Source organism: Apteryx mantelli, chromosome 4 (assembly GCF_036417845.1).
Source record: "Apteryx mantelli isolate bAptMan1 chromosome 4, bAptMan1.hap1, whole genome shotgun sequence".
Taxonomy (NCBI): domain Eukaryota; kingdom Metazoa; phylum Chordata; class Aves; order Apterygiformes; family Apterygidae; genus Apteryx; species Apteryx mantelli.
In genome coordinates this window covers 61,264,645-61,335,999 of record NC_089981.1, presented here as the reverse complement: position 1 = coordinate 61,335,999, position 71,355 = coordinate 61,264,645, and the positions used below count along the sequence as shown (strand labels likewise).

The following is a 71,355-nucleotide window of genomic DNA, read 5'->3' as shown; positions in this document are numbered from 1 at the left end:
CTAATTTTGGCATTGTCTTTTTACTGTCTTGGTGTAGGTTATTGTTTCTGTTGTCACCTTTATTTCATAGATAGAAATAGAAAACAGAAAACTAATGATTGGAGAAGAAACTTGAAGGTGCTGCTGTTTATTTTAGAAAGTTTCTAAATGTCAGTTCAGATAATGATGAAAAAATATTCAAATTTCAGTTTCCGTGTTTGCTGATTTTTTTTTTCCTGTGTGAGCAGGCTTAGGAATGTGTATGTAGCTGTAATCATGTCTCTCCTCTTCCACCTCTTATTTTTAAAAACAGCTGTGTCACTGCAAATCCCTGCCATCTGCCCACCGTGTTCTGTAAAGCTCTGCGGACAATCTCCACTTGTAACTTCTAAGTATCTGTTTTCCCCTCTCTTTTGTGTGATTGTACAAATTTGATATAGAGAAACTAAATGCTTTAATATTATGCCACTCAAAAGCTCTTCTATTATGCAGAAAGTTAAAAGCATCGGGGAGCCTCTGCTGAACACAGCTGCAGGGTACACATTGCCTTGCAAAGCGATGTGATTTGGCAAGCCGGTTTCGAGAGCCTTATTTGCGGCTGCTTCTTCTTAGTGGCAGCACTGCTTTTGTGTCTGACCTTCTGGTGAGGCCACTGGGGGAGCTGAGCTTTGCTTCCCCTTCTGCCGTTTCCACAGAAAATGGAATGTGCATGTCACCAACATGATGCACAGAAGCAGAGGAAGGTTTAGAACAAGCATTTTTTCATAGAGACCTATACGTCTAAGGCAAAAAAAAAAAAAGGGTTACGGCAGAGGATTTTTTTTCCTTGTAATTTCAGCATGAGTTTTCAACTGTAAAGACTGAGCTTATACTATTTTTATTGCTTTGCCTGAACCTACTGATCCCACAGTCTTAACTGTCTCAACTTAGTGCTTTTAGGCAATGAAATGTGAATGTATATGTCTGTATCAAACTGCAATTTGTTTTACTCCTACAAATATGAAGCCATACTACGATGAGGCTTTCAGTTTAGGATATCACAGAGGTGGTGTACCTAAGCTGCACTTAAATGATCCTTTAAAATGTTTATTTTTTGATTAAGCCAAATATAATGATTAGCTTACTACACTGAGAGTTAGTGTCTGAGAGTTATTCTGTCCACAGAATTCTCTGCCTGCACAAAGGATGCAGTAGCACAATTTTAGTTCTTCGCTGGCTATGCTGCTGCAGAACCTGTCATCTGAAGGTTTTTGTCCCTTTGCATTTGTGAATTCCCTTTGTAATGCTGCATTATTCCTCTTCATCCATGCTTCAAAATCAGTTCCTAGAACTCTCTTTCCAAATAACCAGAGTTCCTAAAAGATATTTATTCTGTGTGACTAAAGTAGCTAGGCATCTTGTGGAGCATCTGTAGGAAGCAAATGCATGGGATTAGCCTACATGGCCACTGAATGTGTTTGTTGCTGCATGTGAAAACGATGTCATCTCTAAGTGTTGTTTATTCTGATGAGAATGTCAGTCCTTTCAGGTTGGTATGAAACAGCCCATCTCCGGAAATGTGTGGAAAACAAATGGAAGATCCTATTTTTTCCAAGATAAAGACTTTACAAGCTGCCGAATGCCTTGTTCACTGGTAAGGTGAGACAGCTATCAAGGTCACAGTGATAACCACTTCTCTTTTACCTATTCTGATAAAAACACCTGGCTTTGATTCTATCCAACTTTATAGATCTACTTAGACAGGTGCAATGGTTGGAAGTATCTTCAGGACAAGCTATATTTAGATATATAACCTTTCAATAATTCTGGTACTTGCTTTGGTCTCATCATTTTAATTCAGAGGGCCACTTTAACTCCATTACAACTGTAACTGCCTTGAGTTCAGTGTTGCCAATATAATGCTCCGAACGCAGCATAAAACAAGATTTGAAAGCCATTGTTGTTAAAATTAGTAATCATTTAAAACAATTTTAATTCTATAGCCTGATCTCAATTTTGCCGGGAGGATGACTCTGAAAGTCAAGCAGTCTTCCAGTGAGTTCCTGACTAAACATCCACCACAGATCTTGATGACAGGGTTGAGAAAGTGTCTGAGCATTCACATCAGAGCAGTTTATTTTGCTTTTTTACACAGCTGGATAAATTTTTTATCCAGGGACATATTGAGGTTACTACAGTATCAACGTCTAAAGCATTTCACCTCCTTTTGCATTCAGAATAGAACGGACAGACGGCAATTGCAGCTTTTTCTTATGTTAATATAGCCGTCCATTTAAGCTATGAATTTCATCCTTCCATGATTACCAGAAGGAAGAAAAGAATGACTTTTCATAGCATTATGCAGTATAAGGCTAAAATACAGCACCAGAATTGCTTGCAGTCATCATCTTTGTTTTCAACTATTGTGGCTGCTTTAGCAGATACATAATGTTATCTTGTCAGACTTGAAATGTGCATGGGGCTTGAAAGACTCCAGGAAAAAACTGTGGTGAGAATATGAGTAGCTGGCACTTAGCTTTGTCACTGTGACATCTTTGTAACAGCAGGAGGCTATGTCTGCTCTAGACTTTTTTTTCAGGAATCTTGCATTGCTGCACTACCCTGGTTCAGAAGTCAGAGCGCTTGGTAGCTCAGGATGTCTTCAAGAACTCTAGGACTGCTGCTGCTGCTGCTGCTCGTGGTACAAGCACAAAGGTGAGATATTTCCAAAGACAGTTTTGTACACAGCAAATGCACGGAGCACATGGTTCTGTGTTTATGTGTGTATTATGCCTTTTTACTCAGCAGTCACCCTGTGCATGATGTAATAATGACACCATAACAATAAATTTAACACCAATAGTAATTCAGAATCTCACTTTAATTTAACAGCTATTTTCTTTGGCTATTTTCGAAGACTGACTAATTGGGAAATGGAAGAACATATTTTCAGGTTTGTGTGTTAAATATTATTTGGATAAATATTTAAGGAACCTGGAATTTCCAGCATTTACCTCCTTTTAGTTTAGAATGGTGATAATAACCAGTCTTTCTGCTGTAATAGCAAGCCAGGGGAAGATGAGAATAATTATTTCTCTTTGTATCAGCATCTTAGGTTGTTTGCAAATATGGATCTCTCAAAATTTTCATAAAATTGTGTTCGGATCACATTCAGTGAATAACAGACGAGAACACAGGACTTTTAAGTCACAGTTGCTAGTATTCATATGAACATGCACATGTTTTTGAGCTATGGGATGAAAACTTTTAATTACTGAAAGGCATATTTGGGGGAAAAAAAAAACTTGTGACTTTAAAGCTTGTAGTTTTCTCTACTAACAAGTTTTATAGGCTTGAAGGTGCCCGTTAAGGTCTGCTCTTTTTGATGTGTTTGTTGCTTGGGTTTCATTTGGTCTGTTTCCTCACACCGCTTATTGCTTCAGGCTGATTGCAGACCAGACTAAACTGTTACCAAAGGAAGGAGATGTATAACTTTCTTAGTACATGGGTGTCATTTCCCCAGTTCTATCTGACAGAGAGATTGTGCTGGTTTGCAACGAGTCCCTTTTAACTATTAAGCTTGTTCAAGGGAGAATAAAATGTTTATTTTGTTCGTGGCGTTTTAATGCTTTTAAAACAAAATGCCTCAAATAGGATTTTTAGGTATGCATTGTAATTCTGTACTGTTAAAGTGAACTAAAATGACTGGTCTGTGGGATAAAGAAAATGATACAGTCCAAGTATTGTATTTCTTAACATCCTCACAGAACAAATTGGAAATAAATATGCTTATAAAGAAATGGAGAGTGATGGGCCTCAGTTCTACATTTTTCAAATGGGACAGTCTCTGCAGACTTTTATAAACCAAAATCTGGTGTTCCCTTTTCACAGAATATCTTTGATTGGAGGTGAACAATGTGAAATTGTACTTTGCAGAGTGCGGTCTTGCACACAGTTACTGTAGGAAAGAATAAACTGTTTGCTTGACCCAATTTTATGGAGTTATTTCTTTCTACAGAGATAGGATCACACTCAGTTAAAGAGAAGGGAGGAATGGGTTTGCTGAGAGTATTTAGGAGCACTCAGTGGGAATGAGATTATTCTCTGTAATGCTTAATCCTGAAATAATCATAGACCATCTTGTCAATCTTGCAGCAGCATTGGTAAGAGATGAATAGTCTAACTGCTTGCTGATATTTGTCTGAGATCATTTACTGTTGTTATAAGCTTGGAACTCTTCAGATAAATATAGCATAGAATATTTACACCTGTGATGAATGTTTTGATGTTTTCACATATATATATATATATTTTTTAAAAGATGATTCATTGCTAGTGGAAGTGTAATTTTTGAACAACTTTGGAGGGATTAAAACTTAAAGTGAGAGTTATAGAAGCAACCATTTCACTTAGTGTATTTTGGGGGATTCCTTTAATGTTATCAGGCTTGCCTTTTTTTTCTCTTAGGCACAGTGTGAAAGATTGCATATAAAGAGGGATTGTGGCGCTATAGTGTCTGTTATCATTGATGTTAAATGAGTTTAATGGTAGTGAAGTTACAAGTCAGGCTGTATGCAAAAGAAATAAAAAATATTCTCAGACAGTTTATCCCCACTATGTACACATACGAGTCTTCCACCATGTCTTTGATTTCCTGAAAGAGTAAAATGACAAAATCGAGTCTTTCCTCTCCCTTTGACTTGCCTTCTGTGTCCCTTCTCTTCCTAAGTGTTGTTTTCCTCCTGTGGCCCACATGCAGAAATTGCTCACCTGCTGCTTTACTCTAATCCTTCCATTTATCTGTACCTCACCTCAGTTTCATCTGTTCTTCTTGCTACCCGTTTCACTCCTTGCTCTGATTCTCTTCTGGTCCTGTTCCCTCATGTCGTCAGTGTGCTTTAGTGGCAAACAAAGGGCAAACAAGAAAACAATCCCACCTTTGATCCATTTGCTGGTTTCACTTGTTAAAAATATGTAACCTTATCCTTAGCAAGAAAGACTTCAAAAAGCAAACTGATTACAGTTTACCAAACTGGCAAACAGTTTGACATCATCTCTCAAGAGGGTTGGACATTCTGCTCACAGGAAACCCAGAGTTAAACAATTAGGTGGTGAATTGTTAACTACCTCAGTGCTTCTCGTGTTAGCAGAATAGGGTTATTTTATCCTTTTCTCAATGCCAGAAGCCTGAACGGTCCTTTTTTGCAATCATTAAAACATCTAGCTTCAACTGGTAACTTCCACAGTAGCAATAAGTACTTACAGCATGGTTAGATGCTATGGATGCATGAATTTATGGTATATTGAAACCTAAAGCTGTAGAAAGAGTGTAAAGTAAACTGTATATCAGCATAGATACCTATGAGTCAATTGCACTGCTCATTGGATAAGACTTCATAGTCTAAACAAGAAAATCTCCATATTATAAAATGTGCAGAGAACTGCTACGAAGATTACAGGCCATATTACCAACCTTTGGTATTAAAAAACCATAAATGAAGTTCAAAAAATCATGAAGTAGCTTTATGTCTAATCAGAAGCTATATTAACATATTTTAAAAGCTGTCATCTGCTTTGTTTTCTGAAAACTTAGATTTTGCTTAGTTCGTCTCTTCAAGTTTTTCCTTGCAATCCCAAGCACTAGAAACTGATAGCATTACAGTGGGGATTTATTTTCTTTTCCTGATCTTAAAAAGAAAAAAAAAAAGACTTGTAATCAAGTTTAAACCAATGTAATTGTTTGCCATATTTCTCTGTGTTACCACACTGGAGTCTGATGCAAAGCTACATGAAGTAGGGCCATCTGAGAGTGCTGTTTTAACAGCGTGGCTAAGGCAGTCTAATGCCAAGTTGCCAGCAGGAAGGGAGTCCTGCAAGCCGTGGCTGTGTGCTCCCCCGCCTTTGTACTGGTGCTTGTACCTTTCTCAACATGCAGTGAATTTTGGAATCTACACTTTTCACTTATTTTGGAAAGGTTAGTTTTTTGCTCATTTAGGAAGGGGCAGTGCCTAAAGTGTTCTAAATGTTTTTGAGAATTGCTGCAACCTTGACAGTTCAGTACATGGGACTCTTGCCGTCTTCAGTACATGGGCCAGTACTGAAACAGTGCTTCTCCATGCAGCCATCAGAGACATTTGATGCCCAGTTAAACTCTTGACGACTTATAAAATTTAAAAATCTGCAATACTTTTTGTTAACTTCAGTCACCTTGGGTTTCCTGTTCAAATGGCACAATTCCATTCTTCCCCAAATTGCCTCTGAACTTTATAGTGTAAATATCATTTTACTTTGTTTGAAACTTCTTTGTTGTAACTACGTGCTCTGACAAAGATGCTAATTCCTTCTGGGGCTTTCTGCATTTCATAAAAAAAAATTGTGTATAATTAAGGACAGCTTTGGATATGCCTCTCTATTTCCACCTGAGCATTTTGTGGTGCTTTTGAGGTTTTTCTACATTTATCTGGGATTTCTAGACAGCTGGCAGCTTTAGCAGGGCTGCTGTACAGCCAGAATCTTTGCTGTCTCTCTGATGTACATGGACAGAGGCAACTCAACACACCCACGGTATGCAGGGTGCCTCTGGAGGAGCTAACTTACTTTGTATTCATCAAAGCCAGCCACCATGCTCCTGCACACTGCACTGTGCATTTCTGGGTAACGCCAGACAACATACATGTTGTGAGGTAACTTCAGCTCTTCCAGGAAGAGCTGGACACTCTGTCTGGATATTACACAGCTGATATGTACAGGCACAGTATATTTAACACGTACTGAAAGCATCAGATTCATTTGGGCCTGTGCTAGAGGGTGAATGATTCTGACATATTCATACGTGTCTCTGGCTGGGAAATCTCAGGCAGAAATCTGGCACCTGATGATTGTTTGCATCCCAGCTCCCTATCTCATATATACTTTAAACTGCCTATTATTTTTTAGTAAACTGATAGAGCAGTGGTGAAATTTGTTCAGGAAATCTCAGCTGCTCATAGTGCTGCAAAAGACATAAAGACCTTTTAATGTTTAACTGATGGAGAAATGTGGAGCGTGTGCATGCCTGTCCCCAGCTCTTGCTTCCTCTCTTCACCCATTTCTAACAGAGTTTTGGACACCCTTCCCCCATGAAGATCAGTGATACGAATTAACTGAATTCCTCAGAGTCTGAAGTGCTGACTGACTGCAAGCCTTTCTGAGACTGGGAGTCCTGCCATGCCACGGTATTGCTAAGGGGGCAGGCAAGCATGTTCCATGTACAGCATGTCACAGAGTATCCAAGGGCCAGCATTTCTTGACTGTTTGGTTTTTGCTTTGTTCATTTGGTCTGCTAGTGAGGCAAACTTTGCTTGTCCAGCTTCAGCTTCCTGCTAGCACTCCAGGTGAATTGTGTGTAGTGGTGTTTTGAGTGCAGGAGTAAATGACAAGTTTACTACATACTAGTTAGAAAACAAGAATAATTGGCAAAACAGCTCACCTGACATGTATTTGGCATTTAACTGGTGCACACAACGTGTGCTAAGTATATATTAAGTTGTTATTTTGTCAGGTTTGATGTAGTCTAGGCATAATCAAGGGGAGCTCCCACTAAAATCAGGGGAAGTTAGACATGCTTATTACATATTCATTAGTGTCTGGAATCATTAGAACAGTATGGTATAATGTAATGGCAGGAGAGAAATGTTCTGGGTGTACAGTAGATGAAAACCAATAATTTACCAGCGTTGTACATATTTCAGAGCACGCATCATTGATTTGTAGTTTTAGAGCATAAAGATAATATATTCCAAACTGAAAATGTGATGGATCTCAATATGTACAAAAAAATTCACCCAGAATTCTTTTAATCAAAAGGATGTTTTTAATATGTGTTATTAATGTAATAGTGCTCACTTTTAAATGCATGAAATGCAATGATAAATGCTGTAGTTTTGTCATGTGGCCATTAATAGCTATTATGACCTTTTTGGCTCGGCATCTATAGTCTGTCTGCTTGCATTCTGTACGAGCATAAAAGCCCACCTCATCTTTGTGAACTCAGGCCGAGTTCAGAAAACAGCTTTGACATCAAGGCCCATTTGTGAGCCACAAACTGGCCACTCCTCTGTCTGAGCCTCCCAAGTGGCCCAATGTGGTAAGCGTACTTCAAACAGGACTAACATACACTGGCAGCACTGAATTCAGCACAAATGTTGCACAGCCCATGTCTTGTTGCCATTTTAATTAAAAAATGGGTGAGTGTCCCCATTTTTTATACAAAAACATAGGGGAAAAAAAATCAGAAAATCCACCCATTAGAGAGAAGGCCTCAATTTAGCATCCTCTTCCATCTAGATGTGCTTCTAGCTCACATGTCTGTGCCCTAACTGGTTCTCGGTACTCCAACTTCTCTTTGGATTGCAGGTTGGGGCTTTCACCCATATCCCCGTGTGTCAGCCTTGCCTGATGGCCAGAACTCATCCCTTGACACTGCTAAGGTACAAAAGTCACCCTCGCAAGTGCTTTAACACACAGTCACCCTCACATTGAATGTAGCATGAACTTTACATCTTGAAGAACACTGGCTACTGGTAACTATCCTTTTTCCCTGGTTCCTGCCTCCAGAACTGTACAAATATTAAGAAGTCACTAGTTAATGACTGGGGAACAGACACCTAGAAGTCACACATGGTAACGTCTGATGATGTATCATCTTGGTGATGATGTATCATCACACCCAGCTCACTTTGCGCTTCGCAGATTCAGCTCTTAGTGATTATACCATAAACATCTCCACATCTAACAGATGCCTTACTCACTTTGTCTGTTTAATACATCTCTTTAATATGCCTGATGACTTTTCTGAAGAATCAGATTCAGTTGTCAGAAGAATTTTATTTTTATGAAATAATGTCACTATATGTTTAATTTACTTCCTCCAGAAATCACCTTTCACTCACTGTATTTGCTCACAGCTGAATGTATTTGTCTCAGCCTCAGCTTCAATGATGAGATGCCAGGAAATACTTCCATGAACTCTCAGTCTGGAAAGCAGGAGAGGAGTCCTGTAAGCTATTCCAATAAAAACTGATTCCCACTGCAAATGCAGCACTATCCATGTTACCAGGGCTTTGGGAGCAGACTTTACTGAACAGGCCAAAGCTATTACATTTTCTTCTTCCCATGGGGGAATTTGTTGGTCTTGTGCCTTGCTGAAACACAGAGCTGCCACAGCCAGAGGAAGACTTCCTCTCCCTATGTTCCAGCCCATACAATGTACCACAGCACCTAAAATGTCTTTACGTCTCTGACTACAGAGCTCCAAAGCTGCAGTAAGCAGAGATGTCACAGGTCAGGACACCATGCTGTGCATGTGAAAGCTGGCACATCATTTTCCTATGGTAGGTCTGGCTGACAGGGAATGGAGAACCAGAAGACACCAACTGGGGCGTCCGTTCCAACCACCTGCTATTGCCAACTATCAAGCCACACAGTCTCCTTTATTTTTCAAGCTTAGCTAGCTCACCTTAAAACTAGTTAGATTTTCCTCTCTGTTGCTCCTATTGAGAGGGTGTTCCAGAACCCTGCGTTGGTGCTTTGAAGTCTTTTTTTAATTCCACCCTAAATATATTCTTAGACATTTTATTTTGTACCTGTATTGTTCTTCATTTTGAATAGTCTTCTCTTTCCCTTGTATTTATCCCCCGATGTTATATTCTCTTCTTAAGCCTTCATTTCTTCACACCAAGATCTTTCTTGTAAGATAAGCTTCCCCATTCCCTTAATTTTCCTAGCAACACCTCTTGGTACGTGGTCCAGTTTGAATTAATCTTTCCTGAACATGCTTGACCAGGCCTTATCACTATATGTTATGAAGATATTAATGCATTCCTTTCTCTTCATTTTAGGAACCTATACCTTCTTCCACTTCACTATATATCATGTGACTGAGTGATACATCTACTTTCTTCTCCTCTGCTCTTTCCACATGCTTATAGAAATTTCTTTTGGTCACTAAGATCATGACTTTGCATTATTTACTATTAAATTTCATCCTGTTTCTGTTACTGCAGTCCTCAAGGTCATGAAGGTTTTCCTGTATGGTATGCCAGTCCTCTTCTGTATCAATAGTATCTTCCAGCTTTGTGTTGTCAGCAAATTTCATCAGCTCATTTAATTTCTACTTTTTGTGCCAAGGTCATTAATGAAAAGATTAAATAAGATTGTTCCCAAAGTGAATCTAGGAAATTCCATTAATAATCCCCCTCGTTCTTGACAGAGGACTCTTCTTCATTCAGTTTCTTATATGCTTTACAGTTCATATATGTCTTGATCTTTATCTTAATTAATATTTTACTATGTAGTGTTATACAAAATACTTTCATGTGGTCCAGCAAAACTAGGTCTAGTGTCTCTCTGTAAAAAACAAGCAATCATCTTATCAAATAAATATATCAAATAATTCTGGAATGATTTATTATTGATAAGTGGATATTTTTATTCCATTTCCATATTTGTCTTTATCTTTTATTATGCCTTCTTTCCAAATGTGTCCTAACACCCTGATTATAATTCAGTACAGATTTACATGCTTGGGCTTTGAGCCTGGATAACTTATTCTCTTTCCTGAATATATCTAAAGTTTAATTTTAGGAGATTGGTATTTTGATTTTATTATTAGTAAATTACTTCCCGGATATTTGGTACTTTATTCAAAATAAAAATGTGTAAGAATTGGAACAAATTAAGTGATTTTGTAAGATTCTACTGAAAATTATAAAAGTGTCTCAGAAATGCACAAAAGCAAGGAAAATAGGAAAACAATAAAATAATTATCAACTTTATTGTGAGTGACAATCACAAATTCTATTGGCATCAGAGCTTTTAGCCAACTTTCAACTCTGGGGCCTGTTGTTATCTTACTGTAGTGCCCTCCACGATAGCCTTGTTGCCCAATATAAATCAATTGTTGACAGCACTTCAGACTAAGCTGAGACATTGCATGTCCTTAAAACAAATTTTAGCGTCAGTGTGAGTTTTAGATTCAGAGCCAGATGTGACCCAGAGAGGAGGGGTTTTGAAGAACTGCTAGAATCCTAGGAGGGCACTTGGGCTGATAATGTTGTGCAGATTTAACAAAGAACCTTATGGAACCTAACTGAACATTACTTGCTCTTGTTATTTGCCTTAGCTCATCACAAAGATTACATATGTCACACACAATCACATCAAAAGTAGCCAGGACTTCTTACAATTAATCTAGAAGTCAGGCCCCCCTGTACTTTAAAGCATTGGTTCCGAATCGTTGCACAGAGAAGAGCATCACCCAGTGAAACACTAATATGACACCTTTTGCTGTACTTTCCATAGGCTTGTCCCACAGGTACTGACTCAATTCGGTTGTGCTTGCAATATTTAATACAGCTTTGTACCACCCTAGCACACAGGTGTCTTGTGGAGCTGAAATTCATGTATGTTCTAATGCAAAGTAGTCATGATCAGGCAAAAGCCTTAGCTGTTGGTGGCTAAGAGCTGATTTTGGAAATACATGACTGGGAGACAGGACGGCAACTGTTAAGTCCAGAGCTAAGGAAGGTCAGCGCAGACCAGAGGGGGAATCCATTGGCTATATGTATCTCTGGAACTCCTCTGTCTTCAGTGTTACACTGGGGAGATTATGTCGAGATACAAAAAAAGAAATGCAACAAGGAAATTTTTTTTCCATGACATGTGAAAGGGGAAATTTAACCTAAAACTTCTTGTCTGGTGCATTTGTAATTGGGATTTACTCTGGTGCCCACCTTTGTCCTGAACCGCTGATTCTATGGGTGGGGAGAACTCCAAAGTGCAAATTCCAAGAATAGCATTGCCTTAAATGGTGGGAAATGAGCAGCGTTGCAGGTCTGGTAGATCTGAAGGTCTCATTCAGCCACTTAGTCATAGCTGCCCCTCAAGTGAGAAATAACAAAAGGATTTTTTTGAGGAGGTGGGAACTAGAGCAAAATACAGTGAAGTGAAACTGTATGGGTCCTTTGTGTTTTGTATAAAGAAGCTGAGGTAAGAGATCTCCCATGGTAGAGTATTATCAAATGACTAAAGCCAATAAATTGTACATAATGATCCCAAATTCATGTAATCCGCAAAACTCCATTCGCTTTAACGGAAAAACATTGATATGCACTAGCAGAGGAGCTGAGTGGAAGAAAGTGCATTCCTGACTGGCTTGCTTATGTGGGTAATCTGCCTGAAATAATTCTCAAAATTAAAGGTTATTAAGGGTCTTTGTTTCTTTTGTAGTTCTATTTTGCAGGTCCTTACATTTAAGTGCCAAAGCTGTCTTTAACAATCCTAGTGCACAAAGTGCAAGGAACCCATTCTAGAAGAGGTCTGAATTAATTCCTTTTTTTTCCCTGGCCTAGATGAGGTTAAGATTTCCCCCACCAGTGCACACTCACCAGCCCTGAGGCACAGCTCCCTGCTCTGCTCCTGACATGTGTTTCTCTGTGAACTTGCACGGTGCCTACCACGCTGGCAGGAAGCCACACCGGAGCTAACAGATAGGCACGGGAACTCAGCAGCAATAAACAGGACACCGAACCCCCTGCATCTTGCATGGAGTCAAATACTGCCTTGATGAAAGAATTTTTGGTGCCTATGTTATCCCACGTATCAGCAGGATTTGGCCCTACAGTATCACAGTTGATGTGATAGTTGTGGGCAGATCTGAACAGAGCAGTTGCCGTAACACAACTGACCTTTCCAAAACCCAAACTAATGTTTTGAATTATTCTTTTATACCTTGGGGAAGAGAAACCTTGCTCCCAGCGGGAGGAGTGGAAGCATTTGCTATGCTGTTTCTCATCTCCTGGCTCCCATTCCCAGAGCCACCCATGTGGCCCAGCGTTCCCTTTGGCGATGTGTAAAATTCTCAGTGACATCGGTTCAGCTGTTCACCATCAGATCCACCCTCTCAGATGCAAAAATCTGTAAGTCAAAAGGAAGAGATGTGGAACAAGAAAAACAGAAAGTCAGAGCACTAGTGCTCTCAATTCTCCCTCCCCCACATACGCCGAACAGCTGGGACAAAAAGCAGCCTTAATTGTGTTCAGTTTTTTTCTCAAGACCTGATCCAGGACCTGCTCATGAACTTAGAAATAGCTCTCTTTTCTGACCACATGCATTACAGGTCTTTGTCTCAGACACTGAATGCTTTAGTCCTCCACATTGCAACACAAGACTTGTTTGCTCATGAGTACAAAATTCTAATTTCTAATTTCTAATTCTAATTTCTGCCTATAAAGATATACTCTCTCATGGTATCATATTATCTTTGCCTTGATTGTGGGACTATTGCAATTAAATAAAGTGTTAATGGAGAGCTAAATGTTATTCCAATGGCCTTCATTCCAGATTATAGCCAGGCCCGGTCAACATCATAAAGTCATGCTGGCTTAGTGATGTTGGCTGGGAGTTTGAAAGAAAAAAATCACCCTTAGCTGGCAAAGAGAGGCTGATGGACGAGTGCTTTTGTTCTCTGTAGCCAGACGTGCTTTGTGCAGACATCTGTGGTGATGTAGGCTATCCCAGATGACTTTGCACTCAGCATGTTTGCCAGATCTGCTGCAGCAGGGCCTGTCTGTCAGTGAACTACAACGTACTATTCTAAAACACCATAGCATGAGTCACACATATATTTTCCTTGTGCTACAGGAGCCAGATGCTGTCATGAGTTGAGTCTAAACATATGAGCAGAGGGCAGGGTAAGGTGTTGGAGATATAACGTATTTTGGTGGCACAGAAAGAACAGTGAGGGAACAGTCACTCTCTGACCCTCCACAGCCAGGCCCACAAGAACATGCTTGTCACAATCTCCCTGGTGCTGCTTCACAGTAGGTTCAGTCTGGTCTAACTCCAGGCTGTTATGGAAAACGGTGGGGGAGCAGCCTCTGCTTTCACCCAGATGTGCATTCACCACCCTCCCTTGTGCAGGCAACAGTGACAGCAAGGCTGCCGGAGGTTGGAATGAATCACAGATCCAAAGGAAAACTAACCATTTTTTGGTGGGAGAGAGAGCAGGGTCATCCCTTTTGTCAGTCAGTTAGAGTACCCAGTGTCAGATCAGTTTAAGCACCATGCAAAAAGGTACTGACACCTGCCAATGCCTCAGGGAGCCGCAGAAGCCTCCTCTGCCTGCGTGTGCTGTGTGTCCGCTAGTAGAGCGCGGCAATATGGTTGCCCCAGCAGAGCCTGAGGAGCCAGTACGCCCATGGGGTATATGCAGCGGGGTGCTTGATTGCAATGCACCTGCAGGCTCATCTTTGCTCAAGTGCAGGTTGAAATAATCCATTAGTAATGCCCCAAGAGGTCTCCTGATCCGTTTAAGCCAATTAAAAACTGTACTGCTGCTGAAAAATGTGGTCCTCTCCTTCATAATCTCCCTATGTTCCTATTGTGTTGACACAAGTGATCCATCTGAAAACTGATCCCTCAGAAAAGCAGGTAAGCTGGATCAGCTGCCCGAGCCGTCTGCCCATGTGGCTGCACTTTGGCAGTGCTGAGACAAGAGAGAGCTGTGGCAGGGGGGAGGCAGGACTCCCCCCCCCAGCACTACCATACCCTTTGACTGGCTTAATCCAAACTCTGCTCTACAACTGGTTCACATTCACAGTCCCCAGATGCAGAGACAGCGTGACAAATCAGACAGAGCTGGCCTGTCTGGAAGCATGGGCTGGAGCTCAAGTGCTGCTGGTCGCACTGTGGGAATGAGTTATTCAGTGCAGCTATTATAGTCACCCTCCACAGCTTGGGTGTTTTGCAGTGTTACCATCATCAGTCAAGTCAAGCTGTCTCAGGAGATGTAAACTCAAAAGCAGACAGCTGGACATAAAGCTGCAGTGAAGCCTAACACTGAGTGCTCTGCATGGCTGCATCTTTACCCATGTCTTTTATTGCAACTGGCTACCCAACAATGTTTAAAAATAACAAGCATCTGCACAGCTGTTAAGTCAGGAAAAGGGAACCCAGAGGATGATATGCTTAGCCAGTCAATGTTTATGTGGCTGGATTTTTAGAGTATATTAGACATGTTAGGCTGACTTATTTTTCTTCTGACTAATCCTCATGTCAGCCCTAAGGCCCCTGCCTATGAAGATAACATACAGAAAGGAATACATTTGGATATAGTGTGGATTTTTTTATTTGGACCACTGGGCAAACAGGAATTTGAGACTGTGAGAGAAACATGGGATGCATCGCAGGGCGGCTGCCGCTGTAGTATGAATGTCAAAACATTCACCTGGAGATGGAAGCAGCTCTGCTTTTGAGTCACACCTTATAATGTTTGAAGAGCCACCCCTGGCCTTTAAATAAAGCCTCAGTTGATTGTTGTTTTAATGCTGGTTGATGGCATCTATCAAACTCAGCAGTTTTTCTGCTAAAACATAGATCACCAATATATAAGGGCTTGGGTTGGTGTTTTTGGCTTGTCTTTGATCCTTTTGAATGAGATCTCTTTGGTTAGAGAGTCTTTTGATGCTAGGCAGGTCAGGCTCACCTGACGTGTCTAGGAAGACAAAGGACACTGGTTATTGTTTTGCAAGCTTGTGAATGTTGCCTTGAGTAGAACAGGTTAGCGATCATAATACTCTCTCATGTTGCAAGTGATGCTGTAACACTACTGGTATCCATTGGACATGCTAGGATATATCCCAGCTTTTCAGGGGAGAACTCAGAAGAGTCTTGCTACCTGCCAGACTTCAAATGAGATAAAAGTGAGCAAGAAACCAATAAGGAGTACATTAGGAGAACAGAAGACTGAATGTAAGACTGAGGGTAAGAAGAGAGACAAAAATGGAATGAGTTGGGACTGATTACAGGGAGGACTTGAAGGCTTGGGAGAGAGGGGAAACATGGTATTTTGTGATGAGCTGGAGAGAATAGACAATTGCTCTCAGGCAAGACTGAAAAAAAGATGGGGAATGGGAAAGGAGAGCCTAACAAAGTGAAAGAAAGAGACCGGCTGAAAGGAGAATGAGAGATTAGGAAGCAAAAATACTAAATATTTAAAAAAGAGGAAAAACTTACTGAAAAGCAAGCAAAAAAAATATTAGGAAAAAAGGAAATAAGAAAACAGGGAGAAAGAGACAAAAAATAAGGATGCTTTTTCAACAATAATAGGTATATACTGAATTAGGCAGAAAGTGTCATTCAATCTATTCTGGTAAAATAAGCTGCATTGTGAAGTCCTTCCTGATATCCAGTATTGTGCCAATGACAAGATGTTACAAGTGCTGCTTTGTCTAGCCAGCCTGGTGCTGCCCTGCTGAGGCAGAGTTGGCCTTTGAGGAATGACGTGTACAAGGTCAGTTTTAGCAAATCTGCTTTTTATCCTTCTTGGTCATAGTTTCCTCAGCAAGGCCTTATTTATACAGAGTTTTTTTCTGAAACCCTTACTATTCCCTAGCCCTGACAAATATCATGAGTGCTAGCCCTGATTAAAGCACTACTATGAATGTGCTTCTGGTATTTTTAACCTCAAACCTATCCACACTGGATGTGAAAAGACTGATAAAATCACCTAGGAAAAGTCTTTCATAATGCTTCTGTCATTGCAGTTACTGATTGACTGAGTTAAGACTCTTTACTGTGAGGCTGATATCCCAAAGCAGTCACATTGCCCTCCACACCCTCGGGATTAAAACAAGCAGCTCTGAAATTAAAAACCTGACATGCGATGTGGGAATAAAATCTTTCTCGTTTCAGCCGTGATGTCAACAAAAACCTTTTTCTGTTTCTGTTACCAAATGTTTGTTTAAACTTAAGTAGAACAGTGACTGTCTTAAAGAATTTAAATTTTTGTTGCAAGTACTAGGAACAAGTAAAACCCTTAGTCTGCCCCAAAGTGGGGTCAGAAATTCTGGCTTTCTCTTAAAGACATAGCAAGATTTGGGAAGAATGAGTTGAAATGATTCCCTCAGAATATTCTCTGAAGTGCTCCATGTTTTAGCTGTTTTGAAAAGGAAAAGTGCCTGGAGTTTAGGAAAAGAGCTGAGTTCAAATGCTTTAAATCCAGGTTAGGCAGCTGAAATACTGTACGTTCTGTGATTTTATTTATAAACATTTCTGCACATCACTGTGTGCCAGGGAAGAGCCTCTTTATGATGAATCCTAGACAATCCTATATGAGATACAGACTCCTGCATCTCCTACAGAAGATAGAGACTTATTATGCACCCATTTGCAATAAAGTGTTTGCATACAGCAGTAATTGCCCACAATCTGTTATAAGAAAGTGATGACTAGGTTAATAATGGCATGCAATTCAAAGAAGAAAAAGGCCTTCAGAGGAGTTCAGGGTTCAGGATAAGGGATTTTACCTCTGTTTACTGGATAATATGTTCTTCCCTATACAGCTTCTTAATATCAGTTCATGGCACTTGTGGAAAATGAGCCTTTTGATAGTGCAACTTGCTGCATCAATGCAGGTTTGTGCAGGCATTAAGTCATTCATGGCAGACAAGTACAAAGAGAGAATATTTCTATAATGCCCATGTAAATGAATTTTTAAAAGAAAAAATCAGATTCTTTCCAGGGGAAAAGGGTACTGAATTGCATTGCTATTTATATGCATACATATATACAGCATCTGGCGTAAAGAGGCCAGGATGTTTCAAACTGCACAGTGAGCCTTTTCAGGATCCCTGCAGTGTGAAGAGAAACCCACACATCCTTATTATTTGCATATGGCCCCATTATGCTCTGGAATTCACTGAAGTCTTTTGCACAGCAAGAAGCAGATCTTTTTCTGATGGAAATTATTGTTCTTCAGAGCAGCTAGAAGTTACTAGGTACTTCCTGTACTAAGCAGTATTTCCCTTTCTTCTCTTCAATATTAAATGTAATTTTTTCTCTGTTCCTTTAATCCTACAGGTCACATCCTCTTTGTGTCCCTAAAGGAACATGATCAGTTTGAGGTTATTTTTTGCTGTAAAGTATCTATCTCCATAGCGAGTAATAAGCCTCCACTGAAAATGGAGCTATTGAGACTGGCTTTATAGTAAGATTTTGAAGCCTTTTTCCTCCTTCACCTTTAATAAAACATAACACTTAAAAGCTCTAGCTTTTCATGGAAATAAAAGGTAAATATTATTGAGTCATCTTTTTTAAATGTAATTTTCCACTCTGCCACAAAAGAGCTTTGCAATATAGCTTTAATAATATGGTACCTAAATACAGTTTCAGTTAGCAGCAGTAGGAAAATCTAAATGAAGTATGTAAAGGAGTAAAGGGATGTTTTCATCCGAAAGACGAAATGAAAGAGGCATCAGTCTGGCTTGGAGATACAGGGAAGCTGGTCCAGATGTTCACAGTTTCTTTGCAAGATGTATTTGAGCTCCTCATGAACAATATATGAAGTTGTTTGAAGGAAACTGATAGCAATTAAGTTTAGTGAGAGAAGTCAAGGGATGTAAGTGCAGTAAGAATAGTTTCTCACACATTTTTTTTTTAATATATCAATCAGCTAAAGAAAATAACAGAGCTACAGCACTTGCATGCATCAAACCCTTGCATTCACTGAATCATGCAAGTAGCACTATATGGCATGATGCCAAGGAGTGGCAAGTCTGTAGATCTCTGCAGTGATTCCCAATAAAAGCCAAACATTTCTTAAACTGTGTGGCTTCTAGGTTTCCAAGGATATGATACTCACTTAATGCCTGTGTCTCTCAAACACAAATGAAACACGTTATTGGTTGGGTAAGTGGATCATTCTCAGCCAAAAAGTGTTCCTAAAAATGTGTATAGCACCATCTACTGACATTAGAAATCTTTGCAGGTGAGTATTTTTACACAATCTATTCTTAGAAGACCTATGTGTTACAATAATGCAGCAGTTTCCTAATCTGCACAGGATCAGCTCCTCATTCTACTTACAACTCTGTAAACTCAGAATAACCATCATCTTTGTCCTCAAGAATTTAGCTGCTAAAATCGAGACAAAATAGAATAGGGTAACAGGGTGGAAAAAATGTGGATAAAAAATTAGGAAAAATGAGACAAACACAGTAATTACGAGTGGCTGAATGAGTTGGAGCATGGCCTGGAGCACGAGCGAGGTGTTGCTGGTAAGGGGAATAAATCCTCAAGATGTAATTTGAGAACTCACAGACTACCTTTATCAAACAGATACGTTTACCAAATATGTACAGCTCCAAAACACCTGAGAGGAGACTGCCACTCAGAGTTACACTACTCTTTTCCTTTCCCTCCCTAGGGAAAACCTCAGTACCGGGGTCACCCACAGTGTTCATTTTCATCACTGGGGTATATGAAGGCTTGCTGTATACACGTTTCTGCTGAAATCCCACTGCTAGGTTTGCCTCTGCACTGCTAGTCGCTGCTGCCTGCATGACTGGCATTTTGCTGTCCACTTGCTTTTGATTCCCAGTTGCAGATGTGACAGGCTGATCCCCTTGGCACGTGCCTGTCTCTCATAGAGACCTGAAGGGCTCTAGAAGAGCAGAGTTCAGGCTTCCTGACCTGTGGTCAGATGTTAAAGAGTGGGAAAGGTAAAGGGAAGGAAAGGGAGGGTGGAACTTGGAAAAAAGAAAGACACAAGTAAAGGTTTGGGGAGTTTTAGATAACCTTTAAATCAGTTCTAGAACCAGACACTTCCAAAACTGAAAACTCATCAAGTATTTTATATCTCAAGGTACAGAGCTATAGTTTTGCATGGTGATGCTTACAGCAAAGCACCGATGTGCCCCTTGTAACCGTTGTGAGGCAATTCCCTCCTGCTCAGGGTATGTCCTGTTGCTCTTGCTGAGATTCTCAGGGCTTTCCAGCAAATTCCAGTCTTCATGACTTGTTCAGCTAAAGGCACTAACTCTCTGAACGCCTGCTGTCTCTGCTAATAGACTTTGACACACTGTGTCATACAGAGAGCATCCTGCTATCTGGTGGACTTCAGCTATGCTTAACACCCATGTGTCTGTAAATAAATATATTTACACAAAGCAAACAGGCCTTTCCCTCTGGTGGGCAGGCAGGTGAAGAGATGTTGTATTATGTACACACGAGTTTAAGAATATGACCTTTTAATAATTTAAGCTCCAGAATTATTCTTTACAAGCACATACAAAAGGAGCACTGTAAGTGGAGCTCATCCATAGCTCCTGAATATTAATCAAGTCAGAAGAACTTAAGAGAAAATACTATTGCAGATCAGACACATTTTGGGTTGACTGTCCTGGAATAGGTGACTTATAAAAAAAAAAACAAAAAAACTTTTGAGTTGAAAAAAGAACTTACAGCTGATCTCATTTAACAGCTCACTATCTTTCTGACCCTCTCTCCCTTTCTTCTGACTTCCCACTCCTACATCCCCCTTTAGGGACATATATATCTATATATCTATATATCTATATATCTATATATATCTATCTTATCAGAGTCAACGCAACTCACCTGTCAAAAGATTTTCCCTTCCTTTTTTCCCCTGTAATTTTTCTGCTGATTAGACAGGTGGACTGAAGTCAGAGACTGATGAGGATCAGAGCTGGTGTAAAGCAGATGCCAAGGTGTGTGGAGAAGGAAGAGGGGAATGGGATCTTACCAGAGAGCTGTCAGATTGGTTCAGCTACAACGTATAATTTCACTTTTGCTGGGTTATATTTAGTTCATTGACCTGGTATATTATTGTTATGTAGATATAGAGGAGAGTGTGCAAACAGCCAAGATGGAAACTCCTTAAGTGGTGTAAGCTTTGCTGTCTAAGGAAACGTGATACTACAGCCTCAGAATAGGTTTATTAAATTGGGTCTTGACAAAATATCACTGGCAGAGGTGGTGTTCTTCAACCTACTAGCCCAGTAACTAGGACATCCTTGTGGCACATAGAAACATGCATTCAACTCCCCATTCTGGTTCTGGTAAAGGATCTGACTTTGCTTGTCCTCATTTTAACAGATTAATGCTGGCCTTTCGAGACCTGGACTTGCCTCTGTCCTGAGAGCCAGAGATCTCTATAGACACAGCAATTCTACTTTCACACTTTGGGGGGATGTCACAAACTGGGCAGACGAAAAGAAGAATATGCTCTCTCTCAACTTCATTCTCTCCATTGCTGAAGCAGAAACAGCGAGCGGCAAGCACTGCTCAAACAGTGGGGAGGAGCATGGGGACAAAAGTAGGACACAGAGCTGGGATAGGTTGATCAGGGCAGGACAAAAGATTAGTATCATGGATATTGCTGCTTAGCAATTTTGGTATCATTTGGCTCAAAATACCCCTAGAGCCAAAGTATTACTGTTGTACTGGAATATATTCCTCATTAGCCTCCATGCCATCACAAAAATGACTAAACTGCTTCTAGACTCAAATTGGAAAGCCATATAACCATATTTTTGCATATGCACTTTAGTTGATCTTCCTGCCACATCCATCCCAGTCAGCTGGAATTCTCAGGCCTTTGGAACAGGGAATCGTCCTTTTATTATTTGTAAAGCCTTTGCCCAACAGCTCTTTGACTAGTGTTCTTTGGTCTTACAAAAATACAATAGCAATAAAAAACAAGGTCAGCCTGTCACTGATCTTTGTTTTTCCAGAAAAATAGATCTTTGTTAGGTAGAGTGGTAATACAGTGCTGAGCACAGACAATGAACAGAAGAGGATGCTAAGGCATGCAGGTAAACCCATAAAAATCAATTATTTCCTGCATGCCTTCATCTGTACCCCTTCAGTATGATAGGTCAATATTTAAATACTCCTCTCAGTATCTTGTAAAAATTTTTTACTTCTCTTGACCCAAGTAGTAAGTCAGTGCTTTGGATGATGTGGCATGTGTCTGTATCAACACAGAAATTGACTGTGTACATGAAGATTGTTTAAAAAGCAACCTTTATAATTATCTGCAAAAAAAAATATTCAAAGGCCTCTTTCTGCAGCAATAGGATGAACATGTACCAAGAGACAATTTTCATTTTCAGAATTCTAAGCACATTTTAAGCAGTAGAGAGCTCAGAAAACTTTCTCTTCATTTATCTTGAGGCTACACAAGTAGGATTTCTCAAGGTGTAGCTTCCTGAGCAGCTTAGGCCCATCTAAATCCATAGTGCACTGCTGGAAACAGCGGTCTGTTCCATTAGTGCTTGTGTAACTATGGGCTTGGCTGGATTACTGAGTTTTATTCAGATGGAAGCTAATCATTTGTTGTGAGATTAATTTGCAATTGGATCAAGTTCCTTGTCTGTCTGATACACCCACGAGAGCACTAGTGCCCACACCTGCCACCATCTCTCAGCACCGGCATGGGCACAGATAGCTGCACGCTGATCATACAACCCCAGCCCGAGGCTGCTTCTTTGCTGTTCTAGTTCTGATTCACAGCAAAGTGCAGTTTCAGGCACCGAGTCTTTACCCTCTACATTTATATCCAGTCTGGTCTTTGGATGCTGCTGTTTTCCACTGTTTCCGTTATCATTAAACAAAGGAGCATTCAACTGCTCCATTGCTTGGTCTGAATGAAAGGCAGTCACCAGTTTCAGTCATGTAACTGCTCATAAATCAAAGACATACTGTGAACCACTTAATTTCTAGCACAGCATAATTGCACAGTCAATTTTACATACACACTTGTAAAAATTAATGTGGTAAAGGGCTAACACTGCTGAAGCCCCTCTCTCACTGAAATTATGAACAAAAGAGGACAGCTCAAGAGCAGCCGATTTCCTTTATGGCTAAAGGTCAAGGTCGGCAGCAGACACAGAGCCCTGCCCGCTATTTGCGTTTTCAGAGGTTTTGTGCACTTGCATTCAGCGTGTGGAGCAGGCATTCGAGCCGAGTTTCACACACACGAGCAGAGCCGCGCTCCCATCCACAAACTGCGTGCGTGAGGCAGAGGCAGCACTTCGGGAAGCGAGAGAGACCAGCAGCTCCGGAGCTGCCCTGCTGCAGCAGAGGCCGCCGCACGCGGAGCGAGGCACAGAACGGGCGGGTGCTGATAAAGGCGGGGGCCGCTGGGCGCGGCCGCCGCCTCCAGGGACGGGGAGCGGCTCCCCCGCGACCTCCTCGCTATGGAGGCTCCGGCCTCGCCGCCTCCCGGCCAGGGCCCGCGGTCTCTGCCCGCCCTCCACAGCGGCCGCAGCGCCCTCCCTCAGCGGCGGCCGGGCGCGCGCTGGCGGGGGGAGGGGCGAGGCGGGCAGGCGACGGTTAGGCGCGGGCTGCCCCCGCCCACGCGCCGCGCTCTCCGGCTCCCTCGCGAGACGCGGCGCGCTCAGCCGCCGCCGCGCGCCGCAGCCCCGCCCCGCCCCGCCCCGCCTCGGCTCGCCGCTGGGCTCGGGCGGCCTGCCGGGGGAGGGGGAGGGGGAGGGAGGTCGGGGCGGCGGCGCCGAGCGCTGCGAGCAGCCATGATGGTGGGTGCCTGGGCGGCCGCGGGGCCGGGCCGGGGCGGGTGTGTGTGTGTGGCCGGGTCGCTAACCTGTGCGCTTTGTCTCCCCTCCGCCCCCGCCGTGTCCGCCCGCGCCCCCTCGGCCCGCTCCGCCGCCCCCTCGTCGCCCCCAGCAGGAAGGCTCGGACGACGGCCCAGATTTCCTCTCGGAGGAGGACCGAGGTGTAAGTGCCGCGGGCGGCGGGGGCCCCGGGCCTCCCCCGCGGGCCCGAGCCCCTGCGTGGCTGCCGGGAGGCTCGGTGCTGGGGGGCGGGGGGTGACTGCTGGGGTTTGTTGATGGGGAAACAGCAAGGCCTGCCTGTGAATTTAGCCTCTACCTACGTGTGTTTTGCCGTGATTTTTTCATTTTTCTGTCAGCCAAGTTTAGGAAGGGTTGATCGATAATGCTTTTGATAGAGTAACTTGAAGCAGATCTGTGAGCGTTGCTAGAAATTGGTATTTTATCTCTTTGTTGTCCCCTGCTCTGTCACGTCCCCCCCAAGGCTGCTGTGCTCCTGCCCAGGTTGACCGGCCTTGTGGAGAGCACCAGGTTCCCTCTGTAATTGTGATCTAGGGCCTAGGGGAAATAGCGTACCACTGTGTGCTCTCTTTAAGCCTAGAGGTTCTTCCCATAGATGACAGTAGGAGGTTTATATTGCAGGCACACTGCATAATAAACTTATTATGGAAAAGAAGTTCTGTTGTTGTATGAATTTCTGTTGGTACAGGATGCCATGATTATGTTTCTTACTGGGAAAACCTTTTTCTCTGGCCTGCTGATTCTGGCCTTCATTTATCCTCTCTTTATAACTGCTCTATCCATCTTTCTTTAACTGCCCTGTCTCACTTAAGCAACAAATCAGCTAATCTAGTATAACTCATTCAGACTGATTACTCCCATCATTCAATATCTTGAGAAAGAATGACTTTGAGCATGGTAGGAGAGCTGCTTTTGCAAAGGAATGCTTAGATTGACTTGGCTGTTGCAGGTTATTAAAATAGCTATATCCATCATACCCAAAATGGTGAGTACTAAAAATGCAAAATCTAAATAACACTGCATTGGTATACGCTTTTTATCATGCATGCCATACTCAAGTGTAATATCAAGGAATTTTTAAAGAGTAGAGAAAATTAATTTTGACTGAATGTGGTAGGATTCCAGTGCATTTTGTGCTCCAGTTTATGACCATGAAGTCAAAAGGGAATACTATCCTTGATGCTTAGTATCATACTAGGCCTGTTCTGCCCCCTGTAGAACCTCTGCCTTTAATTATATAACTACTTCAGTAAGAATACTGGATAAAAAGGAGGGAAAGTGGAAATTGTAGTGCTTTGAGTATCTTCAGAACCTGGGCTGTAGAACTTGTTAACACTGGAGTCATATTTTATGCATGTTGTCCCTGGTATTTAGGGACAGACCTGGAAGTGCATAGTTGTCTTTATCTGAAGCTGTGGGTAGAACATCTGATCCTGTGTGAAACTTTTTTTTTAAATTTTCCTTTTAAGACCACAGGTAGTCAGAATTCATAATGTATTTTTAAACCCTTTAGAAATCTCTTAGCAGTCTTGTTTGTGCTGTTGGACAACTTACATCTCAGTTGGCCAAGTGCAGTCCCACTCTCTTTTTTATTTATTTATTTTTTCCTCACTTCCTCCAGCATCTAACACTGAGGAGTTAAGCTAGAAGAGTCCTTCTCCTTCCTGTTCACAAATATCTGCTTATAAATGGATTCACTGTGTTTTAATGTTCAGAACCATAACTTCTCTTTTTCTTGGTAGCAGCAGTAAAAAACATTTTTTCCTAAGGTATTTCCCTGTCTCCGATTTGTCACCTTCCTCTGTGATTAAAAAAAATGGGTAGGTCAAGCCTCTAGTTGTAGAAAGCCTGTATAGCAACTTCTGGTTAGGGTAATTGAACTTCCAGTTTTGGAAATAAGTGTTCTTTCCTCTCTAGAACTCAGAGATTGTTATGCCAACCCTACTTTTAACTTTCCAGAATCATGTTGGTGAGCTACAGTTGCATTGAGTTTAACCTTGTTGGGGTGATGGGATGAAAAGAAAGCTTGAAATCATGTTGGGCCACATAAAACAGTAATTTTCTAACAATTGTGTTATACCATATGGAGCGTTTTCCGATGGGTTGTAAAATAGAGCACTGAGAATCAACTTTGAGGAAGTAGCAGTGGGTGGTCTGTAGAAGGAACTTGTTATAAATGGTCTGCATAAATGAACTTGCAGGAATTGCTTTTCTAAATCTCACTTAGGAAAGATACTGTTAAATGCACTTTGAGTAACTTGGTTCCTATTTTTTTGTGATCTTTCTGCATGAACAATACGTGCTTGAAGAGCAGGTATAGTGTTGACCTACCAGTACTGTCTTGTGTATTTTATACCTATATATACCTGGCTAATGTTCTTGTATACTCTTTTAAGGGAAACGACCTATCCCTTAGGACAGGTCTGTTAGAAACTTAATGCTATAGTGACACTTAGTAATCTTTTGTTGTGAAAATATTGTTTGTTTCCTTGCTCTGTGTACTTCCCTATCTGTTTATAAAGAATCCTTTGAAGAAAGGCCCTCTTTTCTCTTAACTTTTTGGAAAGAGGTTAACATGTAATAGTTACTGTTAAAGGATGACATTACCAAGGAACAGGAACGTAAGGTTTGGTTGTTTTCCTTGTCTATAGCAACTTCCTTCCAATATCATTTGAAGTATATTTGGTCCTTGAACAAGAGCTTAGTTGCTAAATCCCCTCCCCTTTTATTGTATTCTCTTGCTTTTAGTATGCTAGCATCACTTAGCCCTCTTTTTGGTCTCTGATATTTTCTAGACCTTTTGAATAAAGCAAAGACTTTGTTAGTATAGGGTAGGAAACTGTTAAGCAGTAAAGAGAAGTTAGCTTTTGTTTTTCAAGATATCCAGGAAGGGTATAGTGTATGTATCTAAGTATAAAATTATTGTGCTATGTTGTGTGTGTTTGTAAGGGGGGCCAGAGGCAGAGGGACTTTATGCCATCTCCAGTGTTTCAGAATTTAAGGTAGTTTCATTTCAGTTTTTATTCAAATCAGACTTTGGAAGGTTTTGTAGCATTATATTTTTTTTCTTCTTCTACTCCCTGGATAACTAGAAAACCATCTGTTGGTGGCAGTTTTCTTTTGAAGTAGTGATGAAGAGATTGCTTAAGTTTGTGGTGTGATGATATTGTTTATGTATTTAATTCCCAGTAATGCAATATGAACCATTGTGCCACAGGAATAAATTTGGAGTCCTTCAACTTTCTGATTGTCTTTGACACCTTTTACAAAATGCTTCGTTACCATTGCAGTTGAAAATGTTCCCTGTTGGCAGTCAGGCTAGATAACTCAATTTAATCATATGTTAAATTATGCTAAGTTTGTAACAGTCAAGGAAATAGTCCTTTACACTTATATGCGATGAGTGAAGTTGTCCTGTTTGCTTTTAATTTCCTCGGCACAGAAAGACATTTTGTTTCTGAAGCTGTGACTAGCGCACGTGGCCTGGATGTGCTACACTAGACACTGCGTAAGCACTAGTGACAACCTTGAGCAGATGTTATCCTGAATCTTGGAATTTTGTGTTATGCTACGTGTTATGCTACCTTAAAAAAAAGGAGAGGGAGAGAACAAAAGGACAAAGCATTTATGATCTGTGAAAGACTACAAAAATGCCATTTGGATAATAAAGATTATTTGCTGAGATTACTCTGTACTTATTAATGTATTCTGGGGGAATGTAAAAACAAACTACCCCAAAGAACCTAACCATTAACAACTTTTACGTGCTGAGACAAGGCAGACATTGGTATGCCAGACTGTATTTTTCTTTCTTAAGTTAGATGTTAAGCACACTGGAAGCTCAGTAGGAGCTGGGAGATTCTTCTTCAGAGCAGTGAGATGCAGCGGATTGGTGCATGACAATATCTTGCCTTTGTGTGAGGCTGTGACACCTAAACCTGGGTGGGAGGGGGGAAGATTCCTGAAGCATATAAGGGAATATGTTACCTTGGGGGTGATTTTAATGCTTTCCACCTTTTTGTAAGGATGACTTAACTATATGTGTGGTAGCTGTTGAACTGCTACAGTTTGCTAATTTAGCATAACATGCTAGACTGTAGTGATTTTGGTTTACATTAATATGTTAATTGTAAGCTGTCTCTGTCTGGTTGCTGCCATATAAGCAGCAGAGTTGTCTGTGTTGAGGGTAAAGAGAAAAGTGAGGAGTAGGAGCTAGTGTTGACCACTACAATGGATTAGGATAACTGGTGGCAAACAAGATCTGGGAGTTGATGCTTCTTTCCTAATGCTGTCCTTCCCAAGCCTCAGTGCATTGCAGCATGCCATTCAAAATCTGCTCCTGTGTAGCCTTTGTACTATGAGTTGTTGATACTTAAGCATTTTTGTACTTGAGCACAGACTTGAAAAAGCAATCCAGAAGAAACTTGGGGGGGGTAGGTGTTTTTCTTTGTAAGGCAAAGTGTTTTTATGCAGTAGAATGTGATACTCCTAGAAAAACAGCAACATCAAAGAACACAATGTCTTAGTAAAAAGTGAGCCTCGTAAGCATGGAATTGAAATAATTTCTGACAATGTGATTGCAGAAGATTTCAGAATTAGCCTTAGTACTTGTAAAAATTGTTCTGAGTTTTCGTTAACCATGATGAAGATATTGGCATGCAGCAAATTGCTCTAGAACAGCAGAGCAAGTGTAAGGGGAATCATACTAGTTTCACTGAGTACCAGTGGAGCGTTTGGTCCAGTTACTGTCCCAAATTGACTCTTCTTATTACAGTGCACAGTTATCTGCTGAATTTTCTGTATTTGATCATTTGTCCCATTTTCTTTTTGATGTGACTTTCGTATCATTTTGTGAGACTTAAGAGCTTTTTTTACATGTCTTGCAAAGAAAATACACATTCTATTTTTTCCTCACATTTGTGCTGTTTGTAATGCTGTTTTTTAAAGAGGTTGCAATCTTGTTTCAGAAAATACTTCCAAGGAAGCTTAGCTCTGTAAAGTTCAGATTTTTTTTTTTTTTTAGGTTTCTGTTCTTTCTTCTTCTTTTTTTTTTTATTTAAGCTAAATAGATTTTTCTTTGTTTAGCTTAGAGCAATAAATGTAGATCTCCAGACTGATGCTGCTCTGCAAGTGGATATTTCAGATGCACTCAGTGAGAGGGACAAAGTGAAATTCACTGTCCATACAAAGGTAAAAGCCTGGGTCTGTACACTGAAAATTTTTGTAATTATATAGAAAAGAAAGTTTGCTTGAACTATTTATTGAAACAAATGTAATACTTTCCAAAGGAAATAATAATAAAAAAAAGCATAATCTCTTGTTTAAGAGAATGTTTCAGCTACAGCACTCAAGAAAAAATTCAGATCACAAAAAATTGCTTAAGTTTAAAAAAGAAAAAACAGAAGGCAACCCAAAAATAGTTTAGAAAAAAAGACTTTTCAGTTTTCTGGATTGTTGTGTTGTCATTTATTCCCATGCTTAGTAATTGGCCTATTTGCACGTATAAATCTTTAATATACCTCAATATTCTTCAGTATAGTTTTCATTAAATTAAACATTGTTGTTTCAGATTCTAAAAATATATTTTATAATGGAATTATATTCAAGTTTTGTTAATAATCACTGGTTGTTTACTTTTTATTTCTTTAGATTCAAAGGTTTATTGATGGCAGAATCACTCACAGAATAGTTGAGGTTGGATGGGACCTCTGGAGGTCACCTAATCCAGCCCCTCTGCTCAGATCAGAGTGAACTGGAGCAGGTTGCTCAGGGATTGTCCAGTCAGGTTTTGAGCATCTCCAAGGGTGAAGACTCCGCAACCTGTCTGGACATCCCATTTCAATTGACTGATGTACTAATTAAGATAGGGATAATCATTACTGTACAAACATTTTTTTCAAATCCTTATCTAGATGCTTGGGTTATTTTTACAGGGATATTTTTTATTGTTCCTTTAAGGCTTTTTTTCATATAGTAATGAAAAACTTTAAATTTTTTCCATAATTTCTTCCCCTTTTTCCCTTCAGAGTTCCTTACCAAATTTCAAACAAAATGAATTTTCTGTTGTTCGTCAACATGAAGAGTTTATTTGGCTTCATGATTCCTTTGTTGAGAATGAGGACTATGCTGGCTATATCGTAAGTATTACAGTTCTTCCATTTTATTTACACTGTTTTCCCTGAACTGGATCAAAAATACTAATGGCTGCTTTTAAATACAGTGGGAGTGGAAAGGTGTTCATTCCTTCTATAATCAAATCGGATGCTTTACTACTTTGTTTCATGCAGTTATGCGAAGTTAATGTTTGAAGTAAACTTGTAGGAAAGTCATTGTAGTTGTCGTATTCCTTGCCTTTTAGTCCTAAGGAGTGAGCGGTTTAATGTTTTATCCGTATTCTAGTGTAGTTTTAGACCACAACATTAAAATGTGGGAGACAGGTGAACTTTATAACATGGTGCTATTGTTCTTGCAAACTACTGTTTAACTTAGTTTCATGTTTCCATTGTTTTAGCTGGAATGGCAGAGTGCAGTAACTGAACTCTGTAATAATTAAGCTTTTTAGTTTTCATTATGAAGATCAGAATCATTTTCCCATAAATCAGTTGGAGAAAAAACCCAGCAAATACCCCCTGGAACTACAGAGAACCTTAATACCCAACAGCTTTTGCTTTGTAGTTTATTTAAGGTGTGCAGGGAATGGATGTCACCAAAATAGTTATCTTATGAAAGTGCCTGTTGAAATTGGATGTGACTGTTCATACTTTAATTAAAAATTGGAGTATTTGTTATCTTGGTATGAAAGTTATGTATTTCATTTTGTGTTTGAGTGAGGAGATCTACCGATTCAATAGATAAATGTGTATTTTTGATTGACTAATGGGTACATTATGTTGAAAGTAATCTATGGTGTGTCATACTGTTCTTGAGCTAATCTTTTTTAGTAAGAAGAGTTACCTGGAAGGAACAGACCTTCAGTATGGTAGTAATTAGTTTCAAATGGTTGACTGAGTAGACTGGATTTTTTTTTTTTGTAAAGGATTAATATAATGGGTTAATACCAGTGAACTTAAATTTGAGCTTAGCCTAGCTTTGTTTTGTGTCTCCTTATTCATTGCAGTCCAGGATCAGTTTGACTACAGTGTTTCCTCTTTCAACATTAATATACTATATTACCAGATCAAGTAACCTAGAGACTTGCCTGCTGCATACTTTGTTATTTCAGCAGATGTATCTTTAATGTCAACAGTGCTGCAAGAAAGAACTAGTGTCTGCAGATAATACAGAATGGTTTTCAATTAAATGTTTTCAGGGGTTATAAATGGATGATGTGAAAATAGTTGCAGAAATTCTTTTTTTCTTTAAACAAGAAACAATCCTTACCAAATAAGCTAAAACTAAACCACAATTTTATAGTTATTTTTGTTTTAATTCCTTGTATTGGGAAAGTTAGGTATTGTTTGATTTCTGTTGTAATTGAACTACTGAAACCATTACTTAATTCTTTAGTAATCTCCAAGGTCGCTTAACCAAAATTGGCATAGTAATGCAGAAAATTGTTCATTAGAGAATGTGTCGATAAATGCCTTAATAAACAAGGAAAGGGAGAGCCATGTATTAAAAAGCTGCAAGCAACTTAAAAAAAAACACACATGCATGCACACGCACACACAAAAAAACTTCGATTCATTTCCAGATTCCACCAGCACCACCCAGGCCTGACTTTGATGCCTCAAGGGAGAAATTGCAGAAACTTGGAGAAGGGGAAGGATCAATGACTAAAGAGGAATTCACCAAGATGAAACAAGAACTGGAGGCGTATGTAGACATGATTACTACTCCCCTCCCCTTTTTAATGCTGTTTGCTTTCCCATGTTTCTGATTTCACTGTAATGGTCCTTTATGCAAGATGTAGGCTTGAGCATCCAGTTGCTACATAACCAGGGTTATCTTAGTGATCATGATCAGAGCCAGCAGGAAAATTGGAAAAATCATTGTCCAGAAGTTACGACAATTTCATAAAAGATTTTCTGAAACAGGAAGAAAATCAGCATGTTCTTGAAACGTCCTTTTGTAAGGCAACAACTTGGTAGTTTCTTTTGTTCACAGAACACTTATGAAGGGAGGTAGCCTCAATCTTTTTTAGTTCTGGTATTCCACATTTTGTAAGTATAATGAAACTTTAAAGTTTATACATACAATTGAACATTGAACTAGTTTTTTTTTTTTGCATATGCTTGGTACTGTAAGCATAGATGCTGACCTTCTGTTTCCCAAGAAGTGTGGAGATTACTAGAAAATCTCCCCCCCCCTTTTTTTTTAATGAAAATCTTTTTTTTGCACAAGGAGAGTATACTTCCTGAATATAGTATCTTCTGTTACTGTAAATTTAATGCGAATCAAAAGATCTGCAATAAGGTTTTTTGTTCTATATTGAGTTACACAGTGAAGTTTCTCCTTGCTCCATCCACTTTCATTGTCATGCACTCACTTCTTTGATCCTTTTCCTGTTGTTGGTTTTAGTTTTCAAGTGTGTATTTACACTGCTTCTAGACTGCTTCTCTCAGGAGCTCTGAATTGGGAAGAAAAGAATTCTTCTCTTAGGACTGTTTCTTTCTTTTTGGCCTCCAGCTACTGTGAGCAAATGTTTTTAAAAGCCCTGTATTAGTGATACATACAACATAATTTGATAGCAGAGTAGATAAACACTTAATATGCAGAAAACTGGAAGTTAGCAAAACACTATAAATTTTGAAGAATCTGTGGTTTTCCAGCGGCCCTGATCATGATTCTCTTGTGGTCTGGTTAGGGGTTGGATAACACAGAAAACTTGGGGTTTCTTCTACTGCCACCTCCATCCTCTGCATCCTCCTTTTTTGTCTTCACTGAATGACTACTACTCTCACGGAGATCAAACATCTCCCAACACTGGCCCTGCTGGTTTGCTGGTATGTAAATCTTAACCTCCTTGCACATAGTGGAAGCAAAAGTGTTACTACTACTATTTCACTGTTTGATCTGAGAATGGGGAAAAGAGCCCCTTCCTCATTTCTGGGCAAGTTACATTTTATTAATTGAATTTGTAAAGCAAAATGAATTCTAGCAAACTTGTATTGATAAGAATATTTTCCTCTTAATTAAATCACAATTAATATTTGCTTTAAAGTTGAGTTGGTTGAACTGGACAGTTATGTGATTGTCATGATTAATCGTGATTTTTTTGGTTGTATTTACCAAATGCAGCACTTAATTTCACTTTTAGAACCACTATGAAGCAAAACTTCCATGTAAGCTTCAGCCCAAAAAGGGTAGATGGTTTAGCATAGAATAAGAGGCTGCTGATCTGAAGAGCTAACAAACTAAATGGACATTTAAAGACAAATAAGTAAGGAGGGTGCAAATAGGTCAGGGGATGGAGATGGGGGGGAAGTAATTTGCACATCAGCTATATACTCTCTGTAGGCTGTATCTCAATTTCTTGATTTTTGGGCAGGCGGAGGAAGGACACTTAAATACAGGTTAAGTTTGTAGCAAACCAGTCTGTATGTTAGCTAGTCTTAAAAATTAGAATATATTTGTTGAGTCTTCTTTAAAAGCCTGTATGTTAGGGTTTCAAATTTCCCCCTTATATTAACATTGTACTGTGTATTTATGTATGTATCAAATATCAGAGTGATAACCTTTACTATGTCAGCTTACAATCTTGTATCCTTACTGAGGATCTCTTAAAACTTCTCACTGGGCTTATTTGAAACTTAATTGCTTCAGGTGAAACTCTTATGTCTTTCTCGTTTCTTGTTTTCAGTGAATATTTGGCAATATTCAAGAAGACAGTTGCAATGCATGAAGTGTTTTTGTGTCGTGTGGCAGCACATCCCATTTTGAGAAAGGATTTAAATTTCCATGTCTTCTTGGAATATAATCAGGATGTGAGTATTGAAAACTGATTTGCTAGCAAGAGAAATCAAGATGTACATTTATGGTAGCATGGAAAATTGATAAAAAGGCTTTACCTCCCAAAGCAAATTGCATCAGTTCAGACATACATGTATTTTAAAGGTTAAAAATTCATTTAACTCAACAGGAGTGCATTCTGCTGCCAGCTGGGGGACCAAATGCTCTCTCTGTGCTAGCTTCAGCATTAAAAATATTTATGTGAAATTAATATGCTTTGGATTAAAAAGATTAACTTTTGGTGGTGATTTCACATGGTATTATACTTGTCCACTCCTTGATTGAAATTTTTGAAGAAGAAAGCATGATGCAACAAAAATGGAACACTAACTTTTAGGATTTGGAACCGCAGTTTAAATTCTGTTATTCACACAATCAAAGAGGATTTCTAATGAACTGTTTTGATAATAAAGGGTTTTTTTTAATAATGTAGGTGAAACTTTGATTATTGTTAGTACCAAGATAACATCATGACAGATTGGTTCCATTGAATACATGTTTAACTTGAAAATACATTAAAGCTGATCCTCTTGCTTGATGTAGAAATATCAGCTGGTTCAGGAACTCAGCTTTGTAAATTTGGGCAAATTTACACTCTTCCTGGCAGTCTAAGGAGACTGTGAAACTGACATTATCAGTACAGTGAGGGGTAAATGCTTCTGTACTTTCTGAAAGTGAAGTGTCTGTCATTCTATTACTTAGAAGAGGAAAACCTGGTTATATTAGCTTAACTTGTCAACAGCTTTACTGTGCATGATAAATATTGTATTATTAAAAACTTGAACATACACCTCATACATTTGGAATTATCTGTAAGTGCTAGGACACTGCTGTTTTTTGTTTTGTTATTTTCTGGAAGAGCATGTTAGGTGATAAAAGACAGTCTAGTCTGTAAGGGTAGTCTGTCATTCTGGGGTACATGGTGCCCAATCCCCATTAAGGCATATATAAGACTAAGAAGAGAGCAGGAAAACTGGTTTAGAGGTAGCAAGTTTTGCTATGTAGTTACCACCCCCCCCACGCTGCTTTTTTTGAAAAAACAAAACAAAACCCATGCTTTTATTGTCTCCAGCAAATTAGCTAACATGACACATGAATTTATTTTTCAGTTGAGTGTTCGTGGGAAAAATAAGAAAGAGAAACTTGAAGACTTCTTTAAAAACATGGTTAAATCAGCAGATGGTGTCATTGTTTCTGGAGTAAAGGTGATTACTACTTAGTGTTTCAAGATTAAAAATTTAACATTGTTGTCTCTTTTTTTCTTTGTTAAATGAAGCAGAATTTTAGGTAGCTGCAAAAAGGGATTTTTTTTGTTTGTTTGTGTGTAATTTAAGAATTAGAGGCAGAGGGTGGGAAGGGACCTGTGATTCTGTAAACAAGATCCAGGTGAGCATGCTGATTATGTCTCCTGTTTAAGTACAAGCTGTTGAGTTGAGAGCATGCATTTTCCTGTAGTTCTTCTTTTCTGGCTAATAGGAGGTGGAATCTTGAATTATGTACCTCTCTGCTGGTGGGCTGCATCGTGGGGTTGTTTTGTTTTTTGTTTTGTTTTTCTCCTCCCTTATCTGATTGCTCCTGTGGAAGAGGACTTTCAGTACTCTTTCCTTTCCCCTGTTTTATGAAATTAAGCATTTTTCTTATCCATACATAATTCATAATCTGGTTTTCTTCTGGTCTGTCACTTTATACTGTGAAAATGCATTGTCTTTGAAAGCTGCTGCTGCTGCTCAGGAGTTACTAATACAACAGTGAATTTTACTAGCCTTGCAATGTCCCTCTACTGTTTCAAAGCTGTGAGCAGTGGTAGAGATGCTGTGTTTTTTTTTTCCCCCCCAGTAGACTCCAGAAGATAATTGAGACAAAATTCAATTTTAATACTTCTCCAAAATTTAAAGGAATAGTTTTATAGCAATCTTAAATTTTGTAAAAACTGATTTTGGTTTCCTTTCTTTCTAGTGGTAACTTTCCATTTGCAAGCAAATAGAGAAGCTAGAGTTTCGAGATGTAAAATCTTAAATTCTGAATTTGTTGGACTGTGTATATAGGCATGGATTAATTATGATTCAGAAAAAGATATAAAGGCAAAATAACTAGCACCTCTTATTCAAAAAGCGTGTTGTTCAAAGTCTATGTTGTAGGCTATTACATAGTATTAAGGAGCATCTATGCTATTTTAGAGGTTTATTTTAAATAAATATAAATCAACTATCTTCAAATAGTAATACTGTAACTATTTAAATTTACCACAGTAGGTATCCACAGCACTGGATGTTGTCTGCCTTGACTTCAGTAAGGCTTTTGACACTGTCTCCCATAACATCCTTGCAGGCAAGCCGATGAAGTATGGGCTAGATGAGCAGACAGTGAGGTGGACTGAAAACTTGCTGAATGGCAGAGCTCAGAGCATTGTGATTAGTGGTGCAAAATCTAGTTGGAGGCCTGTAGCTAGCAGTGTACCCCAGGGTCAATACTGGGTCCAATCCTGTTCAACTTATTCATCAGTGACCTGGATGAAGGGACAGAGTGCACCCTCAGCAAGCTTGCTGACGATACAAAACTGGGAGGAGTGGCTGATACGCCAGAGGGCTGTGCTGCCATTCAGAGAGACCTGGACAGGCTGGAGAAATGTGCAGAGAGGAACCTCATGAAGTTCATTAAAGGGAAGTGCAGAGTCCTGCACCTGGGGAGGAATAACTCCATGCACCAGTGCAGGCTGGGGGCTGACCTGCTGGAAAGCAGCTCTGTAGAGGACAGCCTGTTAATCTTGGTGGACAACAAGTTGACCATGAACCAGCAATGTGCCTGTGTGGCAAAGAAGGCCGATGGTATCCTGGGCTGCATTGGGAAGAGCATTGCCAGCAGGTCGAGAGAGGGGAACCTTCCCCTCTCTTCAGCGCTGGTGAGGCCACACCTGAAGTACTGTGTCCAGTTCTGGGCTCACCAGTAAAAGAGAGCTATGGAGCTACTAGAGCAAGTCCAGCAAAGGGCTACTAAGGTGATGAAGGGAGTGGAGCATCCCTCATATGAGGAAAGGCTGAGACAGCTGGGCCTGTTCAACCTGGAGAGGAGAAGACTGGGGGGGGTGGGGGGGCTAGATCTTATCAGCGTGTATAAATATCTGAAGGGAGAGCATACAGTGGATGGGGCCAGATTCTTCTCAGTGGTGCCCAGTGACAGGACGCAAGGCAACGGGCACAAACTGAAACACAGGAAGTTCCAGCTGAACATAAAAAAAACCAACCTCTTTACTGTGAGGGTGACTGAGCACTGGCACAGGTTGCCCAGAGAGGTTGTGGAGTCTCCATCCTTGGAGATATTCAAAAGCCGTCTGAACGCAATCCTGGGCAACTCGCTCAGCCTGACCTTGCTTGAGCAGGGGGGTTGGACTAGATGATCTCCAGAGGTCCCTTTCAACCTCAGCCGCTCTGTGTTTTTATGATTTGCATGATTTGTGTATCTTCCCCCTTCCCTTAATTTTTCTAGGTAGATGTCCTATTATTAAGTAACTGACATTTATCCTATTTTTTTTCTATCACGAAAGTGATATTTGGTAGTGAACCTTATTTCCTTCATTTCAAATTTAGTGACCTAGACCTCTAGGATACTTGTTACAAATTTGTAATATAAAACTTCAGTTTATGATGAAATAAGTGAAGAAGAAATCAATACACGTTAATGGCATTCTATAAAATAAAGATTTCATTTCATATCACAGCAACTGCAATACATGCAAACTTATTCTATATAAATTGGACTAAAAAGAGTGAATGAAAGCCTGTTTTTGAAAATGTTCTTGTTTTTGTAGGATGTGGATGATTTCTTTGAACACGAAAGAACATTCCTTGTAGAATACCACAACAGAGTCAAAGATGCCTCTGCCAAATCTGATAAAATGACAAGATCACACAAAAGTGAGTTCTTTTTCCAAGATGAAAACGGTACTAGCTAGAATGTAGAGAAATGGTTTGTGAGGAGCAGTAATTTTTTTTTTTTTTACATGGAAAGAGTGAATAAATTTTTCCTAGTATAGACTTCTGATAGTATAAAGAAGTTTAATCTGACTTTCAAAGCTTAGCCTTTGCTGTAATAGGCGGAGTAAGATGGAGTAAGAATACTCCAGATGGAGTAAGAAGTCTGCTGTCACACTGAGGACATCTTGATTCTTCATGGTGTCCCTTTGAAGAGATGCACAAAACTCTACGTAATAATAATTTTCTTAAGTCTGATTCTGAGCCTTTAAAGTGAAAAGGTGGGTAGTATGGCAGTATTTTTGATTTAAATTCTTCTATGAAGTTACTCCTAACGGGATGATCTTGCACTCATCAGGGTTCAATTGCTTGGCATACTGGACATTGTGTTACCTTGCTGAACAGTAGACCCTTTCTGTAAGGGATATTAGTTCTAGACCAGGAGGTCAGATTTCTGGTTTTCAGCTGTTTAGACTGGAGACCGAAATGGTAGATTCATTAGCTTGGTTTGCAGGATCCCTTTTCTTAATGGGCTAAGATTCTCCACTTAGTTATTGATGTCTTTTCTTGAGCTGACTTAGCTAATGTGTTTTTTGGAAGCTCTAGATAGAATCTCAACTGCAGTGTGCACAGCTGAGAAAACGGGAAGCTTCTGCTTTAGGAATATATTAATTATTAAGTCCTGAGAAACTCAGGAAGAAGTTGACCTTCACTGCCCTTGATTTTAAGATTGTGTCTTTGCTATCTGTAGTAATACAGTTCAAACAAAACCAGACCACAAACTTTCTATGAATCCCTATTTCTGTGGGCTGTAAATTAGATATTACATGAGAGTTTAAACTGTGAGCTTGGGGAGCTTTTCAGATACTTCACTTGCTGTTATTTGAAGACTGCATCTTTTGTAGCTTTAATATCCATCCTAGGAGATGGGCGGAGCCAGTTATGGTTTAATGTAAGTATTAAGTGACCCTGTGTCTTCACTCGGTTCCTACCTGAAGTGATTTCTAGTATTTTGTTTGCTTTCTTAAAATGAAAACTGGACTTCATTCATGGTAGTTAGGTACCAAACTTGAGGTACTGAGAGAACCTTTCATGTCAGCATAGAACCAGGAAAAAATGTTAGAAAAGGATCTATTGAAAAGATTGATGAAACTCATGACAAAGCTTCTCTAGTTTTCAGTTTTAGACCTCTAGGATATTTATTGGCAACTTTTATCAAACTGAGCATTGGGATAAATGGTGCCTGTTGCAATTCTGTCTGGAGGAGTACAGCAATGACCTGGGAAGCTTGTTTTGGAAACTGGCAATCTGTGGTTTATGGATAACTTACTCATGAGCTACAGAGAGGTGCAGTGTTTGCAAAGATACTGGCTTCCTATTTCCAGCAGAAAATCTATTTTTATATTTGGGAGAGGCGAGTAAAGGGGACTCCCTAATACTGCTCTTCGTTGTAAGTGGTTGCAATAATTCCATCAGGAGGTTGTTATGGAATAAAGAATTGGAGGGCAGATAACACACTATCTGTTAAAACAAAGTTGTGTTATTAAAAAAAAAAGAAATCATTCTGATGACACTTCAGTATGATAGAATTAGTTTTAATTGTTTTATTTTTAAGGTAATTTGTCCTGAAATGTCTCAAATATAAAGATCTATGTGCTTAAGCATGTAAATTCCGAAATTAACAAGTAAATATCTTTTTCCATTCATTGCATGGAACTATTAGCATTTTCATCATCCATTGAGTTCATACAAAAACCTCTCAAAAAAAAAGGTCCTCTGTATAAAGATTTGATTTTTTTTGATTAGTATATATCAATATCTCACTAGTCAAATTACTCAGTCTTCTTTACAAACCTTGCTTATAATTTCAGTTTTTAAAATGTTTTAGCAGTAATGCTATTTCATCCAATGACCACTTGTTGATCAGGGTTTCCTGAAAATTAAGTTCATACTAGTAAAGGTATTGTGCATATAGTGCTGTAATACCTATGGGTTTTTTTGGTAGGTTTTTTTTTTCTTTTCAGTTCACTACTCTCAAGCACGCAGACTTATTGTTCATAGTTCTTAGACTGAAATTTTTCAAATAGCGTTAGGCTTTAGATTCAGATTTAAATTCAGGCTTTCGCAGTTGACTTTGTTGGATCTTTTTTAATGGAAGGTGTACAACATTGCACAATAAACTTCACCTAGCAGGTACTAAGTGTATTAAATATCAGTAGACAAATTACAGACTTCATGACTGGGAGAGCTGTGTTTGGGGTGTGAAGTTGTCCTTTGTAATACATGACATAAATGAAATTTTATTTCATCTTTAGCATTAGAGCATGTTCCTTTTAGAAAAACACATACTCTAGAAGAAATAGAGGAACTGATGTTCTTCAAAATTTGCAGAAAGGAGAGGAATGATATATTTAAAAAAAGCGTTGTTGTTTTTTTTTTTTCTAGATGTAGCAGATGACTATAACAGAATTGGTTCTTCGTTATATGCATTAGGAACACAGGACTCCACAGATATATGCAAGTAAGATTTTTGTTATTCACTTATGGGGAGATTGCTAAGTAGCAGTCTTTGAATAGTGACCTGTGACTGATAGCCCTTTAGTTATAATAAGAACAAAATTTATTATAGTTGTATTCAATTAGAGATTTTCTTCTTTAGCATTTCATTTCTGTAACATGAGGCGGCTTTAATATTTTTGCTTTAATATTTTTCTGGAAAAAAAATTGTAGAGAAATACACATTGAAAAATCCTCATACAATAGAAAGAAACCCTACTTTCCTCATCTTTCACTGTTTTTTTAAAAACTGTTTTACAGTGTGCTTTGACATGCAGTAAGAACATATCTGAGGTCTGAGTATACAGGGTATATGTCATATGTGTCATATATATATATGCGCAGCTAACAGAGGCAGCGAACAGACGCAGCAGTTTGCGCAGCAGTGTTTGGGCTCTGACTAGAACTTGAGGATCTTGTTGGAAGTTGTGGGCTTCCTGAGGACCCCCGAGGAACTAGCAGGTGATTGCTGTGAACAGGAAAGGGGAAGCTAGGCAAGGACAACTGCAGGAGGCCTTGACTTCTCCTGGGAAAAGCTCGTGGGAAAAGCTCTAGCTAGGAGTGGCTGCTGCTAACGAGCTCTCTTGGTTGCCCCGGCCAGAGGGAGTTGGGGCCTTTGATTCCGGTGGCCCTTGATTAGGGGGGGTCAAGCACCCTCTTAGGCAGTGCTAGGGAGGGGCCTATATAAGAGCCAGGCCTAGAGCGCAGCAGACAGAGGCAGCGAACAGACGCAGCAGTTTGTGACAGAGGCAGCGAACAGACGCAGCAGTTTGTGCAGCAGTTCGCGCAGAAGGGCGCGCGAAGGGCCCTTCGTTTCTGTTCCTTGTGGTGTAGGTTTCCTCAAGTATGGTCGTGACACGCTGCACAGCGCGTTCCCCAGTGGCTGTTGGAGTTGCTGTGTCAGAGGCTGCGACCCAGACCGACCCTCTGACAGTCGATGCAGCTCTACAGGTCTCAGGCTGCAGGGAGTGCTTGGGGCCTCTCCGGGAGGCCTGGGCTGGCAGCCAGCTCTCCTGCAGGAGGTGTGCTGCTGTTGACGAGCTGTGTTGTCAGGTAAGGGAGTTACGGGAGGAGGTCAGTAGGCTGCGCAGCATCCGGGAAGCAGAGCAAGAGATAGACAGGGCATTTTTGGAGACTGTGCAGCTTCGGGAGTCCCAACCCCCCGCAGCAGTGGAGTTGCCAGAGGGCTCTGTGCCGTGTGAAACGGTACATCATAACATCATAGAAGAAGGCTGGAAACTGGTCACTGCTTGTGGGAGGAGAAAGGCTCCTACTCCTCCCGAAGACCTGAAGCTGAAGAACAGGTTTAGTGCCCTCCAGGATGAGGAGGAGATGGACATGGCTGCCAGGGAAGTACCTGGGACAACAGACCCTGTGCCCTGCCGGAACGCCCGGAAAAAGCGGCGGGTGATTGCTGTGGGGGACTCCCTGCTGCAGGGGATGGAGGCATCCATCTGCCGACCAGACCTCATGTCTAGAGAGGTTTGTGGCCTGCCGGGTGCTTGTGTGAGAGATGTCATGCAAAGACTGCCAAGGCTTGTCCATTCTTCGGACTATTACCCACTGCTGCTCTTCCATGTGGGCGCCAATGACACCAAGGGCAAACTGGAGACCATCAAGCAGGATTTCAGAGCTCTGGGGATGGTGGTCAAGGGTCTGGGAGCCCAGGTCATCTCCTCAATCCTGCCAGTGAGGGGGATGGATGAGAGGAGGAGGAGACGGACTTTCCAGGTTAACGACTGGCTGCGCCGCTGGTGTTGGCAACAGGGTTTTGGTTTCTACGACCATGGGACCCTGTTTGAAGATCGACAACTGATGGTGAGAGATGGGATCCACCTCACGAGGCGGGGCACGCGGGTCTTTGCCAACAGGTTGGCCAACCTGGTAAGGAGGGCTTTAAACTAGGAAAGATGGGGGAAGGGGAGAGTTATAGTGACAGGGTAGCTGGCAAAAGACTGCTCAAGTCGGGATGCCTCCAACAGGTGAATGCAGCCAGGGAAGTGCGCATGGGATGTGGCTATGGAGGACCCTCTTTTACCCCTCCTGGGAAACCTGCATGCTCGATCACCTCCCTGAAATGCCTGTACACCAATGCACGCAGCATGGGGAACAAACAGGAAGAACTAGAGATGTGTGTGCGGTCGCAGGGCCATGATCTCATTGCCATTACAGAGACATGGTGGGATAGCTCGCATGACTGGAGTGCTGTCATGGATGGCTACGTGCTTTTTAGGAAAGACAGGCCAGGTAAGCGAGGTGGTGGAGTTGCTCTTTATGTGAGAGAGCAACTGGAATGTATGGAGCTGTGCCTAGGGGTGGATGAAGAGCGAGTCGAGAGCTTATGGGTAAGGATCAAAGGGCAGGCTAGCATGGGTGACACTGTTGTGGGTGTTTACTACAGGCCACCTGATCAGGATGAGGAAGTCGATGAGGCCTTCTACAGACAGCTGGAAGTAGCCTCACGATCCCAGGCCCTGGTTCTCATGGGGGACTTCAACCACCCTGCTATCTGCTGGAAAGACAACACAGCTAGGCACAAACAGTCCCGGAGGTTCCTGCAGAGCATTGGTGACAACTTCTTGACACAGGTGGTGGAGGAGCCAACAAGGAGAGGTGTGCTGCTGGACCTCGTACTAACAAACAAAGAAGGACTGGTGGAAGATGTGAAGGTTGGGGGCAGCCTTGGCTGCAGTGACCATGAGATGGTGGAGTTCAGGATCCTGCGAGGAGGCAGCAGGGCACCAAGTAGGATTGCAACCCTGGACTTCAGGAGAGCAAACTTTGGCCTCTTCAGGGACCTACTTGGAGGAATCCCATGGGTGAGGGCCCTAGAAGGAAGGGGTGTTCAAGAGAGCTGGTTAATATTCAAACATCGCTTCCTCCAGGCTCAAGAGCGGTGCATCCCTATGAGTAGGAAGTCAAGCAAAGGAGGCAGGAGACCTGCATGGGTGAGCAAGGAGCTCCTGGCCAAACTCAACCAGAAGAAGGAAGTATACAGAAAGTGGAAAGGGGGACAGGCCACTTGGGAGGAATATAGGAACGTTGTCAGAGTATGCAGGGATGCGACGAGGAAGGCTAAGGCCCGTTTGGAATTAAATCTGGCTAGAGATGTCAAGGACAGCAAGAAGGGCTTCTTCAAATACATCAGCAGCAAGAGGAAGACTAGGGAGAATGTGGGCCCTTTGCTGAATGGGGTGGGTGCCCTGGTGACGAAGGATGCAGAGAAGGCAGAGTTACTGAATGCCTTCTTTGCTTCAGTCTTTACTGCTCAGGCCAGCCCTCAGGAACCCCAGATTCTGGAGGCAAGAGAGAAAGTCTGGAGAAAGGAAGACTTTCCCTTGGTGGAGGAGGAGTGGGTTAGAGATCATTTAAGCAAACTTGACACCCACAAATCCATGGGCCCTGATGGGATGCACCCACGAGTGCTGAGGGAGCTGGCGGACATTATTGCTAAGCCACTCTCCATCATCTTTGAAAGGTCATGGAGGACAGGAGAGGTGCCTGAGGACTGGAAGAAAGCCAATGTCACCCCAGTCTTCAAAAAGGGCAGGAAGGAAGACCCAGGGAACTACAGGCCAGTCAGCCTTACCTCCATCCCTGGAAAGGTGATGGAGCAGCTCATCCTGGAAGCCATCTCCAAGCATGTGGAGGACAAGGTGATCAGGAGTAGTCAGCATGGCTTCACCAAGGGGAAATCATGCCTAACCAATCTGATAGCCTTCTGTGATGGAATGACTGGCTGGGTAGATGAGGGGAGAGCAGTGGATGTTGTCTACCTAGACTTCAGCAAGGCTTTTGACACTGTCTCCCATAGCATCCTCATAGGGAAGCTCAGGAAGTGTGGGTTAGATGAGTGGACAGTGAGGTGGATTGAGAACTGGCTGAATGGCAGAGCTCAGAGAGTTGTGATCAGTGGCACAGAGTCTAGTTGGAGGCCTGTAGCTAGCGGTGTCCCCCAGGGGTCAGTCCTGGGTCCAGTCTTGTTCAACTTCTTCATCAATGACCTGGATGAAGGCACAGAGTGCACCCTCAGCAAGTTTGCTGATGATACCAAACTGGGAGGAGTGGCTGATATGCCAGAGGGCTGTGCTGCCATTCAGAGAGACTTGGACAGGCTGGAGAGGTGGGCGGAGAGGAACCTCATGAAGTTCAACAAAGGGAAGTGCAGGGTCCTGCACCTGGGGAGGAATAACCCCATGCACCAGTACAGGTTGGGGGTTGACCTGCTGGAAAGCAGCTCTGCGGAGAAGGACCTGGGAGTGCTGGTGGACACCAAGTTAAGCATGAGGCAGCAATGTGCCCTTGTGGCCAAGAAGGCCAATGGTATGCTGGGGTGCATCAGGAAGAGTGTTGCCAGCAGGTCGAGGGAGGTGATTCTCCCCCTCTACTCAGCCCTGGTGAGGCCACATCTGGAGTAGTGTGTCCAGTTCTGGGCTCCCCAGTACAAGAGGGATGTGGCACTACTGGAGCAAGTCCAGCGAAGGGCTACAAAGATGATTAGGGGACTGGAGCATCTCTCTTATGAGGAAAGACTGAGAGAGCTGGGCCTGTTTAGCCTGGAGAAGAGAAGGCTGAGAGGAGATCTTATCAATGTGTACAAGTATCTGAAGGGAGGGTGTCGAGAGGATGGGACCAGACTCTTTTCAGTGGTGCCGAGCGACAGGACGCGAGGCAGCGGGCACAAACTGAAACACAGACACTTCCATCTGAACATGAGGAAAAACTTTTTCACTGTGAGGGTGACAGCACTGGAACAGGTTGCCCCGAGAGGTGGTAGAGTCTCCTTCTCTGGAGATATTCAAAACGCGCCTGGATGCAATCCTGTGCAATGTGCTCTAGGTGACCCTGCTTGAGCAGGGGGATTGGACTAGATGATCTCCAGAGGTCCCTTCCAACCTCAGCGATTCTGTGATTCTGTGATACACCTCATGTCTGAGGTTTGAGTATACAGATTTTATGGTTGTTCCCCGTACCTGCATCTTGAAAAATAGTCTTGCTGTTCTGGCTATTGTATTGTCTTTAGGAAGAGAAAGGGATCTACAGAGATTCCAAAAAATTTGAAAATAGAAAGGGTCTCTGTATAGGCATTTGTCCTTTAATCTTTCAGCTTGAATATGAACTGTTTGCAGTATCTGAAAGTGAAACTTGTTAACTAGTTTAAAAATGTTAGTTGATGTTTGTGAACATCTACACTTTAGAGATAATGTTATGATAAGTAGGAGATGCATATGAAAGTTAACTTATTTTTGTCAATGTACATGAGTTATAGTGATATACTTCCAAATGTTGTGATAGTTTACATATCAGTTACTTTGATCCATAATATCAAGATTTGACATAGTCTGGGTCAGATATCATGTTTACCTTCTGTCAAAATAAAATGATTTTACTGTAATTCAGTCTGCTGATATATTGAACTTTATATCCCCTATATTGTCTCCTATGATGATGTGCCATGTTGTTTGCTCAGTCTGCCTGAATTCCAAAATTCCAAGTAGGGCATGTGTCATATTTACTGTGTGGAGAAAAGTATGTTGAAACTTGAGTGAAGGATGCTTGGTAATATATAGGACTTGTTCAGAGTTTAATTTACGCAAGCATAAAGAGTCCTCGAGGAGCTGTTCAATTATTCTTTAGTAAATACCATCCACTATACTTTGTTTGTCCTGTACCCTTTCTTAAATTGCACAAATCCCAAATTTCTGAAGCACTACAATTTGAAACCATTCTGTTCTCTGAGTTCTGTAAATTATAATTCTAAACAATGCCTTTACAACCTTTATTGCCAGCCACAGACTATAGTTTGAGTTCTAAAAAGTAATTAGACTGTTCAAATTTATGTTGTAATATAACCTGAATCCATTAAAGCTGTTGATGTTTCCTTCATGCAGATTTTTTCTGAAGGTATCAGAATTATTTGATAAAACAAGGGTATGTATTATGAAACCTTCTTAGATATGTTCTTTATGTACCTCCTGGAAGTGCTTGTGTCAATTAGATATTTATATGTGGCTGTTTTAAGGATGCTTCTGTATCGAGTATATAGGCAGTGGATATTAGGGAATGAAAAAGCGTAAGATCCCAGTCATCTGTTTTTGTAAAATGATGGATCTTTAGGAGTATTTAGTCTACTAAACTCTTCTAGACAGGCTGCATATCTTCTAAGCAATTCACTAGTAAAGGTGCTATTCCTCTAAAATGCTTAGAGTCTTTCTGTACTTGATGTTGGATACCACAGAACTTGTTCTGCAAAAATGAAATGTAATCCTTAACCCCAAAATTGGTAGGCATGCTGCTTTACTCAGAGCTAAGATTTGTTACTCAATTAACTGACTCAGCAATACTACTGCACATGTTCCTAACCAGATTCTCTAATATTTTGTCTGTTTTGCCTTATTCTTTTGGCTTGGTAGAGCAGAGGTGCATGCCATGTATTAGGAAAAATTTTGAATTAAATATTTACACATTTTCTAAGCATAAACAGTTGTAGCCAGATAAATATGTACCTTAAAGAAAATGAAATCAGTGAAATTACTTGTTTTGATCTGAAATGTTGCCTTTTATGTTTTTTTTTTTTTTTTAAATTTAAGAACTTGCAGACTGTTTATAAATTTACAGAACTGTCACTTTAAATACAAGCAAATAATTTTCTTGGGAGATAATATTTGGGACCATTTAATACAGTGCAATTACACAACAACTCTCCAAAGAGGTCTTAAATAAAAATGTGTTTCCCTTTGATCTCAAAAACAACACAAAACTACCTGTGTGACTCTCTTATACTAGATAAATTTTTGTTTCTCTGCAGTTTTTCTAGTACAGGATGCGTATCATTGAAAATTGGAAGAAAGCTTTGTTGCTTAAAATAGAAAGCTAGCTGTCATTTACGATGTATTTTTAAGTATTCTGTCACAAGTGCATGACCTTAAGTTTTGAAAAAGACAATCTGTCATGCACTACTGCATATTTTATGCTGTATTTACATCATACAAATGAATATCTGAAGTCTGGATGTTTTTAAATTGATGCTTTTACTTACTGTTTTTCCAGAAAATAGAGGCCCGGGTATCTGCTGATGAAGATCTTAAACTTTCTGATCTTCTGAAATACTACTTAAGGGAATCTCAAGCTGCTAAGGTGAATTTATGTTTTTTGTTCAGTGAAATTGTATTTCATAAGAAAAGCTTAAGTGATCATCTGGAGAAATGTACAGTATTTTTTTCTTTTTAGTGGGTTGGTTAAGATGCTACAACTTCTGGCCTGCTATTTCTCCCTCAACTGTAAAGACTGGATCTGTACTGTTAATAAGTGGTAGCAACACAGTTACTTGGGACTACGTGATCCACTTGGATCAGTTATCCAAATCTTTCACTGAAATTAAAAACAGTGGAAGAGCATTTGATGAATCGTTAAAGCTGCTTGTAGACTGCCAGCATTTCTACTATTTTTAATATTAAATATGGATGCTTTATTTCAGGTCAGGCTCTGCAAGCGCTGATACTAAAAACATGTGGGCCAAATTTTAGATCCTTTACCTATAGTAAATTTCATTCTTAGGGTGTTGCTTGAGTGAAAATGATTGATTGACAAGAATGTTTTGTTAGTTGGAAGATCACAGAAAAGACTAGTGTTGTTTCTAAAGCCCCAAAAGACTAGTGTTGTTTCTAAGGCCCCATGTGTATTTCAAATCCATAATCTAAATAGTAGTTTGTTTCTAACCTGAGAAGCCATGAAATTTCCCATGATTTCCTCTTCTTAGGCTTTTTGCAGCATCATCTCAGCTATCTGGTGCTAGCCTCTGTCAGAGTAGATGCAGACCAAAGAATATTAAATTGCTTGTTTGATCCAGAGCAGATATTCCTGTGACTTGCATGGGATAAAAATTATTCTGTAATAACTGAAATATAATAAGACTAAAAATTATTTCAACAAGAAAGACTAAAATTAATCTGAATTTTTTTGATCATGTGGTACATACTAAAATCCTAGGGTAGATTCTTGGTAGATATAGATCCTTTACAATTTTTTTTTTTTAATAGGATCTCCTGTATAGAAGATCTAGGTCACTAGTGGATTATGAAAATGCTAATAAGGCATTGGATAAAGCGAGAGCAAAAAATAAAGATGTGTTGCAAGCTGAAACCACTCAGCAAATATGCTGTCAGAAATTTGAGAAAATATCTGAATCAGCAAAACAAGGTATTTGAGTAGTCTTTTATCCTATGTTATCATTTGAAAATTAACAGATTTGACGACACTATTAATGAGAATAGGTTTTTGTTCTCTGATTCCTAAACAGAGAGCTGTTATCTTTTAATCAGCATTTGCTTATTTTGGAAAGTTTATACGATGTTTTCCTTTGGTTCCTGACAGCTCCATTAGTTGATAATATCAATGTCATAATTTCTTGTCAGGATTCCCTCAATGTCTAGATGCAAATTATTTGTTACCACTTTAGACACAGGGAAAGGAAAACTGCTAGGAGTAAAGGCAAACCTAATCTTTTTCAAGTACTATTGAAATGCTGTTTTGGTTTTATGCATTGTTCTGTGAGGGTAGCAAATGATACTGGATCAGAAGAGGGAGAAATTGTGAAATGAGATTTCATTGAAGATGCAGACTTAAAGTAGCTCTAGAGAAGAGGAACCTATTTGTATGCTGTCTTTTTCCTGGAAACTTACTCCTCTTTTTTAGGTTAAGATTGTTATGAGTAAGTAGACATCTGACTCATTATTTGGGGCAGGCTTGTACAGTGTATAACCACCACCTTTTTCTGTCTTTATCAGTTAAAAGAATTCTCTGACCTTGTAAATCTGGCTAATGATTTCTGTAAATGAGACAGTGGAGGATCAAAGATCCTGTTAGCCACAAAGGTGAATGCATAAAACATACTTGTTTCCCCTGTTCTTCATGCTAGTTCTAGCGTGGTATCTTCCCTAGAGCTTTTCACATACCAACCTTGAAAGAATAGTGCATATGGTAGAGGAGAATTTAATGTTTAAAGCATCCACACTGTGGTCTTTTTTCAAAAGTGCTTTGTGTTCACAAAAGGTTAGGTAGCGATGAGGAACTGCAGTGATCTTTTACTTTCTTATCTAACAATGTAGCAATATTTGTGAGCCCTCAATGTGCTGAGATTAAACTTCAGTTTTTCCAGTTGCCTTCTGTCACCCTTTACCTCTTCCATCCTGAAAGTAAGTCTGCTAACAATTGAGGGCACTAGCAATAATACTGTTAATGAATCCATTTTTATTTTATACAGAACTGATAGACTTTAAGACAAGAAGAGTTGCAGCATTCCGAAAAAATCTAGTGGAACTAGCAGAACTGGAATTAAAGCATGCTAAGGTAATTGTGATCCTTTTTGGCCTGTAGTTCAACTGTTTTTCAGTATTATATGCTAGAATAATCAAGTAGTTTTGTATGATATACACTTCACATCCAAAAAGGGGAGCTTGAAGGTAAGCATCCTATGGAAAGGTGAACTTTCTTCAACTTTCTTGAATAATAGAGAATAAGAGTGCAGGTGAAAAATCTCTGTGGGACTAGTATGCTTGAGGTGCCTTGGGAAAGCTCATCTTTTTCAAGACAATTTTGACTGCAGTTTTATGTTTGTCTGGTTATCTGTTATTTATTGCTTCAAAGTTTGAATACCTCCCTATTTTAAAACCTCTTCTCACCGTTTTACTGGGAGATAGGAAGTAGTTTCACCAGTTATTTAGGTGTTGGGGGCCTGGTGTATAGGATAGGCTAACTGTTAAGGACGAGATCACACAGAGGGTCTGTCTGAAGTGAGGGACTAAAGTCATATCAACGTTAATCTGAGTATGCTTTTTGAACCCTTTTTGTCTTAAACTATATAGTGCTAACAAAAAAGAGCAATGTTGGAGGTAGCCTTTCCAGTAAAATAAATTATTGCAGAAAAATCTTTAAGCAGCATGTACTGTCCTTAAATTTCACAATGTATTTGACTATATTAAATTAATATTTTTGGTTAAATCAGGTTGGCTGCTCTGACTCAATACACAGGAATGACTGTCCCTTGCTTCAGCAGCCCTATAGCAGGAGGCAGCTTTCTTTAAAAAGTCAGCTCTTTAACATTCTCATTTATCTGAAAGTAAGTGTGCTCACTACTAAGCTTTGAATTAATTCAGAATATATCGTTGAAAGGATTAGCTAAGAGGTATAAGGTTGCTGAATTAATTTGTTCCCATCTTTTGGGCAGCTCTATAATCTTTTTCAGTAGTATTTGACAATGTCATTCTGAAAATCCATTGATTGTAAAGCTAACGTGAAAAGCTTTTTGTTTGGTTGTTTTTGTTTTTAACTTTGTAGGTATAAGTTCAACTTGATGGGATATTTGGTAATGCTGGTAAAGTAATCAGTAATACTGATTACTGGAATACTTTAACTCCTTTTTCAGATAAGCATTCTTGCTTTAATGTACTGTATTAGAAATTCAGAAATATTTTCCTTCAAGTCTTAAAACTTCTTGGCAGTATTCAGCCTTCCTAATTCTGTGTCTAACAGCTATCTCTATCCAGCACTGAGTCTCTCAGAAATCCATGTTTGTTCATGAATATTGCTAGTTACCAGTTTAGTTGAATTGATAGTCTTAACAGGCATACTTGCAACAGTTTATTTTTATGGATTTGCCATATCATGCTTTAATAAGGGAATGATGAGTCCACAGAGCTTCAGTCCTGATACAGCCATTGGCTCTTCACCATCTGACTTCTTGCTGAAGTCCCTGCATGCCTTGGAATGGAATGCTTAAAAACGGCTGCATCTTCTGAAGGATCTTCAAAGAGTCGCTTGCATTACATCTCCGTGCAAGACAAAATCTTGTAGTAACATTCTCTTGAATACTGACAGCTAATATCTGCCAAAAGCAGGGGAAAAATGCTTTGTTCCTGTAGCCTTCAACTTACTTGATATGTGCTTCTCGGAGCCCTCACTTTACCTGAAAGAGCTTGAAAATTTGGAGCAAGTTTTTCATTCATCACTGCAGCCTATTTGGGGCACAGCTCTTCACATAGTAAACTTACCAACAAAGAGTGTATGAGGCTCCAACAGGAGTTTTCACCTGTAGTCCTGTTTTTAAGGACTTTTTCTGCTGTACCTTTTCAGCTACTTTATCATAGAACCATGTAAGATTCACTAGAAAGCTTTGAATCTTTAAAGATTTACATTTTGACTAATCATGGAAGTTCTTGAAATATTAACAAATGTGACTTATTTGAATGGAAGGGCATTTTCTTTTTCACTAGTTTTGAAAGCTCTGTTCTTTTTCCAAAGACTGTGTTTTGCTTATGTTACTCAATTTCTTATTTGTTCAAAACAAACTATCACAGATCGATCGCCTGAGTTGCTATGCTTTTATTTCTAGATTTTTGAGTTGGATTATTACAGAATTTACAAATGCAATAGATCATATTTTTCTATTTTACAAAATGGTCAATTTTCTTTTTATAACCAACATAATTGGTGAGGATAGTCTTAAGGATATCTTGCTAGTAAGTCTGTATGTTGTATTGAAGGATGAAATGGTGTGGTTGAGACTGTCTTTCTGAGATAGTTCTGTAAAAGGAAGAAAGAAGGTATTAAGAAGCTTAGAAATTCTTGAGATATTGCCCTGATATATGAAGAGCAATGCTAGGGGACTGTGAAGGTTTTTTCTTGCCCTGGAGAGGACTTTTGATAGGAGCAATAGTTTTAGTTTTGATAGAAGTTTTGATTCAGGAGCAATTCTTTGATTTCAGGGAGTCTAAGTAGCCCTGGTTTTGACTGGGCTGAGCTGGGATGTTAGTGGACAGCTAACTCTTCTTGCAGTAGAGTCAGAAGAGGGCTGGTAAAGGCAAAAACAACTCTTTCATGTAGGCAAGAAATTCATCAAGCAAGACCAAAAGCCCCCTGCTTTAATATTCTGGACATAATGCTTTGTCTGATGCTGCTGTAATCCTTGTTTTCATGTTCTTGCAGCCACTAAAGGCATATCAAATGTGGGCAGCTCCAAACTGAGAATTGCTTGGCTTGGCATATCATGTGAAGCGCAGCACTCCCAAACCTGGCAACATGACCTGTTACTCAGCTCTATGTGCTCTTTCCAGCAAAAAGCTTACTTAAAGAGGAGAGGGGACGAGGGGAGTTGGGGGCAACAGATGCACTGTTTCTATTTTTTGCTGCAAGTCTTTCACTGTATGGTGTTTTTTTTTTTTTTTTTTTTTTTCTTTTTTCTTTTTTCTTTTTTCTTTCCTGGAATGAGTAGCTCCAAACTATATGTCATACAGATGCATCTGGCTCTGAATCTAGCCTTATAGCTTCTGGACTTGAAGCTGTGTGGAATAAAAAACACAGAGGTGATATCTACTGCAGGCATGAGTGCTGGAATTAACCTGACAGGTTGTTACCGAGAGGAATTCAGCCACACTGAATGCGTCTGCATGACTTACTGTTAAAAGTCACTTGCACTGGCTTAGTGAAAAGAAAAATATAAATCCCAAAACAAAGGTCGCTGCACTGAAGAAGGCAGAGTGACCAAAGTATTCAGCATTGGTTCTGAGGGATGGCTGCCATTTCCTGAGCCGTAACTGGCTGTGGGGCTGCTAGTAAGCTGTCACTGCTGGAGAAGAACTTGGAAGGTGATGCGAAAGTCGGGCTTTTAGTAAAGGAAGGACACTGTATATACAGATATTAAACACACTGACTATGCCAAGTTATACTAGTTTCTTCTAAAATATTTGTTTTAATCTGCTGCATATCTTATTACCCTCTCACTGAAAATCAGACTGTAGTTTGAGAATTGTTTTAAGTTGATGAAAGTGCAGACTACTGTCAAGAAGGCTAATGATGCAAGACTGTTCCTTTCCCTTGTGCTGGCACTGTTATGTGTGCAGCTCTGTAGTAAGATGGAGATAAAAGTGATTGTGTGGGTTTTTTTGTTTTTTAAGCTTTATTTTCAGTCTTTTTTTCCACAGCATCCATTCTGTCAAAAAAAACAGTTTTGGCTGGGAGGGGCTGGGAATAAAAGGGAGTTCCCTCCTTTTCAGCAGCATTGACTTTACATTCACTTAAGTAATTAACAAACCACAGCTTTAGATTCTGCATGGTCTCCAGCCTATACTAATCAGATGGATGTTTCTCTTTCTGTAGTCAGCCTGACTATCCCTCTAGGTAGTGTTTAGCTTCTGTTTTGCAGGATGTCTCATAGCACACAATATTGGTATACTTTGTTAGCAGATCAGACTAATAGTGGAGCAAGGAAATATTGAATACAAGAATAACTCATCTATTGTGTTAAAATGAGGCACTTCTTTTATTTTGTGGTGATTGATATTTTAGGCTAGCTCTGTGTTTCTTGATGACTTCAGGAAGCCATAACTAATGTAAGACCTTATTAAATGTTCAGCCATTTTATGTAAAAGCTGCATTTAAACCTATTCAGTATTTTAAACCATTGAATTTTTGAGGTTGCCCTGTATTGGACTTCATGTTCAAGAAGAGAAAGGGTTGATGGTCTGAAACTGGGGGAAACTGCTAAGGTTATAATCAAATATAATGAATTACAGAATCCTGACTCAGCTGTTAGCTGTCTGTGTGAAATGGGAGAAAACATTGACTTGTCCTTAAAACAGATTATTGCTGTCCTCTACAAATGGTGATAACAGCACAGTTTTGTTCCCTAGTCATCTCCTGCTATCACTGAACAACCAACTGAGTTTGAATTTCTCATGAACTTTCCCTTGACATTTCTCTAGACAGCCCACTGTTTAGTAAGTTAATTTTAGATGAGGTAAAGGTACTTTATAAATGGAAGCATTCTGATACATTACTGTAAACATTGCTCTGTTTTGTAGGGCAGAAGGAAGTATATAAAGTGTTAGAAGTATTCTTAAAGCATTTAGAGCCTTGGCTACACCTTTAGAGTTGTTTGACATATGAAATTGTAACTGAATAAGCTAGCAATCTCCCTCAAAAAATGTAAACATGTTTTTTCTACAAATATTAATGTAAGTTCTTGCCTCTATGAGTTCCAGTGGAAGAAGAATTTGCTGCCTTACTGGCAAGAAATTTCTATTTTGAATTGACAGAAGAAGAGGAGGAACCAAACCCCAAAGCTAGCTGTTTTCATTAAATGCCTTGCCAGTCTACTGTCTTTCCTGAAAAAGATGTTTTTGTTGGCATTATTCTACTATTAACTAGAGTTTAGTAATCTAGGTGTTAAGAAACACTTTTCTGCTAATCAGAAAGTATAGGATGTTCTAGAGTTACACTGGAATAAGCACAAGTATGTCAAATAGAGCTGCCAGAGCCATGGCTCACAGCCTCTACTGTCCTTTAGTTTATTATAATTTAAGTAAGGTTGTTTTTGTGAACTTTGTAAACTTAATGAAACTGAATCTCTGTAAAATTTCACCTCTCTCTAAAATTTCAGTAAACCGGCTGACTGAGTCTGGAAATGACTGCTGTGTAAATGACCTCTTCATACCCTCTTTTCTTTAGGATGTTGCGTAGTAGCCTGTAAACTGCAAATATACTTCATGCTTATGAGCTGAAAAGAGGCAAAAGATCACTGTCACACTTTCATTATAGGTAATATGCATACACAATCATACTTCAGGATGAGGAAATATTCTGTTTCACCCATGACCTCATTACTAGTTAATAATCAGCTGTTACAATGACGTAGACCTTAGATTTATGAATTCTTCTGTACGCTACCAAGACGGGTCACCAAGTCTCCATGCATCTTGCACATATAGAACTTGTTCGTATCGCAGAATTATGAACCCTCCGAGGTAGCTTGTGACTGTTCTTTGCTAGTATAGGCATAAAAAAATCCAAATCTGTTGAAGCCTTATTGGAAATAGCCATCTTCTGGAGAAGACTGAAAAGGATTCAGTAGATACATGTGCAAACTAGGGAATTTTCTCTTCTGAAGCCTTTAACTTAGTTAATTGCTTAATTTGGATTACAAGAATCTTAATGGGGGATAGCTATGATTTCTGAACTCTGAAGGCTGAGAGACTGCTGAGGGACTGCTCTCCTCCCCTCTGTTTACTGTGGGTCACTTTTATATACTTTCAACTGAAACAGTAAGAATTACAAATTCTTTAGTAGTTGTGTAAACTGTTTATCAAGGACATGCAAACCATAGCTATAGATACTGCTTAATTACATGAAATTTTGTTTGGAACCTTCTTCAGATTCTTTTTCAATATTAAAAAAAAAAAGAATTATTAGAAGGAAGCAGTTTCTCCCATGTTTGGGCATTCAGAGTATTTTGTTCTTGCATTTTATTTTTTGTTCTTGCATTTTATTTTTTGTTCTTGCATTTTATTTAGTTTAACACTCTTAACCTAACATTCTATTTCTTACACAGAGATCTAAGATTTGGGAACAAATCCAATAGTTATTTATTAGTGAATAGCCAGTAGTTTAAAGTGATCTAAGCATAAATGAATACACAAAACAACATGAATACTGTTTGTTCGGGAAAGTGACTCCTGGCCTTCTATATCTAGTTCTTACTTGTAGACCATATATGCTTAATTCAGAAGGGTATCTCTATAACCATCAGTTCTTTAAATTCAGTCAGAAATCTGAAAGTCAACCTGTATGCTTTATGATAGTCAGAATGCTTTAAATATGATTAAAAATTGACCTACAAGATCTTCATGTTTTTGTGAAATGAAGGACAGAACTTGGCCTTACATATAGAGTTTAGTTAATATTCTGATCATCACTTGTGTTTCCCTGGCTCTGAAACATCCATAGTTTTACTGTTGGCTAAATCACATGGCAAAGCACATAAAACAGTCTGTGCAAAGAAGTTGTCATTTTTGTGCCTTTAAAACAAGGCCCGTGCTTGAACAGAGCTGCAAACTTAAGTGGGTGTTTTAGGTAGGAGATGGTGAGTGCTGAGAAATGGCTAACACTTCTTAATGAATTCAGTGTTCCTTGAGTTTATGAATACTTCTGCTATGGGAATAATATTTCAATGATAGTATTGCCATTAATCTATACAAAAAATTAAAATGATACAACTTTGCCCTTCATTGATAAAAAGAATACTCTGCAGTAAGTATTTTTTATGGCCAGAATAGATCCTTAGTAAGAAAATTGTGAAGAAACATGGAAAGGGTAGTAAATGCTTACTTTTAAATCTCAAGTTGGCTTTTTTTAGTTCCATGACACGATGTTACTACATTCAAACAAGCTTGAAGATAAGTTATTTAAATAAATGTTTCTGGATTGTATTTAATACATATGTTCTCCTTTAGTGGTGAATGTAATTGCTATTTAAAAAGATCTTTTTATCAAAAGGGAAAAAGAAAGTAGGGAAATGTGGTCATACTTTTCTTTATTTTTACAGGGTAACTTACAGCTGCTGCAGAGCTGCCTGGCAGTATTAAATGGTGACACATAAGCAACGCTCCGTCCTCCCACTAACAAGGGCTGCCCTCCTCTGGATTTTTGTCTTTGTGACTTTAAATAGGCATTTACAGTTCCCTGGAGAAATCATTTGACAAAGTACACATAAGCAAGCTCCTCCTTTCAAAACAATTAAAAAACAAAATCTGAAAGTAGCTCCAGACTATATGAAGCAACAGCATACTTGTTATACATATGTATTCATGTTTATTTAATCATTATATGCTTTCATTCTTCAGAAACCAAATGCTCTGTTTTTGTGAAAGTAGCCAATATAATTATATTCATGTTATGAATAGTATGATATGGCTGCCAATCTTATTTACCTTTGTAAGTAATTTCTGAAGTTGGCATTTGAAATGCATTGTTCAAATGGATGAAATATTACCATTAGATATTTCAATATTGTTACTATAATGTATTGTATACCCTGTCTTAGTTTTCTCCATGTACTGACACCAAGAAATCTAATCTTTTTTTTTAATTGTGAACATTTCTTAGAAATTTTGGAGAACTTTGTGTAACCTTTATAACTATGATTTTAAAAAGAAAAGCAAATGCATTAGTATGTTTGCCTTAACTTGTAGACTAATCCAATTATTGTAAAATAAACCATGAAATCAGTGATTTTTCTAAAATTATGCAGACACTGTATCATCTGTAAGCTTAATATTTTCTAGTAAATCACATTAATTTTGTTAGCATTTTCTCTACTCATCCTGTAAAACCATTGCTAAGTACTGGATTGGTCCGACACTAATTACTTGCCCAGTAACTTTTCACTTGCATTCTCAGGTGTAGCCATTTGTCTGTGTGTTGATCCATGACTTCCCTATACAGTGTACTTAAATTGTTTCTAGCTTGGCTGCCTTTGCAATTTCTTTGGCAGAAATGCTTTTAAGGGAACTTATTCATTTCTTTTCAGAAGGGGAAGTAGAGTAGCAGAAAGTGCGTTAGATATTGAGGAGAGGTAATATTGCCCCTTCTTTGATTAAAAATAAGCTTTACTACAAACAGGAAAAAGCTAAAGGTATACCCCAAAAAGGAATGCCTGAAAAAGATCTCTCATTCTGCCAACTGGACTTAAAACTTGGAGCTATGAATTTTTACGTAGCTTGAATCCTTGGTCTTTTGTTTGTATATTACTTTGTCTCACTTACTTGAACCATGAACCTTTTCCAAGAGCTGTGGTTCTGTTCTGTTGTGTAATTTCAGAATGTCATAAAATTAGGCTTTACTTGATGAATTGTTCTTCACAGTGGGACTGCTGCTTTATATGGCTTTGTAGACCTTTAATAGAGCAGCAGCAATTTGGATGAATGGGGTTTTATGTTTGGAAATGCCGACCAAAATAACTAGGGGTCTGTGATTACAGACTCTCCTGTACTGCCTCACAGATTTTTTTTTTCCCCTTCAAACATGGGTGAATTGCACAGTGCAGTATACATATCCTACAGCACTGCACATCTAAACATTTCTAAGGTAGAGAAGTTTTAGTGCAGAGCTGTTGCTGAACATACTGTTTGCAACATGCGTTGAGTTGCACAGCCTCAAAATCTGATTATCAATGCCCAATGGCTATGAGCAACTCATGTAGCATATATGATACTTTCTAGTAATAGCTATTACAATAATAATTGTAATTGTACTGTTCATCTTCCAAATATATAAAAGGAGTAATTCCTAAGGAACTCCTCTATAAATAGATAAGGGGTGAAGATTACAATGTATATACCACTAGCACCATTGTAAATATTTTAAGTAGGATGTGGGAACAGTTTTTAAGAATAGTACTCATTGTTCAGTGTTACTAGCTCATTAAATTTTTTTCAAGTCTCGTGGTATTGGGTGTCTCTCTTAAGCTCTCACCCCTGAAAGTGCAAGTGTGAAGAAAAACTTGAAAATGTGACCCAAGCAGGCCCTGGAGCCTCGCAGCCCCGGGGGGACGGTGTGACGGGTGGCACCCCGGCTCGTTCATTTCGGAGGGAGGCGGGGCGGAGCAACCGGCGCTGCAGCGGCCGTTGGGGCTCGCCGCGGCCGTTGGCGGGGGCGGGGCGCTGACGTGCCTGCAAGCGGTGGGCGGTGCGCGCGGCTGCCCCGCAGGGCGCCTCGGGGCCGGCCCCGCCCCGGGGCTCGGCCGGCGTGCGGCGGGTCCTCCGGCACCTAAGGGGAGGGGCTCCCGCCGGAAGTGAGGGAGGCGCTTCCGCGCAGCCCGGAAGTCCGCCGGACCGGCTAGCCGAGGTAGCGGGCTGGCGGGCGGAGCGCGGCCGGTGGCGGGCGCCGCCATGAGCCGGCTGCGGGAGGAAGACGACCCCTACGTGGTGGAGGAGCCCAGCGATGAGGAGCGCGCCCTGAGCAGGTGCCGGCCTGCGGGGGAGGCCCCGGTCCTGGGCGGCAGCGGGCTGCCTCCTCTCTGCCGCCTTATTTGCCGGGTGTCCGGGCCGGCCGCGCCGCGTCCCTCCTTGAGGGGGCACCGGAGGGGCGCGGCGCGGCGGACCCGGGCCTGCGACGGGGCTGCGCCGCCGCTGGGGCTCCGCACCCGCGGCCGCCTGGCGCGGCGGGCCGCAGAGCGCCCTTGAAAGGCGCCGCTCGTGTGGTTTGCGGAAGGATCGTTTCGTAACAGTCACAGTATTTTTTGCTTGAAACTGGAGTATTTCCTTTCCTAATCCTAAAAACGGTAGTATGTAAACTCTTCTGCATGAAGACTCACTGTGCCGAGTTGCAGCGGGGTAGCGGCAGGCTGCAGCCAGTCAGTGGAAGTTCCTTTACATTAGGACAAACTAGAGCTATAATACAAGTAAACTAGCAAAACACTTTAATAAACAAATATATTTCTCATAAATACATGGGCAAGTGCTTCCAAGTATTTCCACACAATACAGATGTTCACTTTCTGAACGAATCAGTCAATATTATAAGCTAGTAATAATAATTAGGTGTTTAATGTTTAAATATTTGTAGCTCGGAAGATGAAGTGGATGTGCTCTTGCATGGCACTCCTGATCAGAAGCGGAAACTGATACGGGAGTGCCTTACTGGAGAAAGTGAATCTTCCAGTGAAGATGAGTTCCAAAAGGAGATGGAAGCAGAGCTAAACACCACCATGAGAACTATGGAAGGCAAATGGAAGTCTTTAGAAATGGGTAAATAAATTCTAATATCTGCTTGCATATGAAATCATAAGTTAAGTGGTATCCAGTTGAGGTGTTAAGTTCATGTATTATTCTATGCATGGGGATGACAGTCAAGTGCTGTCTGAATTCTGTAGAAAAATCATAAAATGGCTGATCACTTCTGCACAAATGATCACTAGGTACTAGTTAAGTGAATGCTTCTGTTTCATCTTTTCTAAGACTTGCTTTTTGGGGTTTCTGAACTTCTGGTTTCCTGTTTTGCTGTGATTTCTCTGTTGGGTCAATACCCTTTTTCCAGTGTCTCTATAATGTTTGTTTTTATCTGCCACATACATAACTGGAAGTCTTAAACAGGCTGAAATGTCTTGTACTTTGTCTAGTGGCTGCAGATACTATCAAGATTTGGAGCCCTTTCTTGAAGGCAGGAAGAGCATACAGTAGAATTCCAAAATCAGTTGGGGAAAAAATTCAGGAAAATTATTAATCTGTTTCTCCCTCATCTGCCAATAGTTACAAGCTTCATCAAACAGTACACTGGCACTAGAGATTTATCTGTGCTAGAGTTTGTATATGATTTTGAGTGCAATAGATTGATTGTTTTGGCATTCAAAGCGCATATATATATATATATATATATGTATATATTTCTTACCTATTATAAAGTAGTGAAGTATTCTTAATTTCCTGGAGAATCAATGTAGTTTTCATTTTAATATAGGATTTTTATTCTGCATTCAACAGGTTTAATAGTTTTATCTTAGTGAGTGGGAAAATATGATCTTTGGTAATGCAATTAAGAATATGTAGCAGTGTTTTTACCACTAAACGCATCCACAATGGAATATGTTTTTTGGTGCAAGCTGGCTATGTCGGATGTGATTGGCAGTTGACCTAGGGCCTCTCTGGAGTTCTGTGGTCCTGAAATGTAAATTTTTTGTGTGAATTTTATTTTAATCAAAGTTTGTGAGACAATGTGCCACAGCTGTATTTCTTTAGTATGAATCTGAAGATCCGTGGAGTCTTTGAGGGTGTGCAGATTGCATAAGGCAGAGGCAGGCATATTTGGTGTGGTGTCCTATGTGTGCCTAAAGGGACTATACTTTAGAGCAAACTTTCCCTAGAGCTGTACCAGAGGTTCATCTCAGAGGGAGTAAGCTGCTTTGCTCTGAGAGAGCACCTGTAAATGCAATAACATGTGCAGTGTGGATGATCAAGACCTGGGAATAAATTGTAGAGCTGTTACTTAACACACCCATATAAAGCAGAGCACTTCTGGATGAAGTAACTTGGAAATGAAGGTTGTTCTGGGCCATATACCTGCTATCCTTTTGTGGGATGTTCTTACTACTTTTCTCTAATTTCACACACAGGTACTTCCTCAAGTACTGGACAGCCTGGTCCTGCCACAACTTCAAAATACTATGATGACATTTACTTTGATTCTGATTCAGACGATGAAGATAAAACAGGTAAATGCTTGAGGAGAGAGGAGGACATCTTTACAGTAGCACCATCTCAGATCCTGTAGAATCCTCTTTGGGATCAGGGACTGTTCGTGAAGAATGTATTTAGGGGGAATTTCCAGCCTGTATCATCTCAACATCACTACTGCAGCTTTATGGTATATCCCAATGTGTGTAAGGTGCATTAAATCTTTGGGCTGGTGCCTTTGGAGGAGGGATGAGCTAGACCTTTATGTTTTAGTTCAGATTTATTGCATGTATGGAAAAGGAAAATTGAAAAAAACCTGAAATTTTGATTAGCTAAGTAGAGAATCATTGTATGTCTAATGGATGCTGATGTTACTGACCTGTGCTTGCATAAATCTTGCAGTTACACAGGATGTCCGGAAAAAAAGAAAACATCAGCAGCGTCAGATTCTTTCCAATGATGAACTGTTATATGACCCAGAAGAAGACAGTCGAGACCAAGAGTGGGTGGACTCACAAAGGAGAGGGTAAGAGACTATGAATATTTGAACTGTAGGATGTATATCATAAACTGAAAAATTCTAATGAACATGTTAAATATAAAGAAAAAGCTTGCTGTAAAGCCTATGTAGTGAGAATATTTTTGATTTGGAATCTACAGCATATGAAATTTTAAAGCCTGGAAAATTTTTATATGTATGTAACGTATGTAATGAAGTTGCCTATTCAAAATGACACAATTCTAAAACTTTCAGTTTTTTTAAATTGAAATTTCCTAGTAAGCCATTTTTGTCTGTAGATCTCATCAAAATAACTGTGCTATGTATGAAAAGGTTATAAGATTTGCTAACTTCATTTTTTAATACCCTGTGATAATTTGATTGCTACGTTAATATTGGCTTCTGCTAAATATTGTATTTCTGGTTTTGAAAAACTTGGAATTTAACAAGCCACAAAGCATTCAGATCAAACAGGCACAACACAAAACTGATTTACTTGAGGGTTTTTTGAGAGGTCAAGTAGAAAAATAGTATTGTTAGGGTGCTGCAGCTGAAGTAAAATTCTCCATGTAAATCTGTTAAGAGAGCAAAATTAATTTGTCGTCTGCCGAGACTGCACTTGAAAAGCCTTTCTTCTCAGAACAGAGGATTATTAGGCATAAATCCACACTTCAAATGTGCATGCCCTATGAAGTGAGAATCCTGTGTACAAAGTAAATCCAAAGATATCGGTGTGTTTTTTTTCCCCACAGTGTTTTTTAATCACATGCTCTGGATTAGTGAAAAAGGTGTCTGGAAGGAGCCAAACACTTGTTGTTGTATTTTAATATAAATAAGGTTTGACAGTTGAGTTGATAGGCCTAGTAGCAACAGCAGATAATTTGACTTGTTGCCTCTCTTTCCTCTCTTCTCCAATTGGTAGGTACCATAATCAGAGACGAGTGCAGCAACAGCAGCAAAAAACTCTAGCTGTTCCAAATAGTGATGCTGTTTTGAATTGCCCTGCTTGCATGACAACATTATGCCTGGACTGTCAGAGGTAATTGGTGAACAATGAGGAGTCTTTTTGTAATGTCTTTTTTTCAGTCAGTTATATTTTTAGTGTATTGAATGATTTGATCAACTCTCTCTTGTGAGGTGGAGCTAATCAAAAGGAGGCAGGTATATGTGAATCAGATTTAGGGTTGAATACTAGTTTGAAGGATTAATGATCAATTTAACCTGCAACATGGAGATGAGCTGAAGAACAGGGCAGAACTTCAGCATAGTAGGGAAGGTGAACTATAGAAGAGCCCCTTCAGGGAGACTAAACATGAAGTTCAGGCTGAATTTGTTTCTGGAAAAATATGTTGGCTTGATTTATTTAATAAAGAATTTAAGATATAAAAAGCTTTTAGAGGCATGGAATTATTCCAGGGTAACTGGTATTTTTGTCGAAAAGTGCCTTGTTTAGGGGAGGGTTAGGCAAAAGCAAAACAGTGTGTTCTTTCTTTTTTTGAATGTAAGCAATTGTGGTTTGGAGTATAGTTATGTTAACAAGTTCCTGAAAAGCATTTAGGTGTGAATTCACTGCATGTTTTGCAGCTGTCAAGTATCTGGCTGCATGTATACTCCTAACCTGTGCTAGATAGAGGACTCTTGGAAAAAAAAAAGGAGAAAGAAACCCTGTGAAATGAGGAATAACCTACCTCTCAGTTATTGAGTACTTTTGGTAAATGAGGATAAAATTCCAGAGCAGCTAAACTCATCTAAATGCTGGGTCCTGTTTCCACTCTTTTTCCTTTTGCTTCTGTGGTACTCCTATAATTAAGTATTTCAGCTTGCTAAGCTATTAGAAAACTGTATGACAGATTCTTTTTTGAGGGGCTTAGTAAGTCAAAAAAGCTCATCACAGAGTTGCACGAGCAGCAGAGCCAGCAAAAGTCAAGATAGGACTTGACAGGACAGCCACTTGTTATCTTGGTTTAGTCTGTTGTAAAACTGCAGTCTGAGAGATATTGTATTGATGCAGCCCTGAATTTACTGCATACCCTACCCCAGCTATTCAGCTGTTATACTGATGACAGCTGAAAATACATTTTATATTTTATTATAGACATGTTTTTTCAAGTGTTATGTGTCAATGATTGTTGTTTCTAAATAAGAAATTTCAAGCTTACAAGAAGTTTTAGTATATAAATGCCAGTATTTGAACCGTTTGCACTCATAACTTCATGATCTTTTGCCTATCATCAGCTATAAATAGCCATACATAATGCTGTAGTGGTAATGTCATTGTTCTCCAGGGGTGCTTATTTCAGTAAGAAACAATGTATTTTTAAATACCTTACCTTAAAAACAAGACAGATGGCTACAGTTCTATTTTTGTTATTTTGTAGTTCTGACTTTTATTTTGTTTATAAGAATTTATATTTGTTTGGCTTTCAGCCCTTTGGCATGGTACTTTCTATCTTTAATCCCATATTCAGTGATGATAACCAGTTTCTTGGAAGCAGAGTTTTACCTGTGATATGACTTGCATTTTCCTCCCTTCTTCATAGACATGAATCTTACAAAACTCAGTACAGAGCCATGTTTGTGATGAACTGCTCTGTTAACAAAGAGGAAATTCTGAAATACAGAAAGAAGCTAAAGAAAAGAAATAAGAAAATGAGGCACAGCAAAGAAACTACCTCTATACAGTCAAAACAAGAAGAGGAGGAAATATATCATCCAGTAATGTGTACTGAATGTTCAACTGAAGTGGCAGTGATGGATAAAGATGAAGTTTTTCACTTCTTCAATGTTCTAGCCAGTCACTGTTAATGTGCAAAAACACAGAAGAAAAAATCCTGTACTATTTAAGACTTTGTGAAGTGTCAGAAATGCAGACGTGAACCTTTTTTAACTAATGCCCTTTTAAATACATCTTTTCATCAGAGAACTTTGTAATTGGTGTCAAGTTTTTGCAACATTTTATGAAAGGAATCCAGTTAACTGTTTGCATTTGGGAGAAGAATTCCTTCAGACCTTCAGGTGGTTATATCATTGAAGATTTAAATTTTTGTAAATAGAACATAATATCTGTGTATTATGATCATTGCTTGTGTATATACTATACATTATCTCCATATGTATTGGAACAACTGCTTAGAATAAATACTGTATAAACTGGTCCTTCATACCTGCATTGGTCATTTGTATGGCATTGATAAATTTGGTTAGCAGTTCTCAGGCAGAATGTTGGGCTTCTTTCAGGCTGGCATTCTTGGTTATTTGCATGAAGGTAGGTATGATAAAGAAGAAATTGTTGTGTTTGGATTTTTGCCTCATTAAGATGTCAAAAGGGGACATTTTTATTTATACAAATTGGAAGAGTTGGTTATATCTAGTTTGCTTCTGGCATGGATCATTTAAATCAACATATTAACACAGTACTACAATTCATAATTAAGAGTTTGTAATGTAAATATGAATTTAAATAAAATAACTGAAGTTTTTTGTTACCTGTTATCCTTATGGTGACTCATGGACACATTTTAAGAAATTTGTGGTCAGTTTTATGGCTATAGAGCTAATCTGTATATTTTTTCTGTTTAATACATTTACAGCTTCTTTATGGAAGCATAAGTAGCTTCAATTATTTAATATTTAGACTTCTTGCCTAGTCAGACTATGAAGCCACTGTAATGTTAATATTGGATCCTTCCCTCTGTTCCTCAAGGCATGCTCCCAAGACATGAACTCTTGTTTTTGATTAGTAAGTAACATCTTTGTAGCCTGGTGTTTTTTAACACTTTACTTTGAACAAGGGTTTGTCTGGAAAAATTCTCATCTTCATGCTTTTTTTCTTTTAACAGTACTATAAATAATTGTATATGTGCTTTGAGGAGTTGTCAGAAATTTAAAAGAAGGAATCTTCTTTTGATTACCTTTTGTTGTCCCTGGTGCTACATCTTGCTGATCAATAAACACTGGTTTTATACAGTGTTGCATGACAAGGAAAGAGGAAGAAAAAAAACATGTATTCTTCTGTCATTGCAGCAGAGGAGAGTTATGCAGCCACAGGTTTGACAGTATTAAGTTCATTGGTCTGTTGGTGGCTGGGTAGATGCTACAGCAACTGATAGAAGAAATAGCAGAGGTGCTATTGCTGCTCTTGTTTTTTTTTTTTTTTTTAAAAAAAAGCCTGAGTAAGCAGATTAACTGTTGTGTTTTGTGACCATGTTGTGAAGGTAGACGTATGACCACCAAATTTTTACATTAGATGTGCCTAGGATTAATGTGAAAGAAGCTGTGATAAAAGAAATACCCAGTGTTAACTTTTCCCATGCCAGTAGACATGGGAAAGTGAAAAACTACCAGGAGAATGATAGTGAGCCTGGGTGGGGGTTCAGCAGGATGTAAAAAGCTAAAGGAAGACATGATGTAAGAAAACAGTTGATACAGCTGCTTTAAAGTAGTGTCACTGCCTGAGTAACAACTGTGCTGAGGCCAAAACCCAGGAAGAAGGACTTGCTGGAAGGAAATTCCCTTTCCCAGGCAAAACATGATGCAGCTTGATGCAGTGGATACATCCACTACATGATGTAGTGGATAACTGCTTCTGAAATACAGAACGTGGACTGAACTGTGCCTCATCTGTCACAGTTTCAGAGCTTTCTAAACATGCCGTGGGTTGGTCCTCATGTTGTAGAGTGATTGCTGTGTACTTAGTAACTTATATAGACCAGCTAATGGTTTTTATTGACATTGGCTAGCTTTTTTTTTTAAAGCAAATTTAGTATTCATTTCAGATTTAGAGAAAGAATTGAGTACAAATCTCACTACTTTTTCTTTTCAAACTCTTTAAGGAAATGACTATTGATGATGGAGGAAATAGGAACTACCAAAATTTTTGTGTTACTGGAATACAAAGCACGTATTCTTGCAAAATTTTGGTAAAAAGCAGACTGTACTTGCCAGTTGGAAAAAAAAATCCTATTAATCTTTGGCAGCTGAGGAAGTCCACTTTTAGTAAGTAGCAACATTGATTTTTTTTTTTATTGTTTTAATCATTCATTCCAGAAGTTTAGCTGTACAAGGCTGAGGACAGTTTAAGCTTGAAGAAGACTAAATGTTGTAATTGGCTTAAACTATACCCAGAACAGTTCTGGCTTCCATCTTGAGAGAGTGACCCTGGATAGCCTGAAATTACTCCTTGCTACTCCGTGCTGCAGGGCATGCTGGCCTTGACGCAGTGTTCTTCATGTTTCAGGTGAAGCATGAAGCTGGCACGCCTCTTGCCACTGCCTTTCCTCTCAAGTATTGTCTTGCTGCTGCTTCTTGGTTGCCCTACCACTTCAGAGTTACAGATTGTCTTCTTGGGAAAGGTAGCAGCAAACAAGACTGGGACTCGTTTGCCCCATACTGATACTGCTTTTGCAGCTTTGGATGGGAGTAATGCTTTAATTGTGCTGAATCCCATGCTTGTCCTTGAACTTTGTACATGTTTATATGGAAAAGAAGTTTTCATAATTATCACCACTTTTCAAGCAGCGACACCAACACAAGACTCCCAGTAGCAACTGCAATAAGCAACAGCTCTCTTGGACAGGGATAACAGCTCCTGTAGCCAGTTGTGTGGAGGCAATAATCATCATAAATCTGCATAGATAAAGTGTATTAAATGTATTCTGGTTAGAGTAAATCCTTCTTCAGATTCTGCCACATAAGCTAAGACAGTATTCAGCTGTCTCTGCCACCTGGTTTTCTTTCTCAGTTACCTCCTAGAACTATAGTTATATTTTGCAGCTCTGTCAATAATATGTGCATCCTCCTGCAACTATATTTCCTTGTTTTTCATTATACTAATATCATGGGTGAAGTTAGGGGTGGGGTGGCTTCAAAAACAGAACTATACCACTCAGTGACGTATAATCTAAAATTTACTTACTAAGCAGGATGAGTATAGTGGTTTGACAGCTATTTCTATTCTGTGGCGTGCCCCCCTGCCCGAGGCCCCAGTCCCTTCAGTCTCATTTAGACTGGCACCAGAGACCCAAGGGAGCAGGACACTTGCTCTGACCACTTGACACATGAGGGCCTGGCTGGTGGCCTGGCCCCCATACCTGAGTGTGCACCTCACATGCAGCTTAGCTGTGGCGCCTCATGTCCCTATTTGAGTGCCCCACCCGCCTTTTGTTTTAACCGTTGCCTTCTGAATTAGCTTGTCCGTATAGGCTGCCGATGACCTCGCTAGTCGCGTACCCCAGACCAATCCCTTTGACTTTCTCCAAATCTAACACCAATTAGCAGTTCAGCATATGGCTTTCTAACACCCTGTGGCCTCTGGTCCTATATGCATTACACAAATGTGCAGTTAACAATGGTTATATAACTAACCTGGCTTCCTTGTTTTACCCGCTCATATGGGATTAATCTAGTCAGTCAGAGCTGGCAAATGTAGCCAAGGTCCCATTTATCTAAGCAATATTTCTGGGTGGGCTTTACCCTCAACAACTAAAGACATTGGCGACTTCTGCAGAGCTTTTTTAACACACTTTCAATGGACAGTGCTGAGCACACAGTCTGCTGGTCTTCCGTAGTTCCCCATATGTCAATTTAAATTACTAGGAAGAAAGAAAATAGGCTGTGGCAACACCTAGATTTGACTCAAATCAACAATTTACTCAAAGCTCATGCTCAGTCATGTAATTTAGTCTATTCTGACACAAATGTGTATATACTGTGGAATTTTATCACTCCGTAGGCTATGAAAATCCTGGTGTGTATGTGCAGTCTCCATCACGCCGTGACACTTTGCGTTTGCTAGCGGTTTCTGGTAGATACGAGGCGACCTGCTGTAGTGAAGGCCTCTGTGTGACGAGCACTTTTTACAGCAGCAGGGCTGGGGCGCTTGTGGGCTATCGCCATACTCGAGTATGGGGAGGGTTAGGGGGGTCCTTTTTTTGGCATATCCTACCCGTCCGGGAACGACCCTTTCCCAGCATTTGTGGCAGAGATATTTCTACTGAGCGCACGGGCGAGAGGGAGCTTCGGGATTACATTTCAAACACGACGAGGCAAGAGCTCCCCCGAGGGGTCGGGCGGGCCGGGCCAGGCGCGGCAGCGGGGCGGCCGCGGCGCGCGCCGCGTCACCGCGCCGCTTCAGCGCCGCCTCAGCGCCTCCATTTCGGGCGGCCCCGGCGCGGCTCCCGCCCGCTCGCCGGGGCGCGGCGCGGGGCCGGGCGAGGCGAGGCGGAGGCGGAGGCGGCGGCGGCGGCGGCGGCGGCGGCGGCGGCGGCGGGGGGGCGGGTCCCGGCCTGCCACCGCCTCCCCCGCTCGGCCTGGGCCCGCGCAGTCGGCGCGGGGCCGCTCGCAGGCAGGCAGGCAGGCAGGGTCGGCGCGCCATGGCGCTGGGCTCGGCCTGGAAGCAGATGTCGTGGCTGTACTACCAGTACCTGCTGGTCACCGCGCTCTACATGCTGGAGCCCTGGGAGCGCACCCTCTTCAGTATCCTGCCGGCGGCGGGCGGGCGGCGGGCGGGGCTGCGCTGCCGCGGCGCCCTGGCAGGGCCCTCGGCCTGGCTGGCCCCGGCCCCGGCCCCGGCCCCGGGGGGAGCCGCCGGCGGGGGCCGGCCGGCGCGGGGCCGTTTGCCGCCAGGGGCGGCTCCGGGCGCGCGGGAGGGCGCGGGGCTGCGCGTGGGGCCGCCTCCCTCCGCGCCCGCGGAGCCGCGGAGCGAGATGCGGAGCCTCCTGCCGCCCGCCGGCGCGGTCCGTCTCTGCCTCCGCCTCGGTTCCTGCCTGGAAGCTATTTTTCCTTTCGTTTTCCTCTCTTCTTGCCGCCGCGGTGTCTGTTAAGCGCGGGCGTCCTTCGTGCGCTCCCTCGTGCTACGCTCGCTGGAAAGTTAGTGTGCACGTTGCCGGAGCGTTGCAGGCCTGCGGTTGCATGGTGCCTTGTCACAGGGTGTCTGCTAGAGGAATACTTGGTCCTGGAGCTGGTAAATTTACTCCTAGAGCGGAAGAAGCTGATAGTTGCTGATGCGGGGGCTCTGCATAAAGGCTGGTATGGAGGATGGTTTCTTAAGGAGCTCTTGCTTGCAGGCACAGGCTTCTCGCAGGGCTTGGAGCGGTGTTGCGAGTGTTTTCCTCTCCAATGTGGCTGTTTTAGTCTTGAGTTAAAATGATGTCTTGTACGAATGACGCTAAGCCATCCCTGATTAATTTTGAGAGGTAAAGAGAAGTTAAGCAAGGGAAGAGCGTAAGTCATCGAGAAAAGCTGCCTTTCCTGAGTGCTGCTCTGCTGTAACGGAGCTCGCTTCGATTACGTAGAAGTGTTTTCCCCAGCTACAGCTGTACGATCAAATCTTTTTTTTTTGGTGTAAAGTCAGTAAAAATGGAAATTACTGTTTATTCTTCTAGCATTTAAACAACTGAGGACAGTAAGTTTATAGGTAGTAGTTCTTACTTTCAAAGTATCTTATTCCTGACTAAAGCACCCACCTCTGCTTATGGCATGCCTGTATCACTGAGGAAGCATAATCTTCATCTTTGCCTTCCTGTATTAGTCATGAATATTTTTTCCATATGTTTTAACCATGCAGCTTTTTAACTCGGGCCAAATATTTAAGTAAAGGAAAGGTGTTTATTACTTATAAAATACTCTTATTGCAGTGAAGTAATTGCTGCTTATCATACAAATGTTGCAAGTGTCACAGGTATCACTTGCCATCACAGACCAGTGAATGAAACCATTTATTTATTTATTTCCCCCCCCCCCCCCCCCCCCCACATTTTGGACATTTTTACTTCAGGTGGGCCAGCTCTGCTCAGTGCTGTACAGGCACAGCACTGAACACTGGCCCTGGGAGCTAAAGATGAGCAGAGCTGCTGTCAGTGGTGTGTGTCCTCTGGTACCTGCAATCCCAGAATCATCCATGAGCACTCATACTGAAATACAGATTTATGAGTTGACCTTCATTATAAGTATCTCATATTGTATAATCTCCTGGGACTAAAAATACACCAGGAAGCTAGTATGCTCTAATAAGCATAACTAATACCTCTACTCTGTAGCAGGGAAACCAGTCATGTAACCTCTGCTCTACACATGCTGTGGGAACTTGACTTCTCCAAGATGCAAAGCATGTGCAGCTCCTCTGATTTCACCTGTGGAAACTGAGCACCATTATCCAGTGTTATCATGCTCGTTAATCTTAAATACTCTTTATAGTGTTGTTTCTGTCTTAAGTTTACTGAATCACTGCATGTAGTTGGGTGAAATCAAAAGTTATTTGTTTTAGAATAGTTCTTTTGAATTTCTAAACCCTTAAATTTTGAGTTGGCGTGGTCTTTGAGTTATCCAATGCCATTATTTCTATGGACAGAGCTTTGAAAATCCCAAAGCTGGACAAAGGTCTAGTTGTATGTATACATTACAGGCTATCATCTGACCTCTCTATTTAAGTTTTACAAGAGGTCTTTGTTCTTGGTTAAACTAATAAAATAGTCAAAATTGTTTCACGGATAGGTTCATGCAAGCTTTGTTTTGCAGTGTGACCTGCTACAGTAAAGTACTGTTTATGTATTTCTTTAAAAACACAACTTGACTTCCAAGCCATGCTCATGCTCTGAGGCTTTGTGATTGAAATAGCTAGAAATGTGCAATGCCACTTGAACTTCTCATTTCCCCTAGAGTTTTTGTTTTTTAAGTGCTGTCAAACAACACATCAATTGAACTTCTTGCCCATGAGGAAAGGTGTGATCATGATACGGAGATGGGGAAATGAACAAACAATTTAGTGACTTAAAGCCTACAGGACACTGGCAGCTAGAAATGGATTCCAGGTCTACTGACTTTATTGTGCGAACAGTACCCTTTCCTCACCAGATGTGTATTTGTGCTTCATAAATTAAATTTCCTAGATCATTCTATTCCAAGAAGTTGATGTCTGCATCTAATGGCTGTTTACTTAAAAATGAGTAGACTGTCCACAAATAGCAACTTTTATTTTGTGTAGCCACTCATAT

At 40.4% G+C, this 71,355-nt stretch overlaps 2 protein-coding genes across 3 annotated transcripts; both read left to right on the top strand.

The window, feature by feature from the left end:
* Positions 1-23,279: 23,279 nt before the first annotated feature.
* Positions 23,280-58,146, top strand: SNX6 (sorting nexin 6). Of its 2 annotated transcripts, none has more exons than XM_067296719.1 (14): positions 23,280-23,339; positions 23,491-23,538; positions 28,479-28,583; positions 29,420-29,530; positions 31,087-31,208; positions 33,196-33,319; positions 34,454-34,549; positions 37,150-37,255; positions 39,758-39,833; positions 45,760-45,799; positions 46,919-47,005; positions 47,908-48,067; positions 49,131-49,216; positions 56,244-58,146. In XM_067296719.1, the coding sequence occupies exons 1-14, from the start codon at positions 23,334-23,336 to the stop codon at positions 56,295-56,297; spliced, it is 1,221 nt and encodes a 406-aa protein (XP_067152820.1). In that variant the 5' UTR covers positions 23,280-23,333; the 3' UTR covers positions 56,298-58,146. The 2 variants fall into 2 exon arrangements, with proteins under 2 accessions (XP_067152820.1, XP_067152819.1); XM_067296718.1 differs by having other exon boundaries at positions 23,290-23,339; positions 23,488-23,538.
* A 391-nt stretch (positions 58,147-58,537) lies between these two features.
* EAPP (E2F associated phosphoprotein) lies at positions 58,538-64,527 on the top strand. The gene is made up of 6 exons (XM_067296720.1): positions 58,538-58,661; positions 59,264-59,445; positions 60,807-60,905; positions 61,270-61,393; positions 62,289-62,405; positions 63,907-64,527. The coding sequence occupies exons 1-6, from the start codon at positions 58,588-58,590 to the stop codon at positions 64,169-64,171; spliced, it is 861 nt and encodes a 286-aa protein (XP_067152821.1). The 5' UTR covers positions 58,538-58,587; the 3' UTR covers positions 64,172-64,527.
* The last annotated feature ends 6,828 nt before the right edge of the window (positions 64,528-71,355 follow it).

Excerpts from the sequence above, each read along its gene's own strand:
- SNX6 (XM_067296718.1), top strand. Across the intron at positions 23,539-28,478 it reads TCTCGGAGGAGGACCGAGGT|CTTAGAGCAATAAATGTAGA; the intron begins GTAAGTGCCGCG and ends TTCTTTGTTTAG. Across the intron at positions 29,531-31,086 it reads AGGACTATGCTGGCTATATC|ATTCCACCAGCACCACCCAG; the intron begins GTAAGTATTACA and ends ATTCATTTCCAG.
- EAPP (XM_067296720.1), top strand. The coding sequence starts at position 58,588 with ATGAGCCGGCTGCGGGAGGAAGACGACCCCTACGTGGTGGAGGAGCCC. Across the intron at positions 61,394-62,288 it reads GTGGACTCACAAAGGAGAGG|GTACCATAATCAGAGACGAG; the intron begins GTAAGAGACTAT and ends TCCAATTGGTAG. Across the intron at positions 62,406-63,906 it reads TTATGCCTGGACTGTCAGAG|ACATGAATCTTACAAAACTC; the intron begins GTAATTGGTGAA and ends CCTTCTTCATAG.